The sequence below is a fragment of the Melospiza georgiana genome, chromosome 3 (assembly GCF_028018845.1).
Source record: "Melospiza georgiana isolate bMelGeo1 chromosome 3, bMelGeo1.pri, whole genome shotgun sequence".
Lineage (NCBI taxonomy): Eukaryota > Metazoa > Chordata > Aves > Passeriformes > Passerellidae > Melospiza > Melospiza georgiana.
Genome location: NC_080432.1, coordinates 55499557 through 55571645, shown reverse-complemented (window position 1 = coordinate 55571645; position 72089 = coordinate 55499557). Strand labels below are relative to the sequence as shown.

General features: G+C 42.2%; 1 protein-coding gene across 1 annotated transcript; it reads left to right on the top strand.

Moving 5' to 3' along the window:
• The first annotated feature begins 53667 nt into the window (after positions 1 to 53667).
• On the top strand, positions 53668 to 71859 carry RAB4A (RAB4A, member RAS oncogene family). Its single transcript, XM_058019351.1, has 8 exons — positions 53668 to 53795; positions 61733 to 61813; positions 62978 to 63092; positions 64244 to 64306; positions 65527 to 65681; positions 66570 to 66665; positions 68251 to 68411; positions 69693 to 71859. The coding sequence occupies exons 1-7, from the start codon at positions 53765 to 53767 to the stop codon at positions 68364 to 68366; spliced, it is 657 nt and encodes a 218-aa protein (XP_057875334.1). The 5' UTR covers positions 53668 to 53764; the 3' UTR covers positions 68367 to 68411; positions 69693 to 71859.
• Positions 71860 to 72089: the final 230 nt, after the last annotated feature.

Here is a 72089-nt window from a genome sequence, read left to right as displayed (position 1 = left end):
AAAATCCTGGGCAAAGGGATTTTTCAGAGAATGTGAATACCGCAGGGCACGGAGAGAGAAGGGGAACAGAGAGTGGGGCAAGACCATTATTTAAAAGCCCTCCATTTCAAAACTTTCTTTTTTGCCTGAATGGAACAGACGTGTCCTGAAGAGGCCAGCTCCACCGCTCCTTTGGTGGCCTGAGGGAGGCCTCCTCTGACAGCTCCATGTCTGTCCTGACAGGAAAAGTCCCCTTCTCCTGTCCCGTGTGCTTCTTTCACCCTGTGCTCTACTAACAGTGAGGGTGGCTGCACAATGAATTTCAAGGCCCTTTAGGGATCCCCTGAAGGAAAGGACACAGAACATCCCATTGCTCAGCAGCACCCAGTCACTCAAAACAGACTATTGGATGGGACATAATGGAGGCAGGCTGGGAGGGAACATTGTGCAAAGCGACTTCAGTAATTAAAAAGACTTAAAAAGCCACTTGTCCTGTCCCCTGGACATTTTGCCAGGCAACTCTGGGTGGACATCACAGCCTCTTGGGAAGCTGTGGCGCCCAAAATCCAAATGAGAACTTTGTCTACACCGCATTATTTGTGTGGCTCCTGACAGACCTGCATCCTGTGTCTTAGGCTGTTGACAAAGATTGGTCCTCCTGAGCCACACACAAGAAAGTGTATTTTCATGTCAGGCTGTTCCTCTAAACATTCAATTACCCTGTCAAATACCAAACACCTCTTCTTTATGGGAAATTCCTCCTGCTAAGTGCTCTTTGCTTTGTCCTTTTAAAGTAGGGCTAAAGGCGACTGTTTCTGCCCTTACTTGTTAGTGAAAGCAATTATGACCACCTTCTGTGAGTAATTACCCATTTCTATCTGGTTTCTACAAAAAAACTAAATTTTATACAATTGCAGGCTACCTGGCAAATCTCATGCTGCTGGGATGCTCAGCAGAGCACTCCACACGAGCCGTGTTTAAGGCAGTTAAGTGCTATATGCATTACTTTTGTTGTCTCTCAGACAAGTGGCACGATCCACAGCGAACAGCAGTATCTTGGGGGCTCCAAGGGCTGCCTTTATCCTGCTCTCCCTCCCTCAAATTGTCTCAGGAAGGTGACACCACGTTCCCAAGCAGGAGGTATGGCTACACCAGTGCAGACCTGCCCCTGGACCAAAACAATCCTTCAGCAAAGCAAGGTGTAACAAACTGGGAGACCCCTGGGGCACAGTGCTCACAGGACCCAGACTGCTGTACTGCACTGTGCTGTACACATGGACTAACTAGCCTTTCTCTAAGTCCCACTGTGCTATGTGACAGTGGCACATCCAAAACCCTGCTCAGTTCTCCCTTTTCAGGCAAAAAATAAGTATTCATATGTAGATTTTTGCAGTGAGAGCAACTGAAATATCCTGTCTTTAAGCTTGCAAGTTCAATCTCTTTGCAGTTTCCAAGAAGCAGCAGAGTCCTAGTGAGCTGTGACTTCTCAAGTACCTGCCTACCAAGACCTCCAAGCTGGTTGTGCACTTAACTCAGTTATGCAGATACCCCAGTGAGACTAAGGATCCCAAAGCACTTCCAGGAATACCACTGTGTCCTTACCCAAGACAGCAGCATATAACTTGGTGACTGAGTTCCAAAAAATAATTCCTCTAAGGTTCTGGATGTTTAATGCACTTTTCTTGTTCTTGCTATAGTGCTGTGTGATGCCTCCTGTAAAATAGCAATCATGCATTTAGTAAAGGTATCAGAGCTGATTCTGACTTCTGCCTGCCATGACCTGTTATTTGCATCTACCCATGGTGAACACAAAATGCTCCCTAGTCAGAAAGTTGAGGCCTCCTGCCTACTTTGTGTGTAGGCAACAACCACTGACCCAAGGCAAGAGTCCATGCACTCAGTGGAATTTATACATGGTTTCTACTGAGATGAGTTTAAAGTGAATGGTCTAAATACTGAGCCCAAGTCCCTGGTGTAACACTGGGATAATTTCACTGAAATTGATGTATTATAGATGAGAAGCATCTTTAAAATCAGAATTAAACTGTACAACAAAAGGGCACTTGAGCAGGTGAAGTAGCAACAACTGAAATTACCAGTGAGCTGAAATGGTGTCCCATTCATTCCACACATCTGCCATCTATATCAGGTCTTTGTGATTAAATATAACGCTGCAAAGAGCAAAGATTATGGCATTCACACAAATTCCCCTTCAGTATCAAGAGTTATATACATGTTAGGAAACAAACCACCCTGCACAGAAAACATTTTGGAGAGTTGTGTTACCCAGAAAACAAAGCAAGTCACTCTGAGCAGTGACATAATCCAGTTTCCCACAGGTTAATGACTTGTGCCCATGCTTCTTCACTGCATCAACCCCTCCTCAACCTCTCTTTTATCTCTCCCACATCTAAATTCTTCCATTCCTGCTCCACACTCACGCACTGAGCTCAAGCTCCCGTGCAGAAGGTGGGCCCTGACCACACCCAGCCAGCAGCCAGAACTGCACAGATAGCATTGAAATCACACTGCAGGGTTTTCTTCACCAAAGGCACTGATTGTAAGTATGTCATAGGACACTCACTGCCTTCAGAACAAACATCATTTGCCATTAAAATGATAGGAATGTAATTGATCTCTACCCTGTCTAAACTTTGGACACTTTAGTCAGTGGGCTTGAAGTTTCTTGTGGGAAGGGACAAGCCTGAGAGACAAATGCATGGAAAGAAATGTAACCACATAAGCCTTGTTTTGCTATTTAGATATTTAGTTGCATATTCAGCTGATGCAACCTAAAATATGAGGACATTCACTGTCAGGGGGTTTGAGCCAGTAGGATTAGTTGCATGTGTGATGGAAATCTCTATCAGAACATAAAAAGGATCAGAAATTGGCTTACGTTCTCTTTTTGGCTCTGGAAACTAAATGTCTCCAGATTTTGACCAGATGCATTGTACAAAACTATAAAATGACAATTTTGCAGTGCCTCCCATTCTCAGAGATTTACTGAATGCTTATAGAAAGACAACCTCCCAGATTACCTGTCTGGTCACTCAGTGCCATGCTTGAAAGGCAATTCCTCCCTGTTCCCTGCTGGGTTTTGCTTTCCTCTCTGGGCTTTTGTTACTGACTGTCGCATTTGTTGCGCTGCTGTCCTTGAAAAAACATTTCTGTGCAAGAGCCTCCCGCAGCCCTGAATTCCAAGGGTTACAATGACACTGCTGCCTGAAGCAGTATTTCCTTTTCCACGTTCTGCATTTGCCAGCTGTTAACTTCATCAAGATCCTGTATTGTGAGAGTCTTAAAAAAGGGGGCAGCTCAGTTTTCTCCATAGTCTTTGTGTGAAGGCTGCCAGGCCAGATTTGACCCTGGAAGCCAATTAATTCAATGGGGTGCCATGACACGGCAGGCAGGGCAGAGAAGAATTCAGCTGCAATTTTGAAAAAGCTGCTCCCAGTTCAGGAAAAATTCCCAGTTGCCTCTAGCTTTTTAATGCAAGCTTTCCTGGTAAACAGAGGGGGAAGGTATCACCTCCTCTTTTCGGAAATAATGATCATTTGTCTTAAATATCAGCAGCACTGGAAAAGCTGCATGGGGTGAGGTTACTGGCCTGGATTTCACTGCTCTTCCGAGACAATAGTGGATCTATAGGACACCCTGTGCCTGTGGGATGACTCAACTCACAACCATCCCTCCTACCCAGACACAGAAGTGATAGCTTTGACCTTTTGCTCATGGAAGAAATGACAGGGAAGGAAGGTACTCCACATCTTTAGTACAAACTGCAGTGTCACTTTACCAGGGGATAGCAAGGCACTGGAACAATTTGGGATAGGAAGTGAGGAGGGCCTGTGCATTGACTGAGATGGCAGGTGACATTTCAAAAAGGCAGGACAGGATTAAGCAAACTGGAAGAGGGACAGGATGCAGGCATGAAGAGATCTTTAATGTCATACAAACCCTTAGAACATTTTGTATGCAGCATATCATAAAACTAGAGCATCTCTCTTAGGATGGGGGGGGAGACCCTTCCTGGAGCAGCAGCTATCTCAGGAGCACCCCAAGTCCTCTGCTGTTTCCTAGGTTTCTCCTTTCCAGCTGTGCCCCAAAACTGACTTTACTTCATGTAGGGAATCAGATAGAGCCTGTGCAGCTGCAGATATTCCATGAGTTGCATTGGAGTCCCAGATCCACTGTATTTTCCCATCATACCTGCTAAAGGGTGTCAGGATGAGGGTAAGTTCTCTGAAAGCTTTGGCTCTGCTTGAAATTGCCAGTCCTGGCTACCCTTGATGAGAGCACAGCTAGGGCAAGGCTGAGCACTTTGGAAAATCCTGCCCCAAAACTATGAAAGGATCCTAATTTAATTAATAAGTCTAGTGTAATTTTGTTGTAGCTAATCCTTTTACTGGGAGCACAGCCAGCACACAGCAATTGCTCAGAGCTGTCAGGGTCCCCAGACTGGTGCTATTACACAGTCTCCCAATGTGGGGCATCCACAAGTACTGATTCCAGAGCTGTGCATTCCCAGTTCCCCTGGATTTGGTGTGGGTCACATGTGAGCCCATACAGGATTGTTTCTATTGAATTAACCAGAGGACACATCAAGTGTTTTTGTCTAGGTGCACTGTGTGCAGGTTTATTGCCTGCCATCCTGCCTCCCACTCCACTTGCTTTGTGGGAATCCTGTAGGCAGCTCCCCAAAGAGAGCATCTCATTGTTTTTCAGCATCTGCAACCACTCCAGAAAAAAAAAAATCAGCAAAACTGCAGTGTGGCACTAGGATGTCATTTTGGAAGCACAAGGGGTACGTGCCTCCGTTCATCTCCATTTTCTGGAGGGCTTTTGCCAGGCTGTGTGCTACGAGAGGCAATGCACATGCCTACAAAAGGAACAAGATTTCCTGATTACCAGAGGCCACACACATGGAGATGGAGCCGAGGCGGAACCAGAGGCAGCAGGTACATTGGCCACATGGCTGGGTGTCCTTTCTGCTGACACAGGTGTGAGGGTGTAAGGTCCCTGGAGCACCCATGCCTGTAAAAGCAGTGCAGTGCTGGCAGGGAGCCATCTCCAAAAGGTCTTTTCTGACACTTCTTCAGTACCTGGTCTAGCAAGTTTACCAACAGTGAAATTATCTGTTCTCAAAAAAAAAGTAGATATGTGGAGTAACACACCGACTCCCAAAAACTCTTGGGTTTATTTGAAACAGAGCTTGATTCTGCAGAATAGGGCCTCATCTTTAAGTCTATGTAAGTACAGATCTTTTTTCAACCATCTGGGCTTTTTTATTGTTTAACTGGACAATGGCAACCTTTTAGCAGCCTTTATTTAGGCTATTTCAGACAATGATGCAAGCTTTTCTCATAAAAACACACCTAACAATCGCACAAGACAATCGGAGTCACACAAAGACAGCTGAAGGGTCAAATGTGTAAAAAAAAAGTCTAAAAAAAAAAAGGAGAAATATTCAGCTTTTGAGAGTCCTTGTCTATTATTTCTCTCAATTCTTACCTATCTTCTGTTCACACAACAGTGGGCAAATTTTCCTATCCTCTCATTCAGTCAGCAGGTTCCAGCTCATGTAGCAACACCTTCTAGGGAGAGTTAAAATCAGACCTGCAGACGCCTAATTCTGAATTCCCCTACATTTTGTTTTTGCCAGTTCCTGTCTGAACACCACGAGGTGCTGCTCCTTTACACTTTTGCTGCCCACAGGGGCAAGCCCTGAGCAGGAGGATGTCAGATCCTGTCAGTACATCAGAGAGGATTGCAGGGATGAACTGTGTGGGATGGCAGCCTGCATAACCTCCACGCCTTCGCAGCCAGCAGGAACTGAAGAGCAGAGGAGGAAGGAAGGCTAGGGTGGGGATAGTGAGGCATTAAATAGCACTTGCTGGGTCTCTGCTTGGCAGGGATTCACATGCCCCTCTTTCCAAGTCTTCTGTTCCTGGGGAAGGCTAGAAATGAGGAAGCAGAGATGAACTGGTGGGCGCAAAATATGCCACAGCTACCACAGGCTCCTGCGCCTGATGCAGATGAGGGATCCTACAGAGCTCCCAGCAGGAAGGAAAACTGGGTGTCAGCACCTGGCCCAAGTTCCTAGAAGACTTGCATGCAATGATGGCATAAATATCCTGTCCAGGATCCCACCTACAACATTTGGGACCAGCTGTACTGAACTGCCCCACCAATCCCTGGCCAAAAGGCAGCCCTCTCCCCGTTGCCCAAGATGGCTTTGCTACTACCTTGCTTTCCTCTGGGCAGTGGGAGAAAGGCTGATCTCCATCACCCTGTGCTTCTCATCTTCTTAATGAATAAGGGAAGGAGGAAAAATGCATGGTGCAAGAGAGCACTCACTTGAAGTCCTTATGCCAAGGCTCTCCAGGATTGCTGCTAGAGTAAAGAGCAATTCCTTTTGCTGGGAGGTACTGGCTGAAATGCTGAAATGCTGTGGCCTGCATTAGAGCAGGAGCCATGCCAGACAGCAAAGCTGGAATTAGAAAGGTCCCAGGACAAGCTCAGTCCACCACAACCACAGGAAGATGGTTAGTTCTGACAGGTTTCCAGGGCATCCACCCCACAGCCTGTGGCCACAAAATGCTCCCCAGGGCTCTGTAACAAGCTTGAGACCAACAGCAGAGAACAAAAGCCACAGCTTTTGTGTGCCACAGGAAGAGAGCAGTAGCAATCACAGGCAGCCCCAGTGTCCTCAGTAAAGCCTGCTGTAAAACTCCCAGATGAGCTTTAGAAATTGGGCAGGCCTCACATTACAAAGAGTAAAGGGAAAAGCCCAGCGTCCAGTGGTACCTCCCCATGTGACCTAAAGAGGCAATGCAGAGGTCAGCCTGACCCCAGGAGCATGAACAAGATGCACAATGGCAAGACCATCCTCCCACTTCTCCTTTGCTTTAGCCACTATTCTGAGCTTCTGCTGATGAGGAAAGGAGACCTGGGGGACAAATAGTCCTGTAAGTTGGTGAAAAAAAATCTTTAACAGCTTTTTCTTTGCCTTTCTTTCTGGCCTCAGAAAGAGTTCATGTCTGATGAGGGCCTGTTTATTTGCCAAGGAATTAGGGAGTTTTGTGCCTCCCTTTATTCTTATGAAAAGATAATGACCTTCTGGTGGGAAGATCCAAGCAGTGCCAAGAAATATGTTTTGGAAGCTTTTCAGAGTCAGTGAATTAGAGGCAAACAGATTCCCTGGAGAATAAAAGGGCAGATGGAGCTACACAGCTCTGGACTTCAGTTTAGGCTTGACAAATTCTTTGGATCTATGAATCCATGATGTAATCAAGGGCATTTGCCTCCTATTTAACCCCAGAGGAGAAATTGGCAGCATGGGCACTGCAGCACCCAGCCTTGTAGTGGGTTGTGTCCAAAAGGCATCACTGTATTTTGTACATGCATCCTCAGCTGGAGTTGTTCCCTTTTTCCTAACCTGGAAATGAAACTCAAGATAATTTTAGTAAGGACATAATATGAAAGGAGGTCTTTATTTGAAGACCTTCAGAGGCAGTTATGGAAAGATGTCCACAAAAGCCCACCACCTCCAGGGATGGGTTCATTTTTACAGGTTTTAGGAAATCAGCATAATTGATAAAAGTTGCTGATTAGGAAGCCAAGTGGTGATGCAATTCCCCACCAGGTCAAGGCCCTTCTCTGGATCCCCCCCTTCAGCACAAGCTGTACTTTTTCCATGAGAATGTATCTCCAAGAGTCCTTCTCGGCCTTGGTTCCCAGGAAGAATCAGGATAGTACAGGGCCTTGCACTTCCCAGGGCTTGGAGCTCTGGAATGTGTTTTGGTTTTTTGCTTAAGGAAAGACCATGGAAAAGTACTGGGGAAACTAGCTACTAATATAATAGGTGACAGAGTTACAAATATATGTGTGAAGAATAGAGAGAACATACAAAAGAAAAAATGGCAAAACCCAAACATCATCAGAGTGAAATTGGGTAGCTCAGGCACTGCCATACCTGGCAACAAGGCTCCAAGCCAGCTGCAAAACCCATGCAGGAGCTCATTGGTGCTTGGCTATCTCTGAACTCTGCCTTGCTATGACTCCCAGGTGGCTCACACACAGCTGTGGGCACACCTTTCCACTGCTGCAAGGGCACAGCTTGCCAGCACCACACCAGTGGTGTTGGCAAGGATTGTCAGTCATCCTGGCCTGGGGAGGCTCATGGAGTGCCTAACCCTGAGGCTGGCTGGGCTTTCTGCTGCTCCTCTCCACCCTCAGGAGGTCCTGCTCAGATCCTGGTTCATGGTCCATCTCTGGATGCAAGTGTTGCTGAGAGAGTCATGTGTTGTTCTCCCATATGGACCATGAACTTATATTTAAATGGAGAGAGGCATCTGTTTCCCCATCAGCAATCATGCTTGACATTTTCACTCCTGCCAGTTTCCAAAGTGCAGCTGAGAGTGTAGGTAATCACAATGGACAATGGTTCTCTCTTTAACAGACCATGACCTGGGCCACTTCCTGGAGAGGCATATGGCTCGGCACGCCTTTGCTTCCAGGGATCCCCGGAGATCTCCGAGAGCTGCTGGAAATGTCAGTCATTCCCTGAAATTCAGCCTGCAGGCTTCACCACAGGAAGTGAAGTTATTTTGCTCAGCCCTGCAGCTCCTCATGCATCTTTATCCAGCAATTTCACATGGAAATATAGGACAGTTGGTGATGGACTTACCCCCTGCCTTCGGTCAAAGAACAAAGGCCAAGCAAATAATGCCAAGTTACTGCAGTGAGTGACACATAATCAACTGTAAAGAGGTGTGAGGATTGTATCCTGAGAGACCTGGGCTGCCTCAGCTCCTCCCTAGTTGCTTTCACTCACAGCCCATTTTGAAAGCTTTACAAGCTCTCAGCAGTCACAGATCAGTTAGCTAAACTCCGTTTTCTGAACTTTTCCTGTTATCTTTGGACACCTGAGTCTGTAAAATTGCCTATTAACAGAGCGATTTAGCTAATCTCAGAAGAGTACATGAGAATCTAGTGGTCAGATATAATGCTTGACAGATCAATAAGGCACATTCCAACTCCACAGAGTCTAGACTTCCTGGGGCTGGGTGGAGGGATTTTTATAGTTGCCAAAAAGTTCTGCCTGTGTTTGTGAAAGAGGGAAAGGAGAGAAGCAGAGAAAGGCTGAGGTATTCAGCCACAAAATATTTTGAAAAGCCTGAAGAAGTTTTGGGTTGGATTGAGACATCCTAGAGGGCCCATTGAAATTGCTTCTCCTCTCTAATTTCAGAGGAACTATATTTCTGTGGAGCTGAAAGGCTTTCCAGATCCAGGTTGAGTGGGTATAGGAATCTGACATGCATGTGCATAAGGCTGTGTTGCAAGCACCTGGGCATGCATGCCACACTGTGGGGGGCTTGCTGCATGCACATGTGACAACATTGGACACCCTGATGTCCCTGGGACAAAGGAGTGTGCAGCTGTGTGATTCTGACCACAGCATGCAGAGGTACCTGGCGATTCAGAGATGGACACCTGCACCACCCACGTGCACTTCAGCAGGGAAGAGAGGCCATAGTACACTAACTGGCACATCTTTTGTCACCCTGCTGCCTATCCCAGCAACGTGGCTGCTCCCAAAGACCATGCCCATTGCTGTAAATAAATTCTGACAAGGGCCTAGCCCACAGCTGGTGTAACAGAAGACCATACAGCGGTGCTAATTTGCAGCAGCTGAGAATTCGCCTCAGTGTCTCCCAGCCCAAAACAAAACTCTATTAAAAGATGGTTTCTCAAGTTCAAGTGCAGTGCAAAAAGCCCTGTTGCTCTAAGAGGTGACTAACTGGGTGACTTGCAGCAGGAATACTCCTGCTAATGTGCCCAAAAGATGGTATCAGGCCTGCACTCCAGCCTTCTCCCCCCTCTCCTCTCCTCTCCCACAGTCCAGGTGCAGCTGACCATGACAGGCTGATGGTAATTCTGGCAGCATTTTGACCCAATGGATTTGCCCTGGCCAACCCTAAAAAAAAAAAGAGTCTGAGAAATTCTCTGCATAGACAGAAAGCTCTCCCTGCAGACATCTGAAAGCTGTGTCTTCCTTGTAATATCTTCTGTTTTCCTCGCCTCCCTCTCTTGTTCCCATCATATTTGCCCAGAGGTTTGCCACAATGTACATCAGAAGATGATATGACACTTTGTAGCAGAAAATGCTGTCAGCTCCACTGCCTATAGAAAGCTTGGTTTGGTCCCTGGCACAAATCACTTATTTGTGAGCCTGCAAAGCTTTGTGCTTTACCCTCCAAGTCACTCAGTGCACACTTAGCAGCAGGGATGAAAGAGGCTTCAGGAAATAGCATGCTGAGAAGTGAGGCCTCCCAGGACTCCAATCAACCCCCCTAAAGGGGAAAAGCCTAGGGCTAGAGAACAAATTCTAATTATAACAACAGACCTGCAGTCATTCCCAATTATGTCAAGCTCTTCAGTGAGGAGTTAAACAAGTTATAAAATGGGTGCACTGTCTTATTCTTCCCTCTAGCATTAGTGGTGGTATGCCGTAAAGAAACGGCCATATCTGAACTTGTCAAGGGAACATTAACATGGCATATGGCTGACAGAAGAAAACAATATTAGTGTGACAGACACATCCTTTCTTGCTCCACAGGCATGATTTACTACAGAATTACAGTAGGTTTAGGCTACAATAACACCTCAGGTGAAGTAGGGATGATTCTTACATGAAGCCAACAAAAGCCTAACAAACTCTGATTGCCAGAATCTGGAAAACTGCAAACACCACAATGTGAAGTAAAAGAAGAATTTGTGCTAAAGAGCAAGAATCATTTATTATGTTACCAGCAAGCAAGTAGGTCAGTTTGCATCTTTGGACCAAGGCTGAGGAACTTTCCAGGATACAGAACTTGAAAGTGTACCTCAAATATAATTTTCATGCTCAGAATCAAAACTGCTGGGAAAAAAAAATTATGACTGTAAAATTATAATAAAATCATGGTTATCCATTGCAGACTGAGAATTCATTAAACCCTTAAAGAATTAGTACCACAGAGGTGAAATGGGACTGGTCATAATTGCACGGGCACAGACTGAGTCCTGCAGTCTCAACAACGGATTCTCCAGAAGCCTTTGCCAGCACTCTCACATCTGCACAGCTCGGTGTGAAGGTCTTTAGGTTAACTATACACTTCTGATACCTCCCTCCCTGTCCCTGATTCCTCCACTGCCTTCCCCATTATACGCAGTAATTTCCACCCATGCAAAGTGGGTGGCATTTTACACTTACTTCACTTTCTCTTCAGTCAGGTGTAAATGGCTGCAAGAGGTGCAAAACAGCGTAGAGCTGGGGGATGATTAAGAAAAAAAGGCTGTGAGAAGATTACTTGTCTCCATAAAATCTGCATCTTGCCTCTAGCAAGATTGTAGATGGAATATGGTTGAGAAAGTGAATATTCCTAGAATTCTGTAAGAATATTTTTGTAGTTCAATATATTTTCATACAGTAGAATGATATATATTTTCTAGCACAGTAGAATCGTAATAAACAATATTTTAACACTGTACCCAGAAGAACCTCTGAATGTGGTTTGTAAAGTGATACTAAAGAGATTCAAAAAGGCAAAGAATTCAGGCTGAGGAAAATATTTCATATGGGAGCAAAAAACAGAGCATGGGATTACAATGGAAAAAATTGCAGTACTTTAAGTGCAGTAGCAACAGCAAACTGCAAAGGATGGAGCATTTTGCTTAACACACATAAAATCTTTCTGCAATTAACCTCTTTTACCAACTGTTGGTTGGAGGAATTTGTCACCTCTGCTCACATATTCATTTTGCATAATCTTCCCTCTCAGGCACTTTTTACCTTTACTTTTTATGCAAAGTACTTCACAGAGCTGTGCAACCACAACATACAAGTTTGCAGTGAAACTTTTTTCTTTTTTGACAGTGCAGAATGTCTCAAAAGGCTGCTAAAGCATTTCTTTTTAGTCTCTCAAGTGAGAGCAGACAAAGTTTGACAACACACTGTGTTGCAACCACAGGACACTGAGCATTACTCTACCTGCATGCCTGAGTGACTGTGATATCCAGGGGGCTGTGGTGACATACTGTGCCTTCTGCAGCTTCCTCCAGACCACAAAATGCCTGTGTCAGGATGTGTCCCACTGGGTCTGCACAGTCCTTCACCATCATCTGCTCTCCCCCTGCCTGGTACTGGATGCACATATGGGAGTCATTGTTCCTTCTCCTTCTCCTTTTTCTACTGCCAAAAGAAATGTCGGATGGATGTCCACAGGTATCCAGGTGTTTGAGATGCTTTGGGTTTGATATTGGGGCAGATTCTTATGCTGCAGTGCAACTTGTAGGGTGTCTTTAAACCATTTCTTATCCAGACAAAAGGTTGCAAGGAACAAGGAGTTACTTGGGGGCAAAAGGCTCTGCTATGACAGCTTAATCAAACTGAAACCTGTCCCTAGCTGCCCTTCCTTCTCAGGAGACCCACAGAGATTATGGGGTGGATTCAATGTTCTATCCATGAATTACTCCCTGAAGACAGTTTAGGGCAGTTTATATGCAGAGTCAGGCCTCCTGTGCCTGCAAGAGCTCGACCCCCTGGGCATGGGCTGTGTGTGTGGTGGGTCACACCGAGCCTCCAGGGCTCACCCAGCTGGCCAGAAGCACTGCACAACCCTGCTGCCTTTATTTGCACAGGAAATAAAAAAGAAAAATATTAATATGTTTATCTATAAAACCTGTACAAGACCATATTTGTCTCTCAGGTTTGCATGGCCTACAAATTAAGGCCAGAAGGGACTATCATACAGACCATTCAGTCTGGCACCTTGCATATGTATCACAGGTCATTTCATTTTAACCACTTTTCCCTGCACTGATTTCAAGAGCTTGTGTGTTGAAAAGACAGTTCAGCCTTGATCTGGAGCCATCAAAACATGGAGAATCCATCACATTCTTCAGTCATCCTCCCTGTTAAAAATGTGAGCCTTCTGTCAGATGCATTGCTCTGGCTTTGATTCCCAGCCATTTCTTCTCATTTTGTCTTGAACTGCCAGGATAAGTAAGCCTTTAGGGTCTGCCATTTTAGCCCTGTGAATTTACTTATAGATTTTAATTCAGGCACTATTCCATCTCTTTTCTGACAAGGTAACCTCTGAGTTTCTTCCTGCAAGGCATTTCCTCCAGCCTGTGAAACATTTTCTAGCTGCTTTCTCCACACCCCAATTTTTAAAACATTAATTTTAAAATATGGACACTAAAAGTATACACTTTTCTGTTTGGCTTTCCCATGTGCTAAGAGGTATGAATTACACTCCCCTGCTTCCTCTGTTATTATCACCTGAATCACATATCAGCTTTTCCATTCTTTCACTCCAGCCAAATGTCAGGCTAAGCAGCACCAAGAAACACAACTCATCCATTCCTCTTTTTGGGGCTTCAGGTAGCCTTTGCCCTGTTTCACAGGGGACCTCCAGGTACTGGAAATTGCTCAGCATTGATACCAATGGGCCCTGTGACCCCTGCAGCTAGGTCCTTTATAGTCCTGGCCTGTACCTTCCCTGAAGGTATGAATATAATTTTTTTTTCTCTCTTAAAAGTATTTCAGCAGTCGCTCTGCTTACTAATGGAAGTTATTTTCTCATTTAAAATAAGGATATTTTTTTTTCCAACTGCAAAACAGAAATGTTTATCCAACACATCCATCTTTTCCCATCACTGATGATTTCCTCATCCCACCTAATAATATATCCCATCACCAGAGGTTGTCTTCTTTCCCTAGGACCAAACTGTTTTGGTTTTAGTGATCTTTTTTCCTGATACTTTTCATTACCAGAAGCAAATTCCTGAATTTCATGCCTCTCAGTTACTATTTCTTGAAGTCTCTGTCCTTGCTTTTCCACTTGTAAACAAGAGAGAAGAGAAGACTTCTACACATGGCTTTCACCTCACTTCTGATCCAGCATTTGAGGTCTTTTCACATCTTCTGGAGTTTAAAATGTTCAGGCACAGAGACTCATGAGTAAAAAGAAATAATATTCTCTTCAGAGGACTTCAGAGGATATGAATCATAATCAGACTGATTACTAACATTCAATTATTTCTGCTATTTAGCTACAATATTGCTCACTGGTTTTTAATCATTTGATGTTGAACAATTTTACACTGCAGCTCAGTATTTTCATTTTTCTCCTCAGTACTTTCATTTCTCTCAGCTGAACCTTGACTTTCTGAAATAGTTAATTCTAGTTTTAAGCAGCAGTCTGTCAATTTTGGTCAAGCCCCCTGCTAAAGCCCAATTACCCATGGGCTAGAACAAACTTGTCACCCTTGTTGAAGGGAATAAAACCTCCTCAGCCACTGAAATAAGGCTGCCAATGGCACACCTGTGCAGCCAGGAGATGCTCATATGAGGGCTGTTTTCCCTTCAGGGCTCTGACGATGCTGTGAAGCCAGGGGAGCTCCCCATGCGTGTCCCTTAGGAGAGAGCTTGGCACAGTGGGCATGGAGAGGAGCAGGTCAGCCATGGGCATGGGGCACCTCCCAGGCTCTGTGGCCAGGGAGAGGAGAGCTCTGGGCCACTGGAGCCCAGCATGGATGGCAGCACTGCTGGGGCTGACACGGGTTCCTGGGATGTGGGCAAGGTGGGGCACACAGCCTGCCCAGCAGAGAATTTTATTATTTTATAACAACAATTGATTGCAGCAATTAACAGAGCAGGGCTTCCCCACAGGCTGGATCACAGAGTGACAAATCACACTGCAGCAGCAGTGGTGCCAGTGGTGCCATGGCAAGCTGCACTGGCCTGGGCTGGGAGAGCCTCACAGAGCTCAGTGGCAACATCCAAACATCAGGTCGCTTCATTTCCACTGCAGTGAGTTAAAAATGGTTGGGTAGATTCCTTGTAGACAAGGGTGTTTATTTTTAAGCTTGGATGACCAAGCCTCAATGGTCAAGATGCCTTAGCCAATGTTTCTGAAATAGCAGGGAATTTCTGGCTTGAGGGTTTTGCTTAGAGTCATCTCTGGCGCTCCCTGTTTTCAGAAATTTCTGCTCAGTCACTCCTGTGAGGAAAGGCTGGGGCAGCCAAGTGCTTTTTCAGGAACAAACCAGCTATTACCACAACACATGACAGGCAAGCCCTGAGGCCACAGGGCTTTGCTATGAAATCAGAAATTAAATAGGCACATTTTAGATTAAATTAAAAACCAAAACAAAACATATGTACAAACCCCAAATTTCCACATCAGTAAATGACTCATTCCTTATTTATAAAAGAAGCATTTCTGAAGACTCATGGAGATTATTCTGTTTCAGCATAATTTTGTTTAATCAGGCTTTGAATTAATTAACATAATTAGTCGCTATGGGGGGATAACTTAGACTGATTTTATGGAGCCTTTTGTTGTGCTGGTTCAGGTCTTACAGCTTGATTTAAACATGACTGGAGAGGCTTATTAACATGAGTGATTAACGCTGCATAAAATTGATTACAAACTAATTTTAGCTGCAAAACTGCATTTCCACAAACTTTCATCATGAGTAGCTACAATGACTTGGGACTAAAACCAGTTTGGCTGAGGCTGAACAGCAGCAGTGGCACTGTGGCCTGCAGGCCTCACCACCAGGAATGGCAGAATCCACCCTGGCTCACACTGCTAAAAGGCCTTGAGCCAAACTGCTGTCACTGTGAGGGAACAACATCTTCCCTGCAGATGGAAATGGAAAAATCCAGCAAAACCTCTTCAGTGACTGAGAAATCAGTGTGTAGTTTTTATCATGGAATCATGGGATGGACAGGGTTGAGATGGACCTTAAAGGTCATCTGGCTCCCACTCCTGCTGCCATGGGGACATGGACACCTCCCATTAGAGGTGCTCAGAGCTCCATCCAGCCTGGCCTTGAACACTTCCACATATGAAGGATCCACAGCTTCTCTGGACAACCTCTTTATTTAGTTGACTTCTCTACCTAAGCATGTCCACTGCTCAGGTTCCTTCTGCTGCAGCACTAAACACAGAAAAGGCCAAGCCTTGAAAATTCCCACTCTTAACTTTCCTTATAAATAAAGTCAAAATAATTTCAAACATTGGCAGCCTGCTGAGCTGTCATTGGGGTGTAAGTGTATGCAGAATGCATTTGTATATGTGTGCAATGGTTGGAAAGAATGTGAGAGATCCTACCACAATAAGTAGTACCTGAGCCTACAAAAGGTCCCTGCCAATGGCTTATTTCAGAAATAAGCAATTATGTAAAGTGTCTGCCTCCCTGCATTGATTTTTGAGATTATTTATATTTTTCTATTAATAATAGTACCATAAAAATCTAATTTGTATAGTGTGGCCCTGGGTACTGTTAAATAAAGCAGATGTGAAGTTTCTAAACAAGATATCTTTGAGGTTTGTCTTTGAAAAGAAAGAAGACATTTCACACAGCCAACGACATCTAATATTTTCAAAGACTTAGCTCGACAGTTCCAAGAAAAACAGTTCTTTCAGATGAAAGGCTGCACAAAAAGAAATGTCATGTGGAAAGGAAGAGTTTGGATTTCTTTGGGGTTTATTTTCATAAAAAGGAAAAAGCGAGGATGGTGGAAGGAAACAAAAAAATCAAACTTAAAAATTAGGAAATATGTAACATGCCTTCATAATGTCTGGCATAAAATTACCCCAAAAATGTATTCATTCACATCCCTGAAATCAGTTCCTCCAGCAAATAAGATACTCCTCCTCTTCCAATAAGTTATTTGTAAGCCTGCAACCTTCTTGTTTATTACAAGAGGGTGGGTTGCTGGGGTTTTTTTATTAACAATTATTTTTTAATTTTTTTATTTTTCCTTCCATCTATGCTGGTTCAAGACAATGGCTCTTGGTGCCACATAATTCAAGTGCAAAGTAGTGGGAAAAGTGCTGGCATTCTGCACTGGTAGAGCTTCTGCCCAACACCCAAAACTATCTACACACAAGAAAATAAGTGAGGAGATGGCAAGAAGTTTGCTGGCCAAGAGGCTCACTTGGGTAGCCCAGCACAGTTGCTGTGACCTGGATATCTGGGATATCTGCTTCTGGCTGTGGGAATGTGTGTGCAAGTGTGGGGTGCCCAGCTGGGGCACTCACATCAGGAAAATGTACATCTCTCTGTGCTGGGGCAGAAGGAGGCAGAGCTGGAAGGATCAGCTCCCCAAGCCCTTGCCAAGCCATCCACAAGTGTCATGTGCTGTCTGCCTTCCTCATTACATCGATCAAAGCCAGGGCTGGATGAATATTATTTGCCAAATTCATTATTTAGCAAATGTTGTTCTTTCTTACTGAATATGCTATCTGACTGATCATTTCTGCAGTAGCCTATGAGCTCTAGTACCATTCAAATACTATTAGCTGAATAATTTATGAGATGAACAAAGACAAAATGCACTGAATAATTTATTCAAAGAAAAATTACTTCCAGTATTTGGTTAGCTCTAATTAGATCCTCTTTTCGGCTAGATTACACACATACATGCACTTGTTTAGGCAGACACACACACAGGCACACGCTCACAGACTCAGAGAGCCAGATTTGGGAGGCATAGCAGATCAGCACCACTTTACTTCACTGATTTTATTGCTTGGGGCCCACTGGCACAGACCAGATCAGACAAAGCCTCATAAATAGACTGAAACAGTGAGTCCAAGTCAGAAACTCTAGATGTGAAACTGAATTCTCCCTGCAAAACGCAGGGTGATATGCAATGGGTCAGGGGAAAAAGGAGCTGATGATTCATCTAGCAGATGATTTTAGGATAATTTCAGAAGCAAGAACAAAAGAAATTCTGCCTCAAGTGGATCACAAGTCTCCCATCTTTGACAGAATGCATGTAAAGAAAGAGGTTGTTGAATGTGTTGATTGGCAAACATGAACTTTCCTGTTTCACACTCAAGTGTGGACAGAGAGGGAGATCAGAAGGGAGAGACGTCAGGTATTTCATGGCAACAGGAAAAAAGACCCCTGCACCATGATTTCAGGATGGCTGGAGCAGCAGGCAGTCCCCAACCATCAAGAGGCCCAGACCATGTTCATATGTTGCAGAATGGCTTTTCCCCCACCTTCCTGAAGGACTTCCAGATATTCCCTTGCAACTGCAGTTTTTCTTATTTTTAGGACATGTTATGCCTGAGTTCCTAGGGCAAGGAGAAGCTTCACTGACCACAGTGAGCTGCTAGACAAAGACATACTGGCCTCTTCTGCTGGTTACCTGATTTTTCACAGCTAATTTGGGGGCAGGTATTTCAGGTAAAGTGTCAGCTTTAATTCACAGCCCCTTCAAAGCAACTTTCCTATGAAGCCATGTAACCTCTCAGAGTCTGGTACCTCTGGGTCAGGGTTGAGGGCAGCAGAAAGATTTTACTGACAGTGCAGCTGTTTGCACCATAACTAACCACATGGATAAACAAAGGGCCATAATTTAGCTAAGATAACCTTTGTGATAACCTTACAAATGCTGACATAAACCATATGCACTGCCCAAACAAGACAGGCAAAGACAAACCTTACATAAACTCACAAACTTAATAAAACTTACATAACAGCATATCCAGGAGCATTTATAACAGAGAAGGATCCCACGTTCAGGCCTAGATTTTAAACCCCCTGTAGCACAGGGAATAAAGGGTGATCCCCAATAACCTGAGATGTGTATTAAATGAGAAAAGTAGCCAAAGCAGACTTGAAGGCATTGTGTACCTCAAAGAAAAAAAGCTTTACTGTTTGTTGTTTGTTTCCTGTCTGCATCTGCTGTTTAGATAGCAAGACAAGATAAATGCAAGCAAATCAAAATGCAAAGATAAAACAGAAACCTTTAGTTGGTTGCCTTGAAGGACAAAGCTGCATCTTCCATTGTTAATTTGCTCCCAATTATTTTTTCTCCTGGTTCTATTTTTGTAGAGCTCCCAGAGCTGCTCTAATGGTAAAGAGTAACAGAGATAATTGGGAACATCCTGAATAACCTAATTCCAGAGTCCTTATATTATGACAAGACACCTAAGGGATGTGTCCAGGACAATGTCAGCCAGCATGAAAAACTGCAGCAAAGGCATTAGAGTGAGGTGACTCTGTTTAAAAGCTTGTTGGCACTTTCAGTTAATAAAAGTCACTTGGGAAGTGTTTTCTTTTATGTCTGACAGGTTTCTCTTTTTGCCCTTTATGTATGATGTGTTACCATGAGTGCAGCTCATCCACTGATTAATCATCCTGTCCATTCTGTTCATAGCACATGGACAGCATTGTTTTGTACATGGGACTTTGAGACCTGGGTTTCAGACACTGTCAGTGTCCAGAGGCAAGGCTCAGGGGTGGAAAGATGACACTACAGTTAGGCATCTTGCTTAGGAGTGGGCAGTGAGGCTTCTGCTCCTCCTCCAGCACAGGTAACCACACAGGTATGTGAGCACAGCAGGAGCATACAGCTGAGTGCAGTCATAGCCCAGGGATGCCAGCTGGAGCACCTCACATGAAAGAGCCTGGAGAGTGGTGTGGTCACCCACAGGGAACCGGCTGTGGGAATCCTGTAGTTGTCATCTGTTGTGTACCCTGTGCCGCCTCATCCCAGTGCCTGCCTTGGAGAGGAAGGAGATTTCGTTTTGCTGGGTGCTTTCTGAAAGCACACGCTGACTCAGCTGTGAGGTGCTTGGATCCACTTCGGTGGAGGAACATACCTGTTAATAACAGCAACCTGGGATGACAAATGGTCAGCCCAGGCTGCCCTCAAAACGTGGTCCTAACTAACTCATCAGGGTGCTCAGTTCTGAAAAGCAGCACCAATAAATTAAAGGGAATAGTATTAATTTAAATTACTGACCTGAAAAGCAAATACTAAAGCCACAAGCTGTGATTACCATCAGTACCTGCAGGAACTGGCCATGACTAACATGTTCAGAGAATATAGGAGCAGTAAAAACTATTTCTTCCAGTATTTACTGAACCTTCTGGCCAGCGTCCTCTTGCAGCACTGAGCAAGGACAGAGCTGTGTCAGCTCCAGTGGAAGATGCTCCCTTTAGTCACAGCTCCCTGACCTTGCTAGAGTACAACATGTTACCTGGACCCTTTCTTTATTAAATGTTTTCAGTTCTACAGATGAGCACATGTACTTCGGTGCATCACTGTATGGAGTGCCAAGCCAGGTCAGAGCTCGATATCTCAATGTCATAAAGCAAAAGCACTAAAACTTTAGGCTTGGGTAACTAATCACTGCCCTTTTTTAAAGGAATTTATTTAAACGAGCATCCAAATGAAAGTGACAGCAGTGGCAGCAAGTAAATTACTGCTGCCTAATTGGACCCAAAGAGAGTTGGGGGCCTGAAGTGTCCCTTCACGTAGATTGGCAGAGAAACAAAAAGTCTACTAGAGATATGCACATTGACTTTATGAGTCCTTAAATTTCTTGGGCTTCAGCTAGTCCCTGAAGCACAAAAAGTATTATATTTTCCCTCGCTTCTGTTCCCATGTTCTCGAGTTCTTACAGTTTGGAATGGGAGACTTTTATTCACCATTAAACTGGAAAACAAACTTGACAGGAACTCTTTGTTGAGTTCCTGTTCTGTCCCACATCCAGGAACACGGAGCCAGCCCAGTAATTCTGCAACTCTGTGTCTCCTAGACAATTCTCTTCAATGCTGACAACTCCTTGTAAAAAGAGCTGCAGAAAAGCCAAGTACCAGCTGCTGCTGCACTTATGAGTGTACCTTGTTCCTTCACTTTGAGAGCCAAGCATTTTATGGGGGAACTTGTGCATCCCCACAGAAGTGGCCTTCAACTGTCCAGTACAGCCCTTTGGTTACATGCTTTTGGCATCAAAATCAACAAAATAAAAATCCTCTAATTATTTCACTAGAAGCAAAACTATCTTCAGCTGGGAGGTAGGGAGATGATCACCACAAAATTGTTTGCTCTGGGCTAGTAAAAATTGACGTTTCCATGACTTTGAGAATGTAATCCATAATTTTTTAAGATGTGGGAAAGGAAAAATACAAACTCAGCCTCTATATTGGATAAGACTATGACCAAAAAGTATGAGGCTATAGTGGCAGCAGAATTTATCTTGCAAGATTCAAAACAGAGAAAGTAGATGTCAGGCTCCTATGTTTAAAAAAGCCTTGTGGCTGAATTATATGAGAAAAAAAATATTCAATCACAGTAGAAAGTTGGGTTAGTTTGACAAAGAATCTGTCACTTTTAAAGACATAGAGTTGCAAGATCAGATTTGTCATGAGAAGCCAAACTGGTGAAATTTACCTTCCTCACTAGCAAAATAGAATATTAAGCATCAGTCAAAAGAGAAGCTTTAGAGAAATGCACAATCCCCTTTCTATGGAGTTTTATTTCAGAAAAGTGCAATCCTGCACATAATGTGTCTTTTTCTGTGGACAAATTTGTTAAGCCTGAGGAGGTGGAGTCCCATATGGTCCCATAATCAGATAGCATGATATGCACCTGTGAGATATGTTAATATGGAGTAGAGATACAGCACAACTACATCCAGTCTTCTCAGAAGGGTTGCAAATCCAGTAAGAATGGTAAAGTTCAGTCTTTTGTTAGCTTAGCTTTGGTTACTGATTTCCCCGGCATTTTAAACAGAAGGGGAAAACCAGAAGGAGTGTGTGATAGAAAGATCTTTCATTCAAAATTGAATTTAACCCCAAAATCCTATTGATGTTGGTGAGTTTGGAGTACAGCTCAAATGGAGGAAATTCCCAGCACCCATAAAATCAGGCTGTGGGGTGAAGACTGTAGAGCTGAAAAAAGCAAGACAATACTTGTACTTATACACTGGAACCTATGATCTGGCATAACAACTACAATATTTGGGCTCTTTTTCACTACAAGTTTTGCAGGGTACAGGGATTCCTGTGTCTGTTTAAACAGAAATCTGTGACCTGCACCTGACCCGATACTACCTGCAGCATGCATGGAGAGCAAGTGACCTTCTCTGCTGCTCCAGTGCAAATTGCTAAAGATTATTGTTGTCTCTCGGGAAGTCTTCAGGCATGCTTTGCTATTCCTAGTGAAATATGCTGTGGCTTACCATTGATAACCAGAGGGCAAAAGGGAAAATTTCATTCCTTCTGAAAGAACAGCTCTCCTGCAATTTTCTTTTTTATTTATAGGTGTCTGTTCTTTTATCTAATTTACTGAAGTAATTCTGGTTTTCTTTGTGAAATGCTCTTATTCAATTAAATTCAGTCCTCTTTCAGCCCATTTTCTGTTTGCTTGGCCTTGATTTTATTGCTGTGCTGGCTGGCAGCAAGGTCTGAGCTCCCTGTGCAGTGAAACACTCAGACATACACTTGGAGGAATTGTGGCCTAATGCTGCTTGAGCTCGACAAGGACATCCCGTGCCGAGCTGAGAGGCTGGATCAGGGACCTCTTGGATTTAGCAAGGTTACTTTGCCAAAAGCATTGCAGGCAGAGGAGGCATCTCCTAGCTGAGCTAAGCATAGACAGCAACTCTGCTCTGAAGGTTATGGAAATGGCTTTACACACCAGCTCACGCCCTGCAGAGCAGAGAATTCCTAGGCCAAGGCAGAGGCACAGCCAGCCCCATATCCTGGCTGTGAGCTGCCTGGGTCAGGCACTTTGGGGACACGTGAAGGATGCACTCAATCCATGCAGGCAACACCTCCAGGCTACAGCCACAGTGACTGTGGGGCTTACTGAGCTGGTGGTTACATCCAGGTCATTGTGCATCCAGGCCAGCATTCTCCCAGAGAATGAACTGGATGCTCATGACTTGAAAGGCTGCACAGGTTGCTGGGTAGAAAATTGGCTGAATGTCTGGGCCCAGAGAGTGGTGGTGGATTTAAATCCAGCTGGATTGGTGACACCAGTGGTGGCTGGTCACCAGTGGTGTCCCCAGGGCTCAGTATGGAGCCAGGCCTGGTTTTTATTTTGCAGGATTCAAAACAGAGAAAGTCCATGTCAGGCCCCTATGTCTAAAAAAGCCTTGTGACTGAATTACATGAAAAAAAGATTCAATCGCAGTAGAAAGGTAGGTTAGTTTAACAGAGAATCTGTCACAAATCTGTCACTATTAAAGATGTAGAGTTGCAAGATCAGATTTGTCATCAGAAGCCAAACTATGAGGGGTGGCTGAGGGAGCTGTAGGTGTTTAGCCTGGAGAAAAGGAGAACCATAGTGGAGATTAATATTCTCTATAGCTCCTGAAAGTGTAGCCGGGTGGGGGTTGTTCTCTTCTCCAAAGTCACAAATGGTAGGACAAGAGGAAATAGCCTCAAATTGTATCAGGAAGTTTTAGCTTGGGTATTAGGAAAAATCCCTTCCCTGAAGGAATGGTCAAGAATTGGAACAAATTGCCCCAAGAAGCAGTGGAATCACCATCCCCGAAATTGTTTCAGGGGCATGTGGGTGTGGTTTAATGGTGAACATGCATAATGGCTGTGCTAGATAATCTTGAATATCTATTCTGGCCTAAGTGATTCCACGATTCTCTGGTTAATAAGCACAGCCTGAACATTAATCATGTTGCCCTGTTTCAGTCAGGGTGCTACATGTGCCCCTCTCATAGTTAATCTTCTTGTGCTGCTGTAGGAAAGGGAACACGTGCTTGACACCAACAGCGCAGCCCTTGGGTGCAATTAAACATCAGGAACTACTCAAATGTTTGTAGGGTTTCCTTTTTATGCACATCTGTTTGTTGACCTTTGGGAAAGAGACCCTTTCGTGTCCAGGTTTCAGTGATAAGAAGCTGCTATCACAAAAAGCCACTGTCACAGCTGGCACAACACCAAAGCCAGAGCAGAGAGACTGAGCTGTTGCTGGAAGAGGTTTGTCCCTACCTGCATGGGGCACTGGGAGAAGTCTCCATCACCCTTGTTTTAGCTGTTCAGTGGGTAAATAAAGGGATTCACTCTTTGCAGCTGCAAGCTCAGCAGCTTTCTCCACCCCACATCATTCACTCAAAGATAAAAACAATTGGGGAGAGTCCCAGATCTCTGATGCTGTTATTTGATTTATTTATTGGCACTAGGTTCTAAAACACTGTAGGTGCTTTTTGGCAGATAGGAGGAGACACAATTCCCCTGGCTTTGAAGGGCTGGCAGGAAAGATGCAGCATCCACAAAGTACACTGATACAGAAACTGAGAGACAGACAGAAAACTTGCAACATTAGATTAAGTGATTGTTTGTGGTTGTTACACAAGTTTTGGTTGTTTAGACAGAGTTGCATAGGCACACAATTCCTTATGCATGTACCCATTTACTGAATATCTCATTCATATAAACAATGAAATCAAGACTCACAGATTTATCCAAGGGAAATTAGGAAAAAATCCAAAATTTCCTGGCCAAGGTACCAGATGTAATCACATCTCTAAACAATTATAGTGCTCAAAATACTATAAAGGGCTGCAATACAGTCTCTGTAGAAAGTAATTAGGGTGCAAGGTACTGAACAGGCACTGCTCTGAATAACAAAAATCTCTTCTCCCATGAACGGTGCTTGCATGTGAAAGAGCAGATCAGTGCTCAGGAAGGAGACTCATGTGCAGGAGAGGTGTGCAAAGCACTGTCTGCAGTCACTGCTTGCTGAGTTACTTCTGATGAAGCTTCTGCTCTGCAGCCAGTGCCTTTTTGCAGCAATGACTTTACCATGACTGGCTCACCTGCATGATCTCAACCAGCTCCTCTACTAAGTCTGGTTAGGACTTGGTGCATTGGCTGCCTGATTTTAATCCCTGCCCAGCATCACAACAGCAAGGTCACCCTTCTTCCTCTCTCCCTGGAAGGAGCTGCCATGGTGGATGTGAACTTTTCTTGATGCTGGAGCATTTTGGCAAGGGTTTATTCTGGCCTTTACTTTGTGTTGTTATATTTTCAAGAATCCAGAAGGAAGTATGTGCTTTTTAATTAAAAAAAAAATCAAGAAATTAATAATATTATAGAAAGAGATGTAAAAAATTAAATGGGTAGCCTGTTTCTCATCAAAATGGACCAGTGATGTCAAAAACGTGTTTGAGATTATTTCTCAAGGGTCATGACACCAGCTGCAATCACTGAGAAGGCAGTCTGAGTTTCAGGCTATTATTTAAGACCTTGGACCATGTAATTGTTCCCTTTCTTCCTGAGATTAAAGATAGAAAAGCAATACTGTCTTTTTAGACAGGACTAATCGACATTCAAAGCCTTTTCTGACACTCAGGCAGAAAAGACAGACTTTTAATGACTAGATCCTGTAAGGGGGTGAGAGGAGATGCTGTTCTGCCCTGTCAAAATGCCACAGTCATGCCAACTGCTGACCATTTGCAGCATATGGAACAAGTGACTGAACATGAGCTAACATGTCAAATCTTAAGGTAAGAGCAAGGCCAAACAAAGTTTTCTGAGCCATTTTTGTAGTTTGCTCAAGCGAAAGCCTTAGAGATGGCTCTGGGGCTTGTGGCTTTTGCCTGAGAGCAAATGCACATTCGTCACTTTGACTTAATATTCAAGCTGTGTTTGCTCCTTCTCCCCCAGGGCCCTTTCCTTCCCTGCAGGCTGAGGTCACACAGCAAGCAGAGACTCCCAGTGCCTGACACCAGAGAGCACCTTGCACTGACTCAGCCAGGAGCAGCTCCAGCTGGAGCTCCAGGGCAGAGGGGAAAGCAGCGGGGAGGGTGAGACACTCCTCCAGCACCATTCAGCGCTTCCATTTTTCATCAGCCAAGCACTCTGCTTCCTCCCCTTGCAGTGAACTCCTGGGTGCCAGCGAAGTCAGAGGGAGCTGTGCCTGTGGCCTCAGCAGGGAACAGGATTTGGTCTGAAGCTGCAAAACTGCCGCCTGAGATTTTAACCAGAGGCAAATATACCCAGCCCTCCAGCAGCTTAGTTTCACACTAACTTCTGACATCTTCTTGCTGGTACCAGCTGACAGCCTGGCCACCACTGGACCCTGAACCTCCTCCTACCACCTTCCCTCCTGGTATTTTTACATCCCTCCTGCAAACAGCAGAGCCTGCACTGCCTGCCAGACCCACAGCTCAGGGCAGCTGTGGGGCTCAGCCCTTGTGATAGCACACACACTTGCTTTCCAGATCATTTCAAGGATTTATTCTTTCCTTTCTTTTCTCATTCCCAGATTTTTCTCCAGGACTTCATCATTTGGAGTCTGGGTTACCCCTGCACCCCTGTTTCCCAGCAGCTGTAGCACAGCACTGCCTGGAAATGCATGACCACCAGGTGAACTGGGAAGAGCTGTCAGCAGCAAGAATGGCAAGAGGAGGTGGGGCTGTTTGACTTGGCTCCAGGAAACTGGCAAAGAGAAGGAAAGGCCAGCAAGTGTAGAAATGTCACTCTTGTAACAGTAATGGACATTGCTGCTCCCTCTTTCATCAGAAATCCCAAACACTTGGAGGAGAGATAAGAAGAACATTGTTTAACCCACCAGGAGCAGGTGGACAATTGGGAAACAAGAGCATGGGAAGTCTGGACACAGAAACACTTTGGATATCAATGCAGAACCCACAAGAAAACACTGGAAACACCTGTCTCACCTTCATTTTCAACAACCAGCAGCAGGAGAGTTTGAGACATGCAAAAAGGCAGAGTGCAATTTAGATCTAGACCAAAAGAATTTCTTCAGAGAGAAAGGATCAGAAATTTTGTTATTGGCTTCTGTTGGGCAATAAGAACATAACCTTCTCCAAGCCATCCACATTTCATGTGGAACAGTATTTTGCTGTCACTAGCTGATGAAATTGCACATCAGCAGAACAACAATCAGCTGTCCTAAAGCTTTTGTTTTCTTGCTTTTTAGATCATATTGATCATTTTCCCAAAATCATGCTCTCAGGCTTGACTGCTGCACATGGTGAAAGCTGCAGCATGGAAATGTCAAAAGTGCCTCTGTGAAAGACCTGTTCTGAAATGGTGCCTGGCACCACTTTAGCAGCAAGTGCCACTCACACCCCCAGAGCTGCCAGGACACCTGGGGGTGCTGAGAACCTGCTGCTCCAGCTGGAGCTCGCTCCAAGGGGCTCTGGGCAGTGACAGTGGCACTGAGAGGGCAGCATGCCATGGCACAGCTGCTCCCTGTCCCCTGGCCTGCAGTGCATTCTGCATTTGGCTGCTGTCTGCGTGGAAGCAAAAACCTTCTGAGCAGTTTGCTGTGCCCAGAAGGGAAGGCTCCCCGCATTGTGGACGCTCAGCACTTCTGAAAAATAAATGCGCAGCTAGGAAAGTACCTTCATTGTTTTTCAAGAGGTTTTTCCCCTCAGACAGGGCCTATGGCTGTTTCAGGTCCAGTAGATGTGACACTTTATGACAGGACCAGAACTGAGAGGTACAGATAGCACTTGTTAGAGATAGCCATACTTCTGGCCATGTGCTAATATTCAGAGCTGTTAGCAGTGAGCACAGAAACAGCTTGCACCTCTGAGACATTCTTAGACAGCAAGGAGTTTATATGCTGTTTACACTTAAAAGAATTTTCTTTGCAACCTCCACAAATACAAGCCTGCATATGTATGAAAGGTTGAGAAGTAGCTGTATGAATCTTCAGTGATAAAAGACATTAGGCCAACATGCTCTGAAGTTTGCCAGCCAAACCCAGTCAGGCCTTTTTCTTCCTTTGTTCCTGCTCCCCACATATCTTGCACTGCATGATTTATTTATCAAGAATATTATGTTTCATTCAGTATATACACAGAGAGCGCTGAAAAAGGGGAAGGCTGCTCCCCCCTGTTGTGTCTGCAGCTTGCTGTTAGGACAAATGCATGTAAGCAGAAAATCTGTGTGAGCAAAGTATCAAACAATAAAGTTCTGTTAGAGCAAGAGCAATGCCACTGTGCACATTGAAATCAATGTTAATCACTTCCTTGGAAAGAGCTTGCAAGGTAAATGTTCCTGAGAAGTGCCTAGCAGACATCCTGACTCACAGGAGCAGGTACTTACTGATAATACTTGGATGAGACAAGCAGAGGTTTATTGTTTACTGAGCTAGAGAAAAATATTCATTCCAAAGTTTTCAGTGCTCATAATTTAGTTCTGAATCTTATAATATTCATTTTTTTTCCTTTCACTTATAACCCATTCACGTAAAGTCCTGTGAATGTATCTGTCAAGGCTTTCCTTTCTTGCAAGGAGGAAGTTCACAGTTCTCATGTTTTATGGGGAAATCTTTAAAAGACAGCCCATAAGCTAAAGACCCCCAACCAAACAAAACTCAAACAAGTGCACAGAACAAATCAAGTAAAATCCAATAATCCTTTTTCTCACAAGACTGAAGCTGTATACACACACCTTTTTGTCTGTATGAAGCAGCTGATGGAACTCTAATCTGCACATCACAATCACTCTGGTTCAGAATAGCAAAAACTATCTCAATTTGTTGAAAAGATGACTCCAAACCTTTGTCTCACTTAGCCCATTTTGCCATTGAACATCTAGGTGCAGTCTGAGGTTTTGTCTCCTGCACCTCCCCTCCAGCCTGCTAAGGTTTCCCTGGCGCTGACCTGCAGCATCCTGGCTTTCCCCCTTGCTGTTCTGGTACTGCTGCTGCTGCTGCCTCCCAGCTGGATGTACTGGCAGCCGTGCCCAGGGATGGTCCTCTCCAAGAGAGGGAAAGCTGAAAGAGGAGTGCCAAGCCTGGCAGAGCAACAAACAAGGACAAAATGCCAAGGGGCCCAGACTCACTCCTCTCAGGCTTAGAACACTTACTGCTCTGATTGGCATCCTTAAAAATGTCCTGCACTATGGAACTCCAGGTAACCAAAGCATCTGATGGAGGGACACTATGGGTGTCGCCACTGTGTGCCTTTTAACTTCTTCAAGGTTCACTAAAACATGATAGAAACATCCCTCTAAGTGCAGCAGCAAAGTTTTCTTTGGTCTGTAGGACCAAAGGGACTCCAGACTTCACAAATTTATTATCTTATTTTCATGCACTGTTAATTTTGTGTAGAATAAAGGTGCTCCTAAAAAAGCACAAAAGCACTACTACAGACTCTGGAAAGATAGTTTTTTATGCTGGGAGTGGGCTTAGTACAGCAACAGCCTCTGGTGCCTGTGATCATGCTCCTGGTGTTCTGGAAATCTGGATATACTAAAAAATGGGGATTTTGACACACTGGTCTGCACAGTCTCACCAAAAAACTTATTCTCTGCCTAAGTCTTTCATGTCAAGGGAGGCTGTGCTTTCCTCAGGGACCATGAGAATGGGCCCAGTTCTGTCTCCTAGTCCTTTGGGCAGGGTTTATGAGTTTATGACAGCTTCCCTGGGTAATCATTAGGAACATTTAATTATTCTTCCCTGGTGACCTCATATCCCACTGCTTGGAAAATTATTATTCAAGGCAGTTAGACATCTAAGAGCAAAGAACTGTGTTCTGTCACTTTGCAGCACCAGCAGAATTTTGCATTGGGAGTTAGAACTATGTCTGCACTCAAGGACTAAGGAATTGTCTTAAGGACAATACATTAATACCTGCAAAATTCTGGAGTCTGCACATAATGCAGGTCCCAGAGGCCTTAGTCTACTCAGCAGAGTGAGGTTTGCCAAAACACATCATCTGCTGCTGGTGGACAGCAATGGCAAAAAGCAGTGCAGTCCGAGTCCAGCTGTTGGACTGGAAAGTTTGGGAGCAGGAATTGCAGTAACACCACTTAAGCTTTAGCCACTACCTGTTGAACTGCTGGCTGATGCCAATGATTGCCATCCAGAAAAAAAATCCATAGCAGTATATTACTCAGTTGGTGTTAATGAGCCTTGAACGATCAGAATTTTCAAGTTAATTAGGCTGTCTCCATCTCTGGGCTTGTACCACAGCATCCTGCCTCTACAGAACTGAAATACAGTCTTGTCTTGTGTTATCCATGGGCTTCCCAGCTTTTTTTGTAGAGACATCAACAGTGGGGCAGGAGAGAAAACTCTGTGACTCCTGTTTAGATAGTGCTGTGTTCCTAAATTACGGTCATCAGGTCCACATCCAGATTAGTAAACAAAGAGATCAAGGATTGCTCTCTGGCACTGAGGACAAGGGCCCAGTGCAGCCCACACTAGCCTGGCCAAACTCCCTTTTCTATGACAGCAGAAGAGCTGCCTCCAAATTTCCTGTTGGGAATGACCTGGGACACACAGCATTTAATTATGCCTCCTTTTTTCTAACAAACCTCTTGAATCTAAATCTCCTTTCATAATGGTGTAAGCTGATACCATAGAGCATGAACACAGGAAACAATGAATAAAGCCTTGTTCTCTTGTGACACAAGCAAATTTGTCTTCTTCAGGAAAAATATTTTTATTTCATTTTGATTTCTTCTCAATCTGTTTTTCAGTTTTGCAATTAGCAAAAATCATTATCATTATTAAAATGCAATGCACAGGATGCTCTCAAATGAGTGATGGTTTTATCATCCAACATCTTGCCCTTGCTTTCTGCTACATGACAACATAAATCAGCGAAATCACTATATAAAACCAGTGTGAGATCAGAATCGAGTCTCTGCGTGGTGAAGATTATTAAAGGGGGAAGAACTTAAAAAAATTCTTCCTTCCCATCATATCACACGACATCATTTGCCAAACAACATGCCATGCTGCCTTCAGGCATATGATTAATACCAATGCAGTTGCAATAAAGCTTACAAAGCACAGCCCGGGTCTCCCTGGAGAGTTAACAACCACAACGAGCAAAGCCTAAATGATGCTGTTTTTCATTTTTCAGCCACCAGAGACTTCCAGCCTTTTCCTCATTTCTGAGCATTAATCTTTATTTCTTTTCCAGAGTAATGATATTTCTCAGCAGTGCATAATCTTATCAGCTGGCTGCATCCACAAAACATGGAGTGTTGATATCAGCTGTCTCATTGAAAGGATTTTGCCTTGAAGTGACACTTCCATTTCCCTTTTTTCAATTTGCTGATTCTCTTATTTGCATACTGTTTTACAATTTGTTGTGATCTGGGTTTTCTCTGCTCTTTTGCTGGGGCTAATGTCTTTGTTTCAAAGTTATCTAAGGTGTTCTGTGCGTCTTTTATGCACAGCACTAGGTGTAAGTCCCTTTGTGACTGGGATAGTAACTAATCATGGTTAGTACCAGCTGGAACATTAGTTTCAATACAGAGAGGAGCAACAGTGAGCCTAAATGTATATTGAAACATAGGTTAGATTCAAATACTTTAACAGTAGCAGAACTCCCAGGGCCCAAATTCTCAGTGCACTGGTTGGACGTGGATGTAACTGTAGTGTCTCTAAAATCTGAAGGACAAGAAATAAAAAAATGTCTTTTCCCTCTGAATCTTTGGGGGTGTGTGAGGGCATTAATAGTCATATTTGAGTCAATGAAATACGTTTCATTAACCATAGACTAAATCATGTGTGGCTATTCTTGTTTTTCCCTCATTTTTCAGCATGCTTATGAGAAAACTCTCATGACCTTGCAAGAAGTGATTCTTACAAAGGTTTCTAATAAAAATCTCCTAGCTGCTGTTTCCTGGGGAGCACTGCATATGCACTGGAGACCAGTAGGGAACGAGGCTCTTAAATCTTTGGTGGTGCAGCTCCATGGAATTAATACAAATTCAGTATGTTATGTACTGTCAGCAAGATCTGACTTGATGCAAGACACCAGAAGTGCAGTGAAGCTTAATGTGTTAGGGCATTAATTGAGCATGTGCAGGTGGTGAGACAAATATCCTTGTTTCACAGGATACATGAATTTTAAAGGAGCCAGTGAACTGCTGTTTTTTACAGCACTTTCCTCTGTCCATCCCTGGAGGCAGAAAACAAGATGTGATGAGCCAAAAGTCTGATCTGGGGTGACAGATCCATCTTTACCATGGGAAAAACAGACACTTCACTATGAAATGACATCATCTTTAATAGCGTGGGATCTGTCACCAGCAGCTGTAAACAGAAACTGATTTACAAGTCAAACAGCCTCCTTAGCCAGCAAGACTTGATTCAAATTTGCAACCCTAGACCATTTTAGAAGAGATCTTACAGTACCCTAACTTTTTGCCCCTCCTTTACTTAAGTTACCCAGCAAAGAACTTCTGCAGAATCAGCACATATGTCCTTCTCACCAGGAGATTTCTCCTCTAAAATAAGTTACTCAAGAAAATGTCCCTGATGCTGGGGTCTTTAAAATTAAGGCTCACAAGGTGGGAGCCAGTCTTCCAGCACCTAAGGCTCCTGCTCATTGCAAGCTGTGCCATACGTAGGACTCCAGTATGACCCTGTAACACGTGGTGACAAATACTGAACCCTGAGCACACACCTCAGCCTGAAGTTCCAGCAGTGGAAGTCTGTGCTGTGGACTCCAGGCTCAGGCCTCCCTGGGAACATCCAGCCTCACAGCTCCCTGGGGCTGGGAGCACAGCTTGCACACTCAGTGTCCCATGACACAGCCTGTCCCCTGCTTCAGGGCTCTGCTGTCACACTGTGCTGACGGGGTCTGCCAGCCCCCAGTGTCCCTCCTGTACAGTCACAAAGGTAGACACTGACAGGGATGTTGCTTTGCAATTGCGAGAACTGCCCCATAAATTATCCTACAAGTCATCCTGAAAATCACCCTACAAGCCAGCCTGCCTCCAAGGGGCCACCAAGGGCTATTGGCCCTTTGAACCGGAGCTGTCTGATGTGTCCCCCACTGGGATGCCCCACGCACTGCTATCTCACAGCACCGAGGGGGATGCTCAACGCAAATGTGTTACAGCAGCTCTCTGAGAATGTGCTAGTGTGCAGATGTGAGAAAATTGTCATCCTAAGACAAGTTGCCAATTATATCAATGTTTTACTGTACTGGAGCCTTCCAACTGAGCAATCGTAGTGCTGTAGGAGTGGCTTTATTTATCTTAGCTTAAGTCCCTCTAAATTTGACATGAGAAAAACCAGCATAGGCCTTATCATATTAAAATAGCTTACATTACTAGACTGCCGTAAACTTACACCTGAAATTATAGCAAATGGATTTACATTAAAGGAAGACTCCAAAATCAAATAATTTTAGATTTTATTTATATTCCCACAAAAAGGCTTATTAAATAAACCCTAAAGAAAACCAGAAGGCAGATGACCCTTTACAGAAGATTGTTACTGATAATCTCTACCGGGTAGGAGGATACAAGCGGAGAGCTTGAGCAGTGCTTTTGCTGCAGTTGAATTTTGAAACACTGCCATCTCATGTCAGTTCAGCAAGATGCTACAACCTAGGCCAGCTTCCCAGCAGTGCTTTCCCCCTGCTACTCGCCTGGCAGCACACAGCAGAGCAGCCTCACTCCCAGGGGCACTGTTGTCCACATTATTGTTGTTATTTTTTAATTGAAAATTCACTTTATGTTCTTCTTAACACTAGGGGCAACGCCAGCTTATGTTCACTTTAGGAGGTATAATTCTCTCTTCACCTTGTGTAGTCACCTGCTTGGTCCACTCTTCAGGCTCCCTGAGACAGCCTGGCACCTGCAATCCTGCAAGTGTGACGTGCAAGGAGCACAGTGAGCCTTGAAGTGATCCTGTGGCCCCTGTGGGTAGCCAGTGGGGACAACTCCTTTTGGTGGCTGGCTCATTCCCTGCCCTGGGGATTGCAGCCATACCTGAGTGCCAGCTGGTTGTGCATAGCCAGTAAGTGGCTTGTGGGATACAGGGACAGAGAAATCCATCCAAAGAGAAATGGGCTGAGTGTAGGTAAATAAAACCTGCAGGAGGCATGAGACAGCTCTGGGGAGCTGCACAGCACACAGAAAAGTTGGCAGATTAGGATGTAATTAAAAAAAAACAGCCTCAGGCTCTGTCCCAGACCTAACATCCCCAGCTAGACAACAATTCCAGAATAAAAGTGTACATAAACAGCCTTGGAAATTTTGTCAACAGCCTGAAGGTGGACATTAGGGAGAAAGCAGCATCTTAATGCTGAATAGAGGTGTTTAAAATATGCCTTAAATTAGGGAGATGATTATACAATTCTTGGATCAAGTGTTGGACAGCCTCATCTTGTGGAACAGTAAGTGTAGTTGAAGGTGATTCTCTGCTGTCTTTTTGACAGTAGATTGTCAGAAAAAGCAGAACAAGAACAAAAAACTAATTTCCAGAATGGTGGCTTGCAGATACTCGTGTTTGAAATCCTGTGGCTGCATATATGTTTAAGTGTAGTTAATACCTTGCCTGGACAAACAGATTTCCCTGCTGCAAGGAGACAGGGCTCCTGTGCAGGTGTGTAGAAGTTCCTTTTGCACAGTGGAAACATCTGGTAGTAGGTGTATTAATTAAAGAAGAAACTGAGCTGTGGGGGAGGAAGGAGACAAGGAGAGGAAGGAAGTAAAGCCAGCAATTAGAACCAGAGAGCTGTTACTGTGCAAGCTGAAGTGGGAGGAGAGGGGATGAAACTGTTTGTTTGGATTGTCACAAAGAAGAGAAAATAGAATCCATGGTAGAGGGGGAGAGACAATACATACAGATGAGTTCAAGTATTGTGTGTACCAGTTTTGAGATGGAAAAAGCTCACATCAGACCATAACTTCTCTATTAACTCATTGTGGTGCCATCCTATTTTAAAAGACAGGAGAAGAGTGACAATCCCAGCTTCAAGGCAAGCCCTGGTGCTCTGTAGGCTGTGCATACACATGCATGTGCACCATGCACACACAAGGACACAACAAGCACACTCAGGCACACCCTGTGATGGGCAAATGTTCAGAATTACATCCAGCACCTCAAGGAACCAAGGGATTACAGATTTGACCATGAAAATAAACCTGTGCAGCCTGCAGTGGTATTGAAAATCTATACCCAGCAGTCACTTGGTAGCCACCAGCCCTTGCCACTGCATACCAAGCAGAGGTGCTGTATATTTACCTCTTCAATTGCAATTCTGCTCACCTTGGCTGTGTATCTACTATTGCATAAATCCTCTTCACCTTAGTGTGTAACAGTTCATTTTGGGCAACATTTCCAAAACATCCTGTGAAATATCTTTTGCCTTCCTATTACAAAACATCTGTGAATTTCTGAAGTTTCTAGATCAAAGCTATTGGATTGAGTCCAGGAAAAGTGTGGCTTTTTTTTTTAGCCAGTGTCTGTATATCAATCAGGTTACCAAAGGTTTCTGAATGAAATGTTACTGCTGCTTGGGAGGACATCCATAAGTTATCAAACATTTCAGCACAGGAAGAAGGAAGCAAAAAGTGACTCAAATCCAATCCAGGATTTCTTGGTTTTAGTAAGAGAGAACCAAATTTCTTCACAACTTTGCCAAAACCCCTGATTGAAGGTACATGGAAACACATGTTGTACCTTAATGTGAGCTGTCCCTGAAGTCCATGAAGACATCCTCATAAGGTGTTTGTGGTCTTTGGCATGAACACAAAACCCATACAAAGTACTGATTAGAAAAAAGACTGTGCAGAACTCAATAGAGAAATGAAACCCCACCAGGGCAGGATAATAGGTCAGTCAAGCTAAATTGGGTGCAAAGTTCCCCAAAATGTAGGTTGAAGGGAAGTATTTTATTCTTTGAAAAAAAATCTCTGAAAACTTTGGGGCCAGGTCCAACTTACCTCAACATTTGTGAGACATTTGCATGTAGGATTCTGTCTCACATTCATCGTAAGCAGAAGTAAGGGGAGTACTGAGAGAAAGGGTCCTTTCAGCAGTCTAGTCAGTGGTGCTGAGCACAAGTTAGAGCAAACTGCAAATTTGAACCAGATACACATTTTGTTTCCAAGCTTGAAATTAAATTTCTCCCATGCTAAGATTTAGCATCCAGGTCTTCCAAATGTGAAATAAACTACATCAACTGAGCCAAGAAAGACACCCTTCTCATGCCAGGCTGGTACTGATGATAGGAGAAACTGATTGCATAGGACAGGTTTACTTTGTAGTCTCTGCAACTAATAGATTAAAGGCCTAGGCATAGCAGCATTTGAGATAATGACAGAGGTAAAAGTCCCAAAGCTGTAGTTGAAGAATGTCTTTCTCTTTTTATGCTAGAACTAAGTTAGCCTTATAGAAACCAAGCTGGAACTTGTTGGAGGCTCCATCTACGACCCAGACCAAAATGCTTTTCCCTCACCCGGTTCACAGGAGTTCAGATAAGGATCCCCTATTTCTGTCTTTAAGCCTAGAGCTGACTGCTGTCAGTCTCATTAAATGTGCAACACGCTCAAGAACTTGTCCAGGGCAGAATGTTGCCATAGGGTAAAATCTGAATATAAGAGCTCCAAACATCCAGGGCAGAGGAAACCAGGCTTTGCGACGAGGCATCCCTGAAAGCAAAAATAAAAAGGTAATCTTCCTTCCTTCCTTCCTTCCTTCCTTCCTTCCTTCCTTCCTTCCTTCCTTCCTTCCTTCCTTCCTTCCTTCCTTCCTTCCTTCCTTCCTTCCTTCCTTCCTTCCTTCCTTCCTTCCTTCCTTCCGACACTTCCTTCCTTCCTTCCTTCCGACACTTCCTTCCTTCCGACACTTCCTTCCTTCCGACACTTCCTTCCTTCCGACACTTCCTTCCTTCCTTCCGACACTTCCTTCCGACACTTCCTTCCGACACTTCCTTCCGACACTTCCTTCCTTCCTTCCTTCTGACACTTCCTTCCTTCCTTCCTTCCTTCCTTCCTTCCTTCCTTCCTTCCTTCCTTCCTTCCTTCCTTCCTTCCTTCCTTCCTTCCTTCCTTCCTTCCTTCCTTCCTTCCTTCCTTCCTTCCTTCCTTCCTTCCTTCCTTCCTTCCTTCCTTCCTTCCTTCCTTCCTTCCTTCCTTCCTTCCTTCCTTCCTTCCTTCCTTCCTTCCTTCCTTCCTTCCTTCCTTCCTTCCTTCCTTCCTTCCTTCCTTCCTTCCTTCCTTCCTTCCTTCCTTCCTTCCTTCCTTCCTTCCTTCCTTCCCTCCCTCCCTCCCTCCCTCCCTCCCTCCCTCCCTCCCATAAAATAAAGCAACAAATGGTATCTGCAGTGCTGACAGAACTTGCTGTTTGCCAAGGCTCAGGTATAGCCATTGGCTGTTTATCTAATCCAGATAAATAAGCAGATATCAGAGTAAAGGTCAATGAAGTATTTGTCCTCTCCCTAAATTACACAAGAGTGTGTCCTCATGCAGATGATCGTACTTACCCTGGCTTGTGTCTTAGCTCATTCCTTTCATCCCAGAAGTGAACATTCCTGCTTTTGACAAGTAGGGTAGTGAACAAAGTTCAAGTGGAGCTGCACAGAGGGAGAGCTCCCTAATGTTGTCATGGGAAAAGGGCTGCTGGCCAAAACAATGGTGTCAGGAGCATGTGTGCTTATTCAAAAAGTACATTTTACAAATCCATGGATTTATATTCCGAGAATGTCAGAAAGCAAACACAGAAAACCCTTCCACAGAGTTCACCCAAATATGTGGCCCAGCATACTCCAGGAGGAGGGAGAGGACTGGGAAGGAGGAGATTTATGTGACTGAAAAAGATTTTTTTTAGTGTATGGCCATGCTAAATACAAAAGGCATGAGTAAGAGGCATGGGAGAATATGAAGAAATCCCTTTGGAGCAGTCAGAGGTCACTGTTTCCTTGGACATGAATCCAAATACAGGGTGCACTCTAGTGAATGTGTGTGTGGATGTGGTCCACTGGCTCTGCATTGGCAAATGTGGCTGGACACAAATGCCAATGTGTCCCTCACACCTCTTTGAGAGTCCTCCTGGGCTACCACAGTGCATTGTTCTGTTTCTTCCTCACATTGCAGGGAAGTCTTCCTTCTACATTGAACAGGACATGGAAAAATTATTCTTAGTTTTTGTCTGACAAGTCTCATTGTGCCCTGAGGCCTGACTTGTAGACGGAGCTCTGCCGTGCAAAGCATCACACCACATGGAACAAATACCCATTCTGGTTTTTGGTATCACTCTCTACATCTGAGGAAGAGTCACTCCCAGACACTCATGCTCCCCCTGCTCAAGATGAGAGTCCTCAGGAAGGCTTAGGACTCCAGCACAAGCTCTGCTCCAGGAGATGTGTTTGTGAGCCCATATTCTGGCTTTGCCTTTTCTCTGTTCAGCATCTATGACTTCATCAAAAAAAAAAAAAAAAAAAAAAAAAAAAAAAAAAAAAAAAGTAGTTTCTTCTTGCCTCTCCAGCTTTACACAGTGAATTTCCACTTGCAGTTGGCTCCATTCCTTGTATTACGTCACTACAAGGTGGGATAATACAAGGATAGTCTATCTTCATATGGTGCAAAGACATCTGGAACAGTAAGCTTTTCCAAACATCCTCCACTCATCTTTAGGAACTCCAAGCCTTGGAAAGCCAGATGCTCAGGTGTATACTTCAAGCACAAGGCTGGTGCAGTGAATTAAAATCACTGTGGGAAAGAATCAGGACTCTTATTACAATGAATGAAAGAAAGCTGAATACTGAGGCCCAATTCTTCAAGCATTTGTGCTCTGATATAACTGAAACCTCACAGGAGATCCTGGGTCAAAATAGAAGAAATGGATAATTTATGATATTCCTAACATGTCCACATCCTCCACGAGCAGATACATGTCATTTACATTTGTTGTGGACCTTACTCAGACAACTTATTTTTCCTTGTAAGATACTATGATTTTTTCTGTTTCTTTGCATGAGAAATAAGAATACACACAACAACAGAAATTTAAGATAAGAGTGAATAGAAACAAAAGTAGACTTCATTAAAAATGATTATGTACTCACAGCAAGATGTGATCACAGACCAATGACTTCAGCTAGGGTGAAAAATGGTAGAGCAGTTACACAGTGCCAGCTGAACAGATGCAGTTGTTCTAAGAACCAAAATCTGCAAGACACACCAGAGCTGTTACAATAACACCTTCTAACAACCAACCTTCTTCACTCCTAAGAAAGAAGAGAAGAAATCACTTGCTACTTTTTTCTGTAAAAAGTCCTGCTACAGAAACACCCACATTCCAGAGGTGTGCTGGTGGCCTAAAGCCAGCAGGATCTGCAGGTGTCAGGTGATGTCTGTGGTGGATGCACTAAGGTGCTGTGTTCTTCCAGCAGGTGGGATGTTCAGCATGTGCCATGGTCAAGAAAATACAGCTTCCACCAGAAAACAACTTTGTGAAGTGGGAAGCTTCCCCTTTCTGCCCATCTGACCCATACCCAGACTTTGGAACAGTTATCTGTCAAAAGCCACAGCACTTCACTACTTGCTGTAAATAACCCATCCTTTGCCCCAAGTATCTGCTTGGATTATTCAGATCCCTCACAGTGCCCCAAAGTGCCCAGTATCCCAAAGCTGGCCCCCTGCAATACCTCTTGCAAGGCTCATGTGAGAGCAATTCATCACTCAGTCCCCAAAGAGGAAAGCTGTGCTCCTGGGCTGTCAAGAACACATCTCTCATACAGTGGAGTAGAAAATAACCCACTAGAAAATCACAGCCTTTTGTTTTACCAAGTAACACTTCCCACTACAGCTGATTCAAGACAATTGCTGAGTTATTTGTGGAAGGTGTTTTTTATGTCCTGCACTGTGGCAGCTGCCTTTTTTCTTTTTCCAAGTCTGATTTCTGGTCACCACTGATCAGCTGGCCAGCCAAGGAGTGGGAGACCCTGGAGGAGCAGGTTTCGTGCGCTTTCCCACAGCCTCACTTCTGAGGAATTACTAACATTGACTAAATACAACCACTTTGTGGATTTCACAGATACATGTGCTGTATATGCTTTCACAAAGCCTAGAAAAATTTACTACTAGGATTTTCACAACTTTCTCTTAATTACTAAATTTGCATGAAAGAAGAGATAGATTGTAGTTCAAAGTTTTTCTCCATTTGCACATGAAGAAGTTATTCATTATGTACAATCAAAAATTATCTTTACACTTCCTAAGTTCCCATAAACCTTTCACAAAGCAAGACCCAGCAGATTTGTGAAGGACATTCTGTTTAGGAGACTTATATTTAACAAGGGATTGAGGTAACAGCCTTTTTGTCCTTAATAAATGCAATGTCATTCCACAATTTTCAGTTCATTAGGATGCTAACGAGGGATTACTAAGTTGATAATATACTTACAATTTTTCTACTTGAAAATGAAGTGCTGTTAGAAGAGATATATAATTATATGCATCCACACAGGGAGTTCTGTATGGTTTGTAAATAGACAAGGCAAGCCTGACCTTTAAAAGCAGCTTCTGGCCATAGCTGAGGCATTGTTGGAACAGAAGTTTGGGAGAATTTTTAGGAGTATTTGAGAAACTTTTCTTTAGAGGTAATAACAATAACAATAATGATTCCTGATTCCAACTATAGGGGCCAGATGCCTGGAAGACCAGCGTAAATTACTTGTATTCTATTAACCTTATTTTTCAGAAGAATGGATCAAATTAATTACACTATTCAAACAGCAGTGAGGAAACCAATGACAGCAAGCACAGGGTGTTGGTCCAGGGAGAGTGAGATAATTAATTGCAGTTGCTATAATCTGACTTGAGCACACCTGCTAAACCCAAGAAGCCAAAGCAATATTTATTTTGACACATTTTTGTGGGAGAATGCTTGGAAAGCTAAGGCTTTGTAACATTACCAGTTCATGAAGTTTGAAGTACGAAATTATTGAATTTCACTGAGTTGTTAATATGTGAGACGTACATGTATCCAATTAAGGCTATTAAAAGCAAGCATTATGGATGCAGTTTCGAGTGTTAATTAATTGAAATATTATCATTTGGGGAATACCCCTCTCAGAAGCTGCCTCAGGCAGCCTAGCCCCTACACACTGTGATTTACAGCCACTTGGCCTGGAGGTGTGGAAATTCTGAAGAGTGAATTATTGCTGCAAACTTATTCTTCGGCAGTGAAATTAGATTATAATTTTTTACAATTTGTTATGAATGAAATAAAGAAATAATATTCTTTTAATGATGTGGGTTTAGAATGTTGTAAGGAGTTGCAAATTGAAGCCCAAAGGATTTCTGTGATGATTACTTGAAGCAATCAGTGGGTAGCCTAAGTTTATTTAATTTCATTGAATCGTAGAATAGCTTGGGTTGGAAGGGACTTTTGAATATCATCGAGTCCAACTGCCTTGTTCAGTGGTTGCTGTGAAGATCAAAGTCACCAAGGGGGGAAAAAAAGAATCTAGACTTTGGAATGTACATGTTCAGCATGAGCTGGGGCAAGGGAGGGGTTTCCTACATTTTGCCAAATACAAAGAACATGTATTAAGAGCCTACACATTGTGAAATACTTGAAAAAGCCTGAAACAGGAAAAAGATCCTCATTATTGGAAAACCTGAGAGGCAGGTTTTCTTTTAACCCTACAAAAGGTTTGAGGCAAAACCACCAGGATATCCAGTAGGTGCTCTTTGAACAAAACTCTCATTTTAGATTTGTTTTGAGTTATACAATCCAACTATTTTAAAATATTTTTAGATAGGAGAACCTGTTGTATACATTTCTGTTTAAGAAGAACCTTTCCTGAAAATTATTCAGCAAAGTTTTATGTGCAAAATACTTCAGCCACAAAAGACAAAGTTGTAATGGATTCAGTTTATAATACACCATCTGAATAATGAAAGGGGATTAGAATAATTATTCAGGCAAATATAAATGGACAGGGAAATAAATCACTTACTTAGCTGGTAATAGCTAAGATAATATAATAAAGTCTTACAACTTAAGAATGAAAGATCGTTTTCTAATTTTATTACTTATTTAAATAATATAAAATAAATTGCATTCACACAGTTTTATTATCTACCATCTTGTTGCAACTCATAATTTAAGAATTATTTGCATTTTGGCAGTCCCTTTACTTTATACAAACATGATTCTTGCTGTTGGGACAAGAATGCACTGTCTGTGACATTCTGGAGTTTCTGCCTGTTCATGACATGCTAATATTTTTGCATAATCATCCATTTATGGTCATTTTGAAAACAGCATATTTAAAAACAAGGACTAATTCAATGCCTCTCTTTTAAGTGAATAGCAGAAAGATACAAGCATTGCTCTCCAGCTTGAATTTTAAATAAATGTACTGGGTTTAGAGGGCAACTGGAAGACAATCTGTGCAAACCAATAATAAGAAATTATAATCAGAAAAGTTCTGGTCCTATTGACCAGAATATATGTGATATATTGGGGGTGTGATATACCCCCCAAAAAAAACTGGCAAAGAAAAAGACCCAAGTAAAGACACCATTGGCATACTTGTTTAAAATACAACAAACCCCAACAGAAAGGTTCAACAAGTACTATAAGTTTTCACCAAATTTTTTTGTAACCTCTAAGGATATTGTGGCTGCAGAAGTAATGATTTAAACTGGAATATTAACCACAGGTTGAATAGAAATACTTTAATAACAGAAATTAACAGTGACATGCCACTAGAAAATCTGATTACTATTACAGGACCGAAGTTGTTACCAACAGTATCAAACACTGAAGATGCACTAAAATTTAATTCCAAAGAAAGGCTGTCTATCAGTGTTTAATCCTAGTATTAGCCCTGCCATGATTCTTCCAACACTGAAGGAATATTCTAATTTTTCAGAAATACAGGTTGGTAATATTTAGAATTGAGACATTCATCTAATCTCAGTGAATTTTAATGCAAAGTGTGCAGATATGTTACTCAGAAAAGTCAAAATAAACCATTTTCCTGGCTAAGAAGGAAAATAAATATGTGTTGGTCTTGTAAGTTTACTAGAATTCCTTTTGGTTAGTCACAAAGACAAGATAATATGAAAATGTGGTCATGATTTATATTTTGTGGAAACCATTTGTAGAGCAACAAGACATTAATCACCTTGACTGATGTTAATTTGAAAGAGGCAGTGTAAAATCTAGAAAGCAGGGCCTAAACAGCATATTTAGCAGCAGTACACTCTCCTCAATGATGACACTTCTGAACTGCTCTGCATTGCCTGGCTGTGTTGGAATAGCCCAGGAAAACACCACTTTGCTGATAGCAATAAAGAATATAAAGAACTCTACATTTTAATGAATCATCAAGATTTCTCTAATAATTTTCCAATGATGAATCAGAAATGAAGCTGGCAAAGGCAAGAGATGTTAATTGGTTGGGTTTTTAATCTGAGGAGGATCCAGTGCAATTTTTGCTAATGTCTCCAACAGAGAATGCTTCAGTATCCTGGCTGTGGACTTTTGTCTGATTTGTGTCTGGAATTTTTAAAGTATCTACAAATTGTTTATTCAGATGCAGGACCTTTCCCATCACTATGGACCACAAGCATCCTTTGAATTATCCTATTAGATCACAACTGGAAGTCCTGACTAAGAACTTAAATCTTGTTAGAAGCCTTTCAATATAATTTTAGCATTGACAGGCTATAGGCAAATCTCCGAAAATCTCCTTTTACAGTATCAGTGACATTTTAACTACTACTAATGAAAATATTCTGAGCCCTTCTGCAGAGGAAAGGTACCCAATGGTGCACAAGATGCAGAAGATGAAAGAAGAACATAGTATAAAGCATCCCAGCTGTGGAGTTTTCCTCTATGAGAAATAATTCAGGCTTGTACTATGTACCCTTATCCCATCCTGCAGACTATCTTCCTATATGTATGCAGCAGAAACCACCTAGGAGATCTGTAGAAAGCGAAGGGAGACGACCCATCCTTTGATCAGCATCGAACTCCGATTTATTGATCCACCAGGCACATTTTATAACAGTGTTAATTAAGCTCATACATATTGCAAAACCCAAGCTCATCATAGGTTACAGATTAAACATTAATCCCTCCTTTTGTTTTCAATACCTGTGGTTTGTTATTGAAACCAAGATTTGTGTTCTCACCCTGATATGAATGGTTCTCAAGGCCTCCCATGTATGTCACTTTTGCTTTCCGTAACAGCCAAGGACAGAATGTTTACCTGTTATGAAAAAACGGCCTGAGAACTCTGCTGTTTATAGAAATGTGCCTGAGAACCTTATTATTTACAGAAACAGGCTTGGGAACTGCTGCTTACAACTGCCTTTTACTTTTCCATCAGTTGTATATTTTCATGGCCTTTTTGCCTTCAAGCCATGTCTGAGCAAAATTCTCCAACAGAGATCATCCTAAATAACTTTGCATTGGTCTTTAAGAGAGGGATTGAAACCAGTCTTCTGTCTTAATCAGTGTGAACCTCCTTGATGACAAGATGTTTAAAGACTGCTATAAAAGACACATTGCAAAATATCGAGTCAGGTATGCTGGATCAATTGTAGCTTTTGCACAACTAACCGTTGTTACTGCTTCAGGAAATAAATCCACTGGTACATTTATAGGATTTCCTTTAAGTTCTACACTGTTTACATTAGCTTTATATTTAAGGACCTTAGACAGACCTAAATCTGATTTCTGGAACTGAGAGAGGGATTGTAAGTCTCAGCAGCAGTAAAATTTAATCCTGAGATAAAATGTAATGCAAAGTCAGTGATATGCTGAGCATGGGCACCCCCCCATCAGCAAAGTGATGTCAGAAAATTATCCTCTTTGGTCTCCCAGAAGATGCTGACCTACCTTGCTTCTGTTACATTGAATTGTTTTAATGGAGTTTGTCCATCTAGACACTGTTGAAATCAACACACAGAGCTTTCATGGCCTGATAGACAGAAGCCTGCAAATAGGTATTTGTGTAGCTTTAAAGGATGATGGTGTTCCTATAGACGATCAATTACAATTGGTATTTTCAGGTGTGACTAAAATTTTGCTCCATTCCATTTATTTTTCACTTTACTTTCCAGTACAGAAAACCTCTTCTGTTCATTTGCTTATATACAGAAACATCTATATTCTCAGGCAACAATTCATCCACACAGCAATCAAAGAGTTCCATTTGTGCTTTAAACTCCACAAGATTTTCTCCTTTTATGTTTTAAAATCATTGTTTTCCTGTTGCTATGGACTGACAGTGGTATGACCTTCCTTGGAAAGGCCCAAGAGCTTTACTGCAAATGCTACCTGGCCCTTAAAATGGGAAGGCCTGTGAGAGTTTTCAAGCTGCCTCCTGCAGAGCAATCCATGTATCAGGGGAAAGTGTGGTTAGGAATGGAAAGACATTGTTCAGATAGATGTGTGGTAGCTCTTTGAGGAGTCACTTGGTCACCTCTGGTTACAGAGGTCAGGTACCAAACATCACATATGGCACAGCAGCAGTGCCTACGAAGAGGATCCAACTGTTCTGGGCTCACTGCTGTCCTGACAGATGGACACATGTACAAGTATCCAAGTAGAAGTAGGCAGGCGTCTGTTTTGGGATGCCTCAATGGGAATGTGCTCTGAATTTCCTTGCCCCTGACTGAACAAAAGCACTATCCCGGATCCCACATGGTGTACAGCTGCAGGAAAGCTACAAGTTCCATTCTGGACTCTGAGTCTTCCATTTATACCTGCTTCCAGGATAATCAGATTTCCAGAGTGATCCAAAGGGACCTTAATACAAAAGAATCAGTCTTAAACACGTGACTTTAAGCAGAAGGAGGGACTGAAGAATATACCTGCCCTCATGGCTGAGAAAGGCATTTGCTCTTGTTGTGGTTTGGTCCCAGCCAAACACCAAGCACCACACAGTCTCTCATTCATTCCCCAACCAGGCTGGGGAGAGAACAGGAAGGGGAAAAGCTGGAAAACTCATGGGTTGAGACAAAGGCAGCTTAATAGGGAAAGCAAAAAGCACAAAAGCACACAAGCAAAACAAAGCAACAAATTAAGTCCCTGTTTCTCATGGGCAGGCAGGTGTTCAGCCATCCCCAGGAGAGCAGGACCCCAGCACACATAACAGTTACGTGGGGAGGCAAACGCCATCAATCCAAACATCCTCCCACCTTCCTCTTCTTCCCCCCACTTTATATACTGAGCAGGATGTCATATGGTCTGGAATATCACTTGGATTATTTGGGGTCACCTACCCTGGACATGAATCCTCCCAGCCTCTCAGGCACCCCCCAGCTCCCTCACCAGTAATGCAGTACAAAAAGTAGAAAACTTGGCCCTGCTCAGCAATAACAAAAACATCTCGATATTATCAGCCCTGTGTTCAGCACAAATACAAAACACAGCCCCATACCAGCCACTGTGAAAAGAATTAACTCTACCCCAGCAAAAACTAGTACAGCCCTTCTGGGGCACTTGTAACAGCGAGAGTCATTTGTGAGGAGCTGGTGCCTCTGATGTACCCATTTGTAGGCATTGCTGTAGATAAAATGCACTTGAAAGACTACAGGGAACAAAAACATTGAGCTGACTTTGAGAGAGAAACACAGTGAGGGTCAAGTCTCAAGACAGACTTACAAATTCTGTAACATCTGCTGAAAAACGTCTGCCTCATTTGTCTTCAAACTCTGCTCTAACTGGTGATAACAGATCTGTGTGGGTTTTGTGTGGCAGTGACAACCTGGAAGCTAAGATCAGAAAACACAATTTATATCAGACATCAATAGCAATATTCAGCCACTAGCACTGTTAGCTAGTGGAAATCCATGCCCATTCATTTCAATCAATATGGTAGAATTTCTTTTTTAAAAAAAACAAGAAATCAAGGAAGTTTCTTCATAAGCCGCAAGTATTTTCAAGTGTTTCTTTTCATAAAAATGCTGTGGAAAATAATAGCTACAAGGCAAAACTAGCTACAAGGTTATCTACAAGTTAAAGTGAGCCAGGCAGAAGCACAGCTATGAAAAATGGCATTCATTACCAGAGACAGAATTGCGTTTTGGGAATTGAGACTCAACTTCCTACACAGATATCATTATATTTAGGCACAAATTCTTCCTCAAGACACTCGTGAACGTGTGTGGTGGTCTTTTTGCAGCACAAGGGAGTTTGTACACCTCACGCACATGGAGCAGCTCAATTACCTCTGTCCTAGCAAATGTATTTATTTTTATGCAAAAATTATTGTGTACAAAATTCCACTTTAGACCTCTGGCATTCTGAATTTCATGTGTGCCTAAAAAAGAAATAACCCAAAGTCTGATCCAATAAAATGCATCAGTTACTAAGAGATTTTCTTTTGTGGAATGCTTTATAAGCATACTTAGAAAATTCTGATCTTGCAGCATTTAGAGCAGAACCATTCTGTGGCTTTGGAGAAATTTATCACATATTTAGCAATGAAAGCCTTAACACTGCACTGCAGACTAGTCTTCTCAAACCATCTTGGCACAGATCACATCTCCAGGCTCAGGAAAAACCACAGCAAGATTTTAGCCATAGGGACATCCCCTCACATATGACTGCCTTCTCTTCTCTTCTCTTCTCTTCTCTTCTCTTCTCTTCTCTTCTCTTCTCTTCTCTTCTCTTCTCTTCTCTTCTCTTCTCTTCTCTTCTCTTCTCTTCTCTTCTCTTCTCTTCTCTTCTCCCAGCCCTTTTCCAGCAGCTGAGCTCTCCTTACATCCATGACAGATGTGCAGTGTGTCACGCTTTGGCCTCTTACATGGGAGCTGGCCTTTCCCAGGATGCATGGCTGCTTTCATGGCTGCACATCACTCCCTTCCAGAGGGAGAGCAGCATCAGGAAAGCATTACATGCAGTTGCAACTTATTTTAACAACACTGAGGCTGAAAAGCACAGAAACTTGTGACCAGAAAACTATTTTGCTGGTCAGAGGGCTCTCTCCACTGAGCATAGCTTAGTGCTGCCTGTGTGTGTCCCACCAGGTCTCCCTTTAATCACATCTATGCACAGAACAAAACAAATGTATTCCAAGAGTTTCAGTCTGTTTAGGTTGTTTAATGAAAACAGTTTTCACAGGCAAGGATGCCACTACAGGCTGCATGTATCATGGAATGCAACAGATAAGAGAGGAAGACAAGCATATTGAAATTTGGCTTTACTCACCAAACCTGAACAAAAGGTTGTCCATTTTAATTCCAATGGAACAACGAACTGCCAGTAGCAAGCCTAAAACCTGCAAAATCATGTAACATCAGCCAAAAGAACACTTTTCCTGGCAGCTTCCAAAACCACGTGCAAGCAGAAGATGCTGAGAGTATGCTGGCAGCAATGGGCCACTGGAGAGACAGAAAGACGGGACAGACAAAGGGCACAGTCTCCGGGATTTCCATGGGTTTTCCCCACCAGTCTGGTGCCCTATCACTGGGCTTTCTGCATCAGCACAAGCAAGGCCTCAAGAAAGGAAGAGGAAACCAAACTCCCTGGGGTAGGGTTTGACAGTTCTACTTTTAGGTGTCTGTGTTAGTTTTTCAAAGCTTGCATCAAAGCATCCCACTGAAAAAGAAGCCAGTGGAGAGAAGGTGATCCACTCTGTCCTCAGACAGACAATGGTGATCCATAGGCTGAAGACCTCTCCAGAGGTGCCTCGCATTCTACACTGATACAGACAGCGCCCAGAAAGCCTTGACTGCTTCCTGGTGCTGCATCCCACAAAACCAAAGAGTCAGAATTGAATCCAGACTGCTACATTGTGTCTTCAAGGATATTCACTTGAGAAAAAGGACCCAAATGAGAGACCTTTTCCGTATATATGAGTTCTTCTGAACAGGGAAAGACAATTTGAGCACGAAAGGGAGAACATGAATGTGTTCCTGAGAAATCTGTTAACAAATATTCTAGCTCAAGTGTATGGTATTAAAAATAACAAAGCCCTCAGCCATTTCCTATTGCTAAAATTGAACATATGCAGCCAACTACATCCTATTATCATCATTTCACCAACAGAGAAGTTAATTGGTGACACCATAGGGCTAACTTCACAAAACAAGGGTGTCAAATCAATCTGCGTGTATCCTAGACACTGGCAACAATGTATGTACACTAATAACATGTCCCAAATTTCTGTTGTCTTCATTTTTCCTGTGCATCCCCTTGACATGCTGAAATAAGTATTTGGGCCCCTTCACTCCATTTCCATGAATCCTGAAAAATCAAATCACTGTTTTTAAAAGCTGTGGCCTATGGTTTGATTTGCTTTATGTATTTTCTTTCTATTCTGTGCATTTCTTTTCTAAATATACCATATCTATACAGCTTTATGTTAGTAAAATGCCTCCCTGAACACAACACTTACAGCAGGGCTCTGCATGAAAAGAAAAGACATAGAATTCATTCCAACATCAGGGCAAATTTTTATCTCTGAGCTATAGCATAAAGCTATCCTAAAATGAGCTTACCCCATCTTGTGGTAACTTTTCACAATATCAGGCTGCGCAGTGTGCCTCCTACTACCTACACCTACTGGTGGAGAGAGCGTGGTGAAAGAATAAAGCAGATGTTTAGCACACATCATGGCATTCTAGAGCTGTCACCAGCTTTCTGTAGCATAGCTTGTGGTCTTCTTATTTATTCTTGGAAAAGTTCACCATGGGGCAAGATAAAGGAGTTCAATTACAGCTCCAGTGTACCTTTGCAGTCTCCTTCATCAGCTCTCATCACTCTGGCCTAGCAGTGGGTGGATGAGCCCATGATTTTAGAAGCACCCAACCCATAAATTTCCATACATAACTACAATTATATATCATATTTCTCTGGCTGTGATACTTCTAGTGGTGTAACACAGAGTGCATATAAGTCTTTATAGGCTGCCCTGGTAACCCCAACAGGGTGATTCCCTGATATCAGACTGGTTTGATTGTTCCCTTATTGTGCCTTGGGACGGCTGTGAGCAGGTGACAGGTTTGGTACAATGGGAAGTCACCCTCTCCCTGGTGAGGTGCCAGAGTAAACACCTTCAGCACTGCTGTGGCAAGTGGGACTGTGTGGTGTTGTGAGGTCCCCGGGATGAGGTGAGAGATGAGAATTTGACTCCAAGTTCTCAGAAGGCTGATTTATTATTTTATCATATCATATCTTATCATATCATATCATATACTAAAACTATACTTAAGAAAGAGAAAGGATACATCAGAAGACTAGAAAGGAATGATAATAGAAAGTCGTGACTCCTCAGAGTCCAACATAGTTGGCTGTGATTGGTCATTAAGAAAACACAATTCACATGGAACCAATGAAAGAATCACCGACCACATTCCAAAGAAGCAAAACGCAGGAGAAGCAATCAGGTAATTATTTACATTTTTCTCTGAGGCTTCTCAACTTCCCAGAGAAGAAATCCTGGCAAAGGGATTTTTCAGAAAATATCACAGTGACAGGACTGAACCAGTTTACACCTCCTAGGTGCTTGGTCCCTTGAGGATCCTCAGATTCTCCTTGGACCCCTGAGGATCAGGACTTCAGACTACCTACACACCCTGTGAAGTGTGTTGAGGTCCTTCTAAAAGCAAGGTTCTAATCCCATGAGAAAGACTGCTGCATTTCTTGTCATTTGAAATACATAGATGTCACTTTGTACTTGAAAGAGTGATGCAACATCTGCCTAGTGCTGATTTCAGTGCTAGTAGCTGTTATGTGTGAGCTGGACGTGCTCACATTGACAAAAGTGTTCACAGATCGAGGGCAGTTCCAGTGGGAGCTGAAGATGACGATTTTCAGATGACCCCAGCTGTTTTCAGATGAAGTCAGCTGGCCAAGAGCACTGCGTGCAAGGAGGTCATGGCAATCTCAGAGGCTCCTCAGAGTGTCAATCACTCGATTTCAGATTGCATTTGGGCTGCTGGAGTCACATTCATTGCTGCTTCAGATAGAGCAGCTTCCACACACGCTGGGTTGCTTTCCATATTCAGCATGCAAGGAACAGGAAAGAGCAGCAGAATACATCATTCCCATTTTACCTGAGCATGCCAGGCTGGACTGCGAGCCACAGCCACAACTGACAGAGACAGCAGCAGCGTCCGGCTGCTGCAGTGCCTTCCACACAGCCTTGCAGTGCCACCTTCAGAGCAGAGCGAGCCATCCCTGCCACTCCCTCAAGGAAAAGCCCATCCCATCTGCAGCTGTGCTCCCAGACTGCAGCCTGTGGTGACGCTGAGTCAAAAGCACAGCCCAACTTCAGTCACAAACTGAACTTTGCTCCCTCACACAAAAAAGGAAAGGAAAGGCAAAAGAAAACAAAAGGATCTGGCCCCTTGCAGTGCTAAGTCATCAAAAGCTGTGTCCAAACCTGCAAATCCCTGAGTCATTTTATTTTATTTTGGCAGAGACTTCACAGAATACCCCACCCTGAATCTGGCTCCCGTGAGATCTTGTGGGTCCTCTTCCCTTCCTATTTATGGTACACTGGTCAGTAAAAAACAGTAAAAAAATGAGATTAGGACTTTTGGGGAAACCTTATATGACCTCCTAAGCAGCAATTTTACAACCACAACCAGTTTTAGGCACAGTAACTGTGGTGAAAGTAATTTGAGGAAGTGTGTGATGTGCGGATCCAATTTGATATAATAGATCTCTTTTTACATAAGCCAAAATTTTCTAGCAGATGTCGTCAACAGAAACCATGTGAATTAAACATTTGGCTTTGTGAGTTTTTTTTTTCTTTTCACCTTTGTACTTAAGATAGATACTAACAAGGCCAATTCTAGCTACTTATTGTTTATTACTCAGAAAGAATGGCTTTATTAACATACAGGACCGACATTCTCAAATTACTGAGGTATCAGCTATATATTTTCTAGCCTAGTGCAGTCTTTATTATTTCTGAATTTTACTATTTGTTCTAATTTATTCTTCAAGACAAAATTTCTAAGCCATCAAATCCTATTCATCTCTCATGTTCTCCTGTCTTTGCTTTAATATTTTCCCAACCTCCACTTTCCTCTTCAATATTAAACTAATAGATTTTATGGAAACCTTTACAATTTTGATGTATTTTATTGATAGATGAATGTAAACTTATCAAGAGTGATTGGAAGCAAAGGAATGTGGTGTTAACACAATGACACATTTATCAAATATAAACTCCATAAAACAAAGTCACCTTGCAAGATACACAGAATAAAATACAAGACTAATTTACCCCTTAACCTAAAGTTTATACAGCGCAAGAGGTCTAAATCCCCTTGTTCTTGGATATACCATGATGTATTTTTAGTAATCTAGTAAAATCTGTTTACTTCAGTATCTTTGGGGATCTTTTTGGTTAAGACATTCAGTTTGGTTTTTGGGTTTGGTGGGGGATTTTTTGAGTCATTGGGTTTGCTTTCTAGGGGTGGGGACAGGGGGGTTGAGCAAAAATAACCAACATCTATGAGGGATTTGGTGATATTAGACCAAACTTCTTTAAAGTCCAACCTGAGCCTCAGAATGTACCATTTTGGGGGACAGCTTTCAGACACAAAGCTCACATCTGTGACATACTGAGGTCTGTGCAGCTCATGTGAAGGCCCTTCAGCTTTCCACGGCATTTTGGAGAGCAGATGCTCCAGAGAAACATTCACATGTGACATCTTAGGCCTCAATATCCTCTGTGCACCAGGGCTGTGCTGACTTTGGGGACCTGTTTACACAACCTCCAATTACTGTTAATAGTTTGAACTCATTAAGGAGTTGATTCTTCAAAAACTCTGGCTAGTTTCTTTGTCTGTATGTACCCACAACAAGAAGAACAATCAGCAGATTCTCTGAGGGGCTCTTGGTGCTGGCTCAGCACATTTTGTTCCACTGATTGGAGACGGAAACTTCAAAGCTGACCTCTGACCGGCTGAGGACTTGGCAAGGAGGTGGCTGGGATAGGCAGAGGCAGTTTTTCCTACAGCTTGGGAGATGAAGGAGAAGTGGAAAGGATGGGAAGCTGTGAGCAAGAAGATAAAAATAGCCAGAAATAACAGAAGAGGAAATAAGAGAAGTGGAATTTTTTTAAGGATTGGAAGAAAGGAAAATGTGGAGGATACATTAGTATCCAAGTATTATTTAGGAATGGCATAGATGGAAAGGCTGTTGCGGTGGGAGCTGTGTTGCCCTTTGCTGCCAGACTAACGAGGGCTGCCAGGGGAGTAAAGACAGTAAAGAGTAATGCAGGCCAGGCACTTCTGCTGCCTAGCCCCTGAAGATTTGAACCAAACTTTGCAACTTTTTGTTGCTGTTATCAGTAGCTAATGCGCAGTTACAATTAAGCAATTGCACTAGGAACATTGTATACTCGGCCAACATTGTATACTTGTCTTCTCTTTTGTTACGAAGAAAAGAGAAGACAATCCCAGGATGAATGGGCTGTCTGTACTCCAGCCAGGAGCGAAGTCAGGACGGAGCAGTGCCTGGGGAAAAGGCAATTCCTGCAGTGGGAGATCGCGACTCACTGACCACCTACCCAAAACCGACCCCAGGCTCGGAAGGAGAGCAGAACTGCGCCTGAGGAATAATTACCGTGAGAAAGGACAGGAATGACGAGCAAATAGGGGTTTGAGAGCTAATTTTAAAAAAAGCTATGTAACTTGTAACCAAGGAACGCTGGCGCCTTTGTTTCTTAAAATGTATAAATAGCGTGACGTTTCGGTGACCGGGGAGCCAGCCTCTCGCGGGTCACCGCCCGGATCCCTGCTTGGCGCCAACTGGAATAAAAGCTGGAGAACGGCAGGAGCAGCGCCTCGGTGTGTGACTCGGTGCTGCGCACGGGTAAGGAGCCCGCGTTGGGGCCGCCGCCATCCCCAGGGCGCTGAGGGAGCGCGTTCCTGACGCCGCCATCCCCCGGGCGCTGCGAGAGCGCACTCCCGACGCCGCCATCCCCAGGGCGCTGAGGGAGCGCGTTCCCGACGCCGCCTTCCCCGTGAGGGGAGCGGGCGGGAGCGCCCCGGGCACGTGCGCCGTGTTTGGGGGCGGGGCCGCTGCCGCGCCTGCGCGGGGAGGCGGGGTGGGAGCCGGGCACGGGCGCGCCTGCGCGGCGGCGGCAGCGGCGCGAGCGGGGCGGGGCTGGGCGGGGCTGAGCCGGGCCCGGGCGGCGGGGCCTGTTGGGTTCCCTCCGCCGGCAGCGCCGAGCCCGGGCGGGGCGGGCAGCGAGCAGCGGCGGCGGGGGTCACCCCTCCCGGGATGTCGCAGAGTGCCATGTCCGAGACCTACGGTAGGAGCCGGGGGCGGGGTGAGGGGATCCCCTTCTCCGTCTTCCTCCTCCCCTGCGGGGGAGCGGGCCCGGGGCCGGGCAGGGCCCCTGAGGAGCGGGGAAGGAGCCGGTGCGGCGTGAGGGCTCCCCGGGCTCGGGCGGGCCCCTGTGCCCGCCGCTGCCCTGAGCCCCCAGCGCCTGCCCCGCCCGTGGCCGGCCCGGCAGGAGCGCTCGGAGTTTTCCTGCAGGGAGCGGCTTGGGCGCTGCTTGTTGTGGTCCGGGAGTGCAGCGGGAAACTTGCGGTGCCTGTCCGCTGGGAAAAGCTGCCCCTGCTTTACCTGGAGACCGGGGCGCCTCTGCCGTCAAGTTAAGGATTCGGTCCTGCTGTCTTAGACGTGCAGGCGTCAGAAGGAGTTGATTGTGGGAGTGTGTTGGGAGAAGAAGATCAGTGGGTATGCTCGTCTGTGCCTGTGTTGGAACGGGTGTCTGCTGCTGGTAGGAAACATCCGATGGAGTAAGTCGGAGTGCGGGCACTGACTGGGTGTGTCCAGCGCGTCGCTAGGAAGCATCAAAGAGAAGTGGGGAGTCGAAGAGGCAAGCAGAGCTGGTATTGCTGGCTAGGTGGAGGAGATGAGAAGCAACTGAATAGTATTAATTTCTTTTCTTTGTAATTTTACTTAAATCTCTGCTTTGAATAGATTTCTTTTCTACCCTTTCCATACCATACAGTTCTGTGATATTTTCCAATATAAAGATGCTATTGTACAAATAAACGTATTTTAAAGCCATGTGGTAGGTTCATATTCCTAGTCCATACCATACAGTTCTGTGATATTTTCCAATATAAAGATGCTATTGTACAAATAAACGTATTTTAAAGCCATGTGGTAGGTTCATATTCCTAGTCCATGAGAGTAGGATCAGAATTGAATCAGAAATAATTGAATAATCAAAGCAAAATTGGACACAATAACTCTGGAAACCGTTTTGGAGGTTGGGGTGTCCATCAGGATTTGGCCAAGTGACCTGATTGTCATTTTATTTTCAATACTGTAGTCATCAGTGCTTGATGTTCTGTCCTACTGGTCAGTGCTTCGGTGTACAGCAAATGCACAGAGCTAAGGGGCAGAAAGAGGCAAGAGTGTGGGGCAGCCCTTGAAGTGCCAACATTAGGATACTCAAACCCTGCTTCTTTTGTCCACCTGTTCTAGAAACAGGTCAAAGTTACATGTAGCAACCAGAGGGCTGTGCTTTGTCCGCCTAGATTTGAGTTTAAACGAGTTCTTCATACTCTGTACTCCTGTGATCTAGAACTGGGATCATTTTGGCCATGCTTATGGTGGTCTCTACCAAAAGAGTTGGTAGGAAACCAGAGATGACAGCATTTCAGTGGTGCTCCTCCTTTCATGCTGTAATAATGCTAGGTAAGCCACATAGATGATTGGTATCTCAAACCAGAACATTGAAACATTTTTTGCGTTATTCCAGTGATCCAGAGTAGGGATAGTAACCCCACTGGAGCTGTGGATACTTTAATATTGTTTTGGTATCTAAGAAAGCAAGCCCTTGAAATGGAAGCTTTGTAGTTGTGGGTTGTTCCTCCTATTTGTTTAATACTTGTTTGATGTATTACCTTTTGGAGTTTCTGTGTTTGTCCTGTGCACTCACAGGCTACAAGAAATTCAGAGCTAGAGGGCTTGAGAGCATCAGGCTCTAGAGAACACAGAAGAATAGAAGCTAAGCTATAGCATAAAGTTTAACTAATGGCTCTACAATCTCTGACTGTAACAGTAGTCAGTAACCAATTCTGCAGTGTCCTGCCCACATATGTAGCAGCCCCATTGACAAATCAAAGTTAGCAGTACCATGTGATTAAATTATGGATCTTCTGTGCTTGATGATCTCTCTGGATTTCATGTGCTCACTGTCCTAACAAAGAGTGGTTTGTTGCTGGCCAGCTGTTCCATGGCCATGGAGGATGGGAGCAGTGCTAGGTCAGTTTCCTCCTGGTGGCTGGGACTGGGGGTCACTGTATCCCCTCCTGGAATCCCTGTAGCTTCTAAGTCCTTAGCCATTCATTAGATTTTTCTTGTCACCTGAATTAGTATCATTTTGCTTATGTCACCTCAAGCTTTTTATCCCATACAGATAGGCTCAGGAAACTAGTTGGTGGTTGGGTTGGTGTTTTGCTTCCCAATGGCATTTTGTTGTCTGCCTTTTATATGACTTTAATTTTGCTGTGAGGTTTGAAAGGGGCCTTATTTTTTAAATATTTTTCTCAATCCATAGGGAATAAAGAGTCTTTCCACTGGCAACTGCTGTTAATTTCATGTCTCCTGGGTTTTTTCCTCCCTTAGTTTCTTCCTCCATGTCAAATTCTGTCTTCTTTGAAGGTTTTCTGTTCACTCACTTTTCACAACTCATTCTGTCAATTATTGAGTTTCTTGTCTCTTCCTTCTTTTCAAACAAAGTTCTGCAGCTTCTCAGTCTTGACACTAAATTTTGCTTACAATTCATATTTTCACTCCTGCAGATCTATTACATCACTTGGGTATCTTCTGTTCTTAGCTTTCTTATCTGTTCAATAATTTATGTGTTTAATTCCGTGTCTATTCAATTCTTATGTGTTCAATTTATTCCCAAAACCAAACCAAACTTGAATATGAGATAGCTCCATGAATTTTGAGATTGGGTTTAGAAAGAACATTTTCCTGCTGCTTTTGGGAGAAAAGGGTCATTCTTTTAGGAGTTTGACATTTAACAGTGGAAACAAATCTCTTATTCATAGGAAAACTCTTAGAACTCAAGTTTTCTGAGATGTAATGGCAGTTGTGTAGATAATTGCAATATAACAACACATGCATGTTTTAGCACACTTCCCAGTGCAAAATATACATGTTTTTGTGGTAAAGACAGCCTGACAAAAAGTCACTTATTCTTAATAAATAAATGCAAAGCCACTTTTGGATTTTAAATAGTAGAAGGATGGAAGTTGTACTAGCATTGAATAAATGCAATGTGTAAGATTCAAGTCAAATCTCTTCATTCCTTAGTTCCTTGCATTTTTTCCACCAGCATCTGCAAATCCCAGTCTGGTCACATAAGTTTACCAGTCTCGGTCATATTCAGAGAGTGTATAGTCTTTCCATCCATTTGAAAATAATTCTGTTTGGTCTGGACAATTTGATTTGCCATTTTATCACCATCCCATCCCATGCCATTTACCTGATGGTATTTGCTTTTATCACCCTGGTCTTCAGTTTGTTTCAAATCTGATTTTATTCCTTAGAGAGCACAGCTCTCACTTGTAAGAAAGCAGAGCTTCCCTCTCTGAAGCATTCTTTTTGCAGATTGGAATAGAGGCAGGTTGATCTGTTCTACCTGTTTATCTGGTTAACTTTCTGCTAGAGAAAGGAGTAAGCAGTGGGAAGAGCTCCTCCTCTCATTTAGAGGCAGCCTGTGCCACTGGGAATGCTTCAGAGCACTCTCTCCTCCTGCCCTGTGCCATGAATGGGAGAGCTTCCAAAGGGTCAGCGTGAGTGAATCAAATCAAAGTTAGCAGTACCATGTGATTCTGCTCCACAGCAAGGAGTTGGGAGGATTTCAACTCTGAGTGAGGATACAATATTGGACTGCCCCCTACCCTACTGTATTAGCAGTGTGAAGGAAACAATTTAATCTTCATTGCATGTTGAGGACTGAGCTGCAGTATCTCAGAAGCAGTTTGACTGTTTCTTCTGCGGGAGCAGACCTCAGTCAGAGGAGGAGGTTGGATGTCTGGGGGTGGTTGCCACATCAACCATCTGTTTTTGCTGGTGCTTGAGTCAAAGCCCACAATTGTCTCTCTTCTCCTTTCCCCTCAGCTCACACTGCACCACCACCCCCAAAAGAAAAAAACAAACACAAAAGATATTATGTCATTCATGTAGTTTAACAGCTTGTGCTGCTGGTGCATCTTTAGGGTGAAGCCACAATTGTATTCCTTTTTGCCTGTGCTAGAAAATGTTTTATCTCCTGCACCCCTACCCTGTTTGGGATCAGGTGATGCCTGTAGCTCTCAGGGGGGAGTAAGCTGATTCTTTATAATGCTTTATTTCCTTAAACAGCCATGCTATGCTGCATTTCATCTCCTTATGATTTCTGTGGTGCGTGTTTTGTAACCTTCCTTCCCTTTAGCAGTTCAGTTCAGTTTTGATCCTAAATCCGTTCTGTATAAAGACAATCTTATTTAAAGGCAAAGTGCTTTAACTTTTCTAGACCTTTTCAGTAGCCAGCATGGCAGCAAGCATTTGTAACATCTGAATGATGTTGCTTTTCAGCTTTTCTATGAAGGAGGAACAACAGAACTCAAAAGAAAAGTTTCTCTAGGGTGACAGCGTTGGCAGCTGACTGGAATGCTGGAGCTCTGAGCTGCTTTGTCAATAGGGGAAAAAAAAGGAGATAAAAAAAAGCTATGAAATGAAGTGAACTAACTCCTCTGGGAAGAGGACACCAAAAAGCAAAACACACAGAGCAATTAAGCAGTAATGCAAACACTAGAATGTGAGTTGCATTTGCTGAAATTGCCAAGAATGAATATATAAAGTTTGAGTCCACAGTGATGGTCTAAAAGAAGCTGTCTGCCCAATCTCATTTGATTTCTCTGCTTCCAAGCTGTGCTAAATTTTACATACATTTGTACAGCTTAAAGAGAAAACATTTTGTATCCTAAATCATGTGCTAAAATAAGTAATAAAAATGTAGTTGATGTGGTACCAGTTGTCATACAGAATGACATTATAAGAAAGAAGTTGCAGAATAACAAGATTAAAAATGTTCTCCCTGTTCTTACATGGTATTACCTTATTTGTTAATAGGCTGGGCTGTGAACTTAAAAGTTTGTTAAATCTTGGTATTTTTAACATTTGGTACTGGCAAAGCCTTTTTCTTGTCCTTCTTTGCAGTTGATTAAATGTGCAGAGTATCCCGTATTTCCTGAACCACGGAAATATGGTTTTTCCAGTGCTCATGGATAAACTGATGACATAAGGCTAAAAGCTTTTTGTTAGTTTGAATAATCTACATAAAATTGGAGTTTAAAAGGGTAAAAGCATGGCTATGTTTGTGAAGGTAGCAGTGTCTTAAAGTCTACATGTGTTTGGAAACATTGCTGCCTTTGGTGCAGAAAGGTTTTAAATTTTTTGTTAGAAAGCTGACATTTTCATTTTATGAAGTGGACTAAAACACATTTCTCTTATTTTCATCCTATGGAAAAAATTAATTGTGACTAGTTTCAAGTTCCATCTTAAAAAGCCCGTTTGCTGTTTTGTCAGATAGAAATTTATTTTTTGTCTACTAAGTAAGCAGGCATTGAACTGACATCTAAGCAGTTTATTTGTAGGAGAGAGTCTCTTAAATTTGTCTGGCACAGTAGAATCTGGATAGAAATTAGGAGTGCTGCTAAAAGATATTATCAATTTGAAGACATTAATATAAAATCCCCAAATAGCACTGTTGCTTTCAGAACAAAGTATAAAGCACCTCAACTTGAAACACCTGAGGGGAAAATACTCTGCTGCTGTGCTGCTCCTCCAGAGCAGTGACCTGGCTGTCCCAAGGCCTGTCTGTGCAGAAGGGAGCAGTGTGCTCCATTTGCTGCTCACTGTGGGTTTGTGGGCTGCACAAATTCACCTTCCCGAGCCACACCTGACAGCCAGTGCTTGCAGTGACAGTGCAAATTAGTGGGGGAATAGAGTTTTGGGTTTAGCCTTTCCCTGTTTTAGGTTTGCAGCAGCTGTTGTACCACTGTCAATAACATGAGGCTTCTGTTGGAGAAAAAGGAAGGTAAACATAAATTTTATAATTGTTTTTAAGGAGAAAATCTGACAAAGAGCATTCACCAGATACAAAGTAGAACCAGTTTTGGTTGGATTTCAGATTTATGTTTGGAAAAATGACGGAATCAGAAACAGCTTATTTTAAATGTCTGTGTCTCAGAATATCTTGCATTTTGAGGTACTCTGAAAGTGATAAAACCAGTGAGATTAAACACACACACACAGAATAGTTTAAATATACAAAATGGTGTAAAAGACAGCTAACCAGTGATATTTGATCCATAAAAATTGAAACTTGGCTTTCTTTGAGATACATTTTTTCTTAGCCTAAAACATTGGGCTATTTATGATACCTACATTTTATGCTAACAGTGAAGACTTGGTAGAGTGAAGGCTTCTCAGCTTCAGTGTGTTTTGCAGTTGAGGTGGCATGAAGGGCCCTTCTTTAGAGGAGTTAACAAAATTTTTGAAGGAAAATCCTTTTTGTAACTTTTTTTTTTTTAATCCAGAAAGCATGAGCAGCTGGGTGGGGGCGTGACAAATGAAAGGATTTTGGAACAGAAAGTCTTGAGCATGTAAATGGTCATATTTGTGAGCAAGAAACAGCCATCTTCTGAGAAGGGTGAAATTCAGAAACTATTCCGAGCCTGTTACAGCATTTGAAACAAGAGGGACAAAATGTAAAAAAGCACAAATCCTTAGTAAACATTACCTCATTTTAAATATGAATAAAATCCAGAAGACAGGTGAAGACAAAGTACAGTAGACACTTCCAGGACTTACAGCCCTGTCTTTTTAACAGTGGGAATCTTCTTACCCTTTGACAAACTTGCTTGTTCCTTTTACCATTGCTAGGGAGTGTTTGATATACCATAACAAGTAACTCCTTCATTAAATGGAATGAGCACATAGATCTGTGTGCATCTTAAATTAAATTTTTGAAACTAAGTACTCAAATAAGGTCCTGGTAGAGGATTTCATCAGTTCTTTGAATTACTTAGCATAATTTTTCTTTTTATTCAGCTATCCCCTGGGCCAATACCCATGTAGCCCACTTGACAGCTTTGAACACTCTCAACAAAATCAATGTTTTTATTTTTGTTGATAATGCAAACCAAGTCATTTTCCTTGCATTCTGTTTATTAGAGAAACAGTGCAATAAAGAGTAGAAATTCTGCTGCTGGTAGAAAAATAAATAGGGAATCTTGCATGAGCTGTAAAGGTTGCTTGGTGGCAGTATATTAGGGGAAGCAGTTGTAAGCTTTCTAATCAGTTTATCATTTTTGAGAGCTGTAAGACAAGGGAGCTTTCTTCAGTCTTTAGCAAAACTGAAAGCAGATTTGTGGTGGTAGCATTAAAGCATTTTATGTAACTGTTGAAACAATAGAAACGGGCCATAAATCCTGAACATGTGCATTACCAATGAACATTGACATAAATGGCTCATAAATAGGTAACAGAAATACATGTATTTAATTTAACATGTAGAAGAAATGTGAAACTAGGCATCCCAGAATAAAAACTATTTCTTCCCTCTAAATTTTGCAGAGAAATACTGTGGTTGTCTCAGCTGTGCAATGATTAAAATCAAAGTATGAGTATTAAACTGTTAATAGAGAATTCCAAATTAATGTAAATTAAAAACTAAAGAAAACCACAGGAAAAAAAAAAAAAACCACCAAATAACAAAAAAACGAAGAAACACAACAACAAAAAAAAAAAAAAACAAACCAACCACAACCACCCCTCTCTGGAGTTTTATGTTTTGAGAAATGATATCATTATATATTTGTGTTGATGATAGTTAATACCTTCCATGCTCTTAAAGCACATTACTGGAATATAAGCCAACCATTTACCTGAACTCAGATTTTAACTGAACTCAGATTCAGCTATTTCTGCTTTGTTTTTGTCTTTCTTGCCTCTCCATAAAGAAGAATTCTTAGTTCTTGCTGTGTAGCATCACTACTGCAGACACTAGATAATTCTTCAGATTTATTGCAATTTTGCTAATTTTGTCATCTATTCCCTTCTCTTTGAAATAACAGCTACAAGAGAATAGCTGGCTGGTGGGTTTGGTCTTGTAACAATAATGTGAGTCCATACTAAAATTTAGTAATTTTTTTTTCTTTTAATCTTCAGATTTCCTGTTTAAGTTCTTGGTGATAGGAAATGCTGGAACTGGAAAATCCTGTTTGCTACACCAATTTATTGAAAAGAAATGTAAGTAATATGAAGGACAGTAAGAGTTCTCCACTGCCTTGTACCAAAGGTAAAGGGTCTGCCTACCTGAGTACCTGTCATTGGTAGGGAAGCTCCCCTAATTCTCTTATTTGTGTAGGTGAGGATTTTAGTAAAGAATTATGTCCAGAACCATGCTGTAAATCCTTATTGCTCACTGTCTTTAATCTAAAGCCTAATATGGAGCATTACTCTGTGTTATTCTCAAATAAATATAACAAGATGTTGGTGAAAATACAGACTTAGTTTCTGTGAGAGGTATAATTTGCAGCTGCAAGGTTCCCTGTATATATAGTAGAGACTTGGATCTTTTAGAAAAAATAATGAAAGGAAAACTGAATTGCTTAAGTAGATTTAGAAAGCCTGTAGCATCTTTTGAGATAAATAGTAACTTTGTTTTTTTTGTTAAGGACTGTGGTCTATGACAAATGCTGATAGAGATTCAATAGGGAATGTTATTTAGAGATGAAGATAAAAGAAAAATTTCTGTTGGATTGTACGTTTGACATTAAGATTAAACAAAAATAATATGCATTTAGAAACCTTTGTAAATAAGGTGACTTTGTCTTTTTGAAACAAACAGTAATTCACCTTATCTCTTGAGGAATACTTAAGGATAATGATGTGTAAGCACTAAGGAACATAGCTTGATTCTGAGTGAACTTGAAACAAGCCCTTGCTGCTAGTAAGGGCAGCTGTAAATTGTTGAGATTCTGTGATATCAAGAGCATACACAGAGCAAGTATCTTAACTTTGTGCATTAGAGAAGAATTGACTCTTGCATACTCATGGTCAAGACTGTGTGCATTCTCATTAATTGTATTTATAAATGGCATCAATGTATTAGAAAACACAGCTGGAAAAAAGTGTATAAAAAGTATCTTGCTACCTATTAAAGTGAACTGGAAGTTATTTAAAGCAGGCCTTTTTAGTACTAAGTTTGAATTGACTAAACGGTCAAAAATTGTAAGAACATTCATTTCTGTGTGGTGGCAGTGAGCTTATGAGCTGCACTGAATTTGATGGTTCAGGAAGTTTGTAATTTGAAGACTGGGGAGTTTTTGCTAATATCTAAATTGTTTTTTGTAAAAACTATTCACTCTAAATATTCTTCAAATAAGTTTTGTTTTCTTTCTTTTTTCGTAGTCAAAGATGACTCAAATCATACTATAGGAGTGGAATTCGGTTCAAAGATCATAAATGTTGGTGGTAAATATGTCAAATTGCAGATTTGGGATACAGCAGGACAAGAACGGTTCAGGTATGACTTTCAGCCATCTTATAAAGTGTTAGTACAATTGCTGCTCTGAGTGGTGGATGTTATTTGTCTCTGCTTGTAAGCAGAAAAAGTGGAATTGTTTGTCTGCTTTCATATTCACCTTCCAACCTGGACACAGTGACACAGATCCATGGATTTAGGTAGAGCAATGTTGGCCTTGGAGGGTCTGAGTTTCTGCCCTGTCTTTCATTGGGTATTTTCTGTTGAGGTATATGAGTGGAATAGGTACCTAAAATCTTGCTCACCAGCCAAATTCATAATTAACTGTTTTCACTAAGAGTATGCACTTAACTCCATGTTTAGGAGACCTTCTATTGGTTGGAATAAATAAATGTCAGGAAGCTGTAAGCTGTTCAAAATCTGCATGAAAGCAATTGCACAGTATAATTATATACAGCTTTATTAAAGAAGAAAAAAATCAGTCAAATCCATTGGGGTAAATACATTTCTAGAAAGACTGAGATATCTAAAGTTTCTTAGAGAAAAAACAATCAATTTATCAGCTTATAACAATCAGTGTACTTTTAATGCTGTATTTTAAGTGTTCTACATCTGAGGCATAGATAAAACTCAGTAAAAATCTAATGGATTCCTGGGTACATTCACCATCAAATAGGACATCAGTTTTTAAATATATTTTGGGGGGAGGGAGTATGTGTCTGAAGTCTCTGTTTTGGGAGAGGGGTTGATTAACAAAGGTGAGAATGATGGTAGAAGTGTGAGTTTTGGGCAGCAGTCCAGGTAAATGTGTTCTATCAGACAAGTCCTTTGGATATAGTTGTGACTAAATAAAGCTGCTGTGATATATAGTCTTCATTAACGAGGTCTCTTCAGTGTGTTGGCCAGATATCAGCCTCCAGTTCTGTATTATGATGATTTGTGATACTTTCAGCACCACATGGATCATAATGGACTCTGAGAATCCTCATACAGCTATATTTAATCAAAGTGCTTCATCAAAATCCTGGTTGCAATTAGTCTGCTGCTGCACAGCTGATAACATTGTCTAAAAACATGTTTTGTTTTAAATATGTAAATAAGAATTCTAGTTCATAATACAGATTGTGTTATATTAACCCAGATTTTAAACAGTGAAGGCACTACAAAAATGTGTATTTGTGATTCTATTTCAGGTCTGTAACGAGGAGTTACTACAGAGGGGCTGCAGGTGCTTTGCTTGTCTATGATATAACCAGGTAAGAAAGCCAGCATCTCCTTTGCTCATAGACTGCCAGATCCAGTTAGTGTACAGTGGTTCCTCCCCAAGTACCTAATGCTCTAAACAAATTGGGCAGGAAGAAAAGAAAGTGTAAGTACTTCTGTTTCAGTGCATATTTCAGTTTTGGGACTTGCTTACATGAGATATTGTGAATGTCAGATGTGAACAATCCTAAAGGGTTGCACAGATTTGTGGGGATTGGCCCCCCGTTTGCTGATCTAATGGTGGACTCCTGTGCAGCCACTGGCTCAGCAAGCCTTGCCACAGGAACAAGAGCAAACTTCAGCCACCCTTAACCAAGGTGGTTCACCCTGTCTTGTGGAAGCTGCTGATCAGTGTGCTGGGATAGAAGGTCATCCTCTGGAGAATCTAGCTCTGCCTACACATTCTTTAACTGTAGGCCAAAATTCTGTTCATCTCTGCATCTTTCAATGTTTTTATATTATAGGCAGCCAATAAAACTCCTTACCATTACATGTGTTCACATTCTTCCTGCCACCATTGACTGATATTTGTCAGATGAGTTTTGGGTGGTTCACTGGGTTGTTGCTTGTTGTTCTGTGAGTGAAGGGTTCTCTCAGCAGGCTTTGAAATCTGTGTTCTGTGCTTAAGGGCAGCTGGAATCATCTGTCAGTGTTAGTGCTTGAAAGCTTTCTCCCTGACCACTGCTACAATGGCAAGTGGCATGTGCAGGGTGGCTGCCTGCAGTGTAGGTCCTGACACCAGTGTGAAAGTTCAGGCAAGCACATTACACAAGCCTCGTAAATTCTTACAACCCCACTGGTAATTTAAATATCAGTTGGATTCCAAGTGGAACAGTATCTCATTCTGTTATCCCAAAATGTCATGCACAAAAGGTTAAAACTAGACAAGAGCTTAAAATTTTAGCTTTTCACATTAACACATTTTTACAATTTATAATTGTGTGTTTATAATTGTGGTTATTTTATTATTGCGTGTTTATATATTGTGATTAATTTTATTTTGATTTCTAAAAACTCGAGCTTTTAAGTAGTTTCATGAAGGAATTTGATGTTCTTCCCAGTTCATCACTGGCACACTGAGATGTGTAGGTGCCTCGCCTGACTACCAGCATTTTGTTTGCCACAAACACAGATTTGCTGTCTGAGTTTTGGTTTGGTGATCTGTTCACGAGAAGTGAGTGTGTCCTAATAAAGGATTCCATTTCCTGCACAGCCGGGAAACCTACAATGCACTTACTAATTGGTTGACGGATGCAAGAATGTTAGCAAGTCAAAATATTGTGATAATATTGTGTGGAAACAAAAAGGATCTTGATGCAGATCGTGAAGTCACTTTTTTAGAAGCATCCCGGTTTGCACAGGAAAATGGTAAGTACAGAACCTTCATGTAGCATTCAAAGATGCATAATCCTTCAGATCATTTACATTTTCGTGCAGTTAGGCTGTACTTTGTACCCTGTCTACAGAAAAGAGTTCTGTCAGTACCTGAGGCCCAGAGAGGTGGTGCCTGCAGTGAAAATTCATGTACTACATAAGTCTCATTAGCAGTGGTTCTTCAATCACAGCTGCTCCTTTTACAATACCCTCTATGTGGAGATAAATTCTGTAGGAAATGTCATACAACTTCAGGTGTTACCTTGCCTCCAAATAGCTGAGGAGAAAATGAAGGACATGAATTCCCATTTTTCAGCATCTTAAAGACTCTGTAGATAACAAAGTTGTATGGGATGTGCTGCAGTTTGAAGCAATGAGTTTTATTAATTGAAAACTGAGTTTAGTGCAGGGCATGGATTCAGAAAATTCTTACCTGGTCTGTAGTATTCAGAATTTCCAGTCTGAGGACATGATTCTGTGTCAGCTAAAGCCGGTCTTGGTCTGAGTTTCTGTGCTGCAGTCCTCCCATCAGCAAAATCTGGTTTTGCTTTTATCAATCAAAGTCTTTTCTACCAACTCTGGTTACTGGCTATGCTTTTGCATATAACTTCCGTTTATGGGAAACCGTATGAAGTTTGGTTTCAAGTGCAGTTTTGCATGCACAGCCTAGGTTATCTTTGGATTCCAGCTTTCTAGGGTGCCTGAAATTTTAGAGGATGTTTTTTGTGGTTTTGCCATCAAAAGTTAGTTTTCTGGACCATGCTTTTTGACTGTAGATCTCTGTAAAAATATTTTTATTGCTCCTGGCTTTCATGCTTAGAATTACTATACCTGTTATTCCAGACTTGTGTTGAGGATTTTTATTTTTTGTGTCAAATGCAGAGCTGATGTTCTTGGAAACAAGTGCTCTAACAGGGGAGAATGTTGAAGAGGCCTTTGTACAGTGTGCAAGGAAAATACTCAATAAAATTGAATCAGGTAAATTAAGTTTTATATTTATAAAATATTTTATTTTATCTGAAAATGAATAAAAGTGCACATGGAAATATCATCGTTCAAAGTCCTCTAAGAGAATTAAACCAAAAAAACCCAAAATGTCATTTTGGTAAAATAACCTACTTGTTTTCTAGCTGCTTCTCATATGCTTTAATAGGAATGGATGTCTAAGTGAGATCTGTATATCCAAAAAGGGGTGGTGGTGTGAATTGTGGGTGATGTTTACCTTAAAATCAGGTCTGAGTGTAGGTTAGACCTCTTTATCTTAAGTCAGCTCTGAGTGTTGGTTCTGTGTTCTGTGGGTTGATGCATCCCTATAAATACCAAGCCTGACATTAGACAGTTTTTGTAGTCCAGAATAAAAACCTAATATCAGGGCAGTCATAACTTAAATTCTGCTTCTCATATGTAACAGGAAATACAGTCAAGAGAGTATGAACGGTAATACTAAAAATTTCAGGGATGTTTCCTAGCAACTGTTTCTCTGAAGTGACCTCTCTGCCTCTCAGCTGAAATCATTTTTACTTTTGCAGATCTAGAAATATACCAGAAGCTTCTCAACACAAGTGGGCAGGTTTCTGCTAGAGACAGGCTCCTGTGTGCTAGATATCATTACAGCTAATTTGCATTCCAGTTTTTCTTTTTTCTAGCTGCTTGATATCTTTAAATTTTTAAGTATTGGCCATATCGACAAGTCTGTCTTGGATTCTAATTACACGTTTCCAATGCCAAACACAAATTTTTAGATTTAAATAATATGATATTATACGTTCAAATGAATTTTCTGAATGCTGCATCAAATCAGTGCCAGACAGCAGCTTTCATTTTAAACAAATGAACAAAAAGAACCTAAACAAACGAACAAAAAGAACCTAAACAAACTCAAAACCCAAATGAAAACAGAAAGTATAGCTAGTTTTTCACAATACTGTAGTTTGATGACTGCTTTAAAGAGGCACTGCCACCACAGAATTAAGTCTTATTTTCTGTGAACTGCTCCTGGCTTTTTTTGTGCCAGCACACATCCATTGAAACATGCAAAAATGGAGACTATAAGGATCTCCAGACCACCTTACAGCCATAAGAACAGTTCTGAGACAGAGGGTATGAAGTAGGCAGAAGTGGATACCAGAAGCTGGAAAGGTTGATCATTTTCCCTGGGGAGCAGTTCTTTACGGAATCCTTTTATCAGATTGATCCATTTTTGTTTGGCTTGGTAGCTACAGTACTATTTTCTTGGCCTATGAGCCTCTGAAAGCAGGAAGTTTTTAACTGTATTCACAGAAAACATTTTAGGCCTTTCTTTTGCTCAAGGTAGTGCAAATACATTTCTTGTTTGCAGCCTAACTCTGAGATTGCTTTGTCATCATGATCAAGGGCATATGGTTAAATTAAAGGAGAAAATGATTCAGGTTTGAAATTGCCTAAAAGCAGATAGAACTGAGATAATCTCTCCATAAATAGATCAGAATATAATTATGCTTTTTTTCTTTAATGTTAATGGTTAATTTAGAATGTATTATTTGCACATAATCTATATTCTTGTGACCATTTTGTTTCTCATCAGGAGAATTGGATCCAGAAAGAATGGGCTCAGGTATTCAGTATGGAGATGCTGCCTTGAGACAGCTGAGATCACCACGCAGAGCACAAGCACAAAGTGCTCAAGAATGTGGATGTTAGAGAAACAAAACAAAAAATCCCAAATACTTACTTTAGATACAGAAGGTAAGGCTACAAAAATCTTGGGGTGGTGGGCAAATCACTATATTTCATAAATGTTCTGTATTGGGTGCTAGTCTTACACAGTTAGCCTGTAAGTTACAGAGAATGTATTGAAATAATGCACAGTGAAATGGATTGGTGTTTTTATACTTTGATTTTTCATCTTTCATCTGCTGGGAAGACTAGAGCTCTTACTGAAGTGTTTATAAATCTTAGCTTAATCTGAGTAATGCTGAGGAAAACATGTTAAAATTCTCTATTCCTGAAATGCATTATAGGCCTAATAGCTGCCTAATGCACTGTAGAGAAAGTGATTCCATTCTCTTGCATTGGGAACCAACACGTAAGCATTTACAAAATGTATGGCACAGTATCTTGTCCTAAGGTATTATAAAGTCTTCTCTGAAAATGAAGCTTAAATACTGAGACTCAAAAATTAAAGATAATTCTGAATTTCAAACTTCCACTTTTCTGCCCCTACCTAAAAGCAGCCTAAAGTTATTATGACTCCTGTCTGCTATAAGCAGAAATGTAAACAAGACAATAGTAGTTATTTGCTGCTTAAGCACTGTTGTCATCTAAAGTAGTTCTTCTGGGGCTGTTGCAGCCTAGGAAACAGGTGTGCAGTGTTCTAAAGTTCTTCCAAAGATGTTGTTCAGAGAAAGTGAGGAAAGAATTTTTCCTTTTAGCAGTTGTAGGAGAAGAGACGTGAGTCACAAACTCCTAAGAACAGCTCTGTGGTTAAGTCTTGTTTATGTTTGAAAGACAGTTGTCCTTGAGACACTTTTCAATAGTCACTGGATTTTTCATAACTCCTTGCAGTATGCAGTGGCTCTGAGGACAGTCCTTTCTCCCTGTGTAGTTAATTATTCTCCTATAATTAATAATTATTTCTCTAGTACAAGGACAGTGATATCAAATAAATACTGTAGGCATAGTTCCTGCATCACTTTTACTGTATTCATTCATCAGCTTGAGCAGTGCATACAGCAGCTTTATGGAACATTAAATAAGGCAGCACATAATTCTACATTCTCATATTTTTTTCTTGTGTTCTGAGAGCTTAGCTCCCAATTAAACCCAGAATTTTAAAAAATGTATCCTTGAGCTGCTTTCCTCTTATACAATTCCATTCTTGAAATAAGAGACTGCTAGAAAAGGGCTTTAAAGTTCAGCTTTGGTATGGCCCTACAGAAATGAAAACTTATTGATCTTATTTCAAGAGCTCAGCTTTCAGATTGATCAGATATGGTTAATTAATAAGAGTTCTTATGTATTTTATAGCTGTCCTTGCAAATGGTGTTTGAAGAAACAGAAAAGCTTGAAGGCTATGCAGTTTTAAAAACATCTTTCCACTATCTACAAACAGAGCAGACCACTGACAGAAAGGTGTCCTGTAGTAGGGGGCAGGAATGTGCACAGCACACAAGTCTGCAAAGTGAACTGGATAGTTTGGTGGACAATATTAAGGCTCATACCTGTATGTAAATGTTTTCCATTACCTGTTTTTGTTCTTTCACCTCTAGTTTAAAGCATTGCAATGTACTGTAAATAATGTAACAGTAAATTTACAAAGCATGGTATACTTATGTATGCTATTAGAATGTTGCACTATAAGCAGTTTAATATTTTATTTTTTTATCATATAAACAAATTTAACAGAGGTAGGCTTTGTCACGTTTGTTTGTTGCACAATAGTTTGTATTTACAACCTGAATTATAAAACCACTGGCAACTGTCAGTGAGAGGTTGTTGGTTTATTTTTTCCTACTCAGTTTGCCACATTCTAACAAGCTGTTGACAGGATCAATTCTTAATGTGTGGCTATGACCCATGCTTCTGTATCCTGATAGTCAAGTTGGAAAAGGCAAGTTAAAGCACAAGAGCAGAGCAAGAATGCTACACTGAGCTATACCGTCTTTCATGAAATTAGAGTTCTGTTTATTCACTTTGTCCTGACATTTTTGGTTCAAATAGATGCTTATCTGAAAAGTGTGCACCTTGAGTTGTTTCTGAATTAAATGGAGTTAAGCATGCTTTGTACTTGAAAAGCCTGGGTTTAGGTTTAAAAAGGCTGTTGGGTCCAAAAACCTTCATGTTGTGTCACTCCTCTGATTGTTGTATTTAGGATTGGATTTGTTACAGAACTGATAATTATTCCTGATGGTATTCTCTTCCTGGTAAGAGTGTGAAGTATTTTTTGAAGCAGCATAACTGTATTTTCAAGAACATCAGAGAACTCCAAAGAAGCTTACCTGTCTTAATCCTTGCTCAGTTCAGTTTGGCTTTCAGAACTGCAAATACTTACCAAAAGCAAGTCCTCTGGAGCAGGAAGTTGGATGGAGCTGTCTCCTCCACCAGTCCAAATAGCCAATATTAATTGGGATGTGTTGTCCACTGGAGTTGAGGAGGGTGTTGGTTCCAAAACCCCAAACAGTTCTGGAACACCGGGGAAAGATGAGGTACTGGGTGGTCCGAGCCACCACACCATCCCACAACCCAATCAGGTTTCTTGCACACTGACTAAAGCTGGGCACTGACACAGCACAAGCAGAGCTGGAGGTTGTTCTCCTGTCACCCTTAGAGTGGCAGAAGGGCTGTTGGCTACTCATCAAAACCTCTTTCCCTTACTACAGTAGCAGTTGAAAGGAGCAGAGGACTGTTGCTTATAAATAGAAATTTCAGGGGTTTCACAGGGATTTTCTTCTACTTTCTTCTGTCCCTTTTACATACAAAGCCTCTTTTATACTTGGTTCTTAGGATCATTTTGGTCAAGTGTCTCTGGTTTAAAAAGCAGTTTTATTCTTTCAGTAACTGTCTTAAAGCTGTGCCCTTCCTCCCTGGAAGGAAACACTAGTGTCATTATAATGAGTTTGGACATGTTTTTACCATTTTTAATGTATACTCTTACAGTATACACATTAACCTGGTTAATGTGCATGTTTTGTAGTATCTCAGCCTTTTATGCTGCATATCTTGCTGACATTCTAAAGAGAAATTTTCTAAAATTGCAACTCCTTACAGAAATACTGTTGGAAGCAATAGCTCTCAGCAGTGCAAACTCTATTGTTTACTATTGCTCCTCTGAGAGTCTTTTATTTCTAAAAATAAACATCATGCCAGTATCAGCCCTGGAATACATTTCAAGCTTTAGCATTATAGTTGACACCTAGCTCACCTGAACAGTAAGTCATAAATAGGCTACATATGTTTTCACAGTAGAATTCTTACAAAGAAAGATGGGTGGGAGTTTTACATGAAATACCACCAGGTACCCGTATCTGAGGTTTCATTGGATGTGGAGCTTTAGCTGTTCAGCCCATTAAGAGATTTAAATGTCTTATTAAAGCCTATGTCTTGCCTTTTAATGAGTCTGTTGGCCTACACTATTTCATTTCATGCTTGTATCTAGCACCAAATAAAGAATCTTCCTTGATTTTCTTCCAGCAAATCCTGTGTACTTGTACAAGCTTTATCTGTTAAGTGAAGTCAATAACATGACTGTTGAACAACTCACATAGAACTCACAGTTGCTTCATCTTCTCCTTTCTTTGTATTCAAATAGGTATTGCAGTTTGGCTCATGAGTTCCCTTAAGACCTATAAAAAGCCAATGCCATAGAAAAGCCTGATTAGTCTGTGCACCTCATTTTTATATGCTGGAAGAATTGACACTATTAAA

Bases quoted from the DNA above. Each gene is read 5' to 3' on its own strand.
- RAB4A (XM_058019351.1), top strand. From the start codon at position 53,765: ATGTCGCAGAGTGCCATGTCCGAGACCTACG. The intron at 64,307-65,526 runs GTAAGAAAGCCA...TTTCCTGCACAG, and splicing joins CTTGTCTATGATATAACCAG to CCGGGAAACCTACAATGCAC. The intron at 66,666-68,250 runs GTAAATTAAGTT...GTTTCTCATCAG, and splicing joins ACTCAATAAAATTGAATCAG to GAGAATTGGATCCAGAAAGA.